A 72,089-nucleotide genomic window follows, 5' to 3' on the forward strand; every position below is an offset into this window, starting at 1 on the left:
TGCCTATCCTGTCCCTGTGGTCAGTCATATCCTGGCCTCCCTCAAGGGGGGGGGGCGCGTTTTTGCAAAGCTTGACCTAGCTCAGGCGTATCAACAGCTGCCTGTTGATGATGCTGCTGCTGTAGCTCAGACCATTGTGACCCCATAGGGGGGCATTCAAGGTAAAGAGGTTACAATTTGGAGTAAATGTCGCTCCTGGAATTTTCCAAAGCGTAATGGAAAACACACTATGGGGTATACCAGGGGTTTGCCCCTATTTTGATGATGTCTTAATTGCAGGGAACTCTACACACAACTTAGCTGAGAGATTAAGGGCTGTTCTGCTGAGGTTCAGGAAAATGGGCCTCAAACTTAAGAAGGACAAATGTAAAATTGGGGTGCCTTCTACAGATTTTCTGGGATTCAAAATCGATGCTACCGGTATTCACCCTGCTGAATCCAAACTGGAAGCCAGTATGCATGCCCCTAGGCCAAAGTCCAAGGCCGAACTACAGGCCTTTTTGGGCCTTCTGAATTTCTATAACGCCTTCCTCCCAAACAAGGCTAGTGTAGCCGAGCCTCTTCACAGGCTTCTGGACAAACAGGCAGTGTGGCAGTGGTCACAAAAACACGAAGCAAGTTTCAATGAGGTCAAGGCCTTACTCACTTCTAACAGTGTGCTTGCACATTTCAATGAATCCCTTCCTGTGTGCATCGCTTGTGATGCTTCTCCTTATGGGGTGGGAGCCGTACTAAGCCACCTCAGATCAGACGGAACTCAGGTTCCTGTTGCATATTACTCCAGAACCTTGTCTTCTGCTGAGCGAAATTATGCTCAAATAGACAGGGAGGCTTTAGCTGTTGTTGCGGGAATCAAAAAATTCCATGATTTTTTATACGGCAGGCATTTCACGGTCTTCACCGACCATAAGCCTTTGTTGGGACTGTTTACCACACATAAACAAACTCCCCAGATCATCTCCCCCAGAATGCAGAGATGGTCTATCTTTCTGTCTGCCTATGATTTCTCCTTACTTCACAAACCTGGGAAGGAAATGGGCCATGCTGATGGCCTCAGTAGATTACCCCTGCTGACCCTGCACCAACAATCAATATCCTCTCCATTCAGGCCTTGCCTGAGTCTCCTTTAGATGCCAGGGATGTGGCTGCTGAATCAGCCACAGATCTCACACTTTCATGTGTCCTTTCTTGGGTTTTATCTGGATGGCCAGAGAGCTGTCCTGGCACTGAGTTTCAGAGTTTCTGGTCCAAAAGGAACGAATTATCCACCTTCCAGGGTTGTCTGCTTTGGGGAAGCAGAGTTGTCATTCCTACCTCAATGTGGACTAGTGTCTTAGGTTCCCTCCACGAGGGTCATCCTGGCATTGTACGCATGAAGGCGCTTGCACGCAGCCATTTGTGGTGGCCTGGGTTAGATAGAGACATTGAAGCTAAGGTGCATGCATGCCACCTTTGTCAATGATCGCGCCCTGAAATGCCCCAAGCTCCTGTACATAGATGGGAGGAAACACAGTCTCCATGGTCTAGGGTGCACATTGACTACGCTGGGCCTTTTCAGGGTCAATTCTTCTTGGTCCTAGTTGATAGCCATTCAAAATGGCTTGAGGTTGTACCTGTCTCTTCTACCACCACTGCAAAGACTATTCAAGTACTGAGGGGGATTTTTGCTGCACACGGGCTTCCAGGCGTCCTCGTGTCTGACAACGCCCCTCAATTCACTTCTTCTGAATTCCAAGCTTTCTTACAGGCCAACATGATTCGTCATGCCACCTCTGCACCTTTCCACCCATCCACCAACGGTATGGCTGAACGCATGGTTCGCATCACCAAGGACGCCTTGAAGAAAATTACCTATGGAGACTGGCATCACAGGTTGGCTGACTTCCTCCTTTCTTATTGCACTACACCGTCCACTTCTACTGGGAGGAGCCCAGCTGAACTTCGTTGGGGGCGCAAACTGACCACCAAGCTTGACCGGTTGCATCCGGACAGACTTCCTTCCACACTCACACACCCCAGGGTACCTAGACAACTGCTTGTGGGTGCCCCGATTTGGACTCGTAACTATGGGCCTGGCCATTCATGGGTCCCTGCCACTGTATCCAGAGTCACAGGTCCTCTGTCTTACGAGGTGTCTCTGGACAACGGTCGTGTCCTGCATCGACACATCGACCAGCTCCGCACTAGACGGGACCTTCCCACTGAGACTCCTGGGTCTTTTCCAGGGGGGAGGGGGACCCTTTGGGGCAAAGAGAAGAGTACGGGCTGCTGCCCATCATTAACAAGGAGGCTACAGACAGCCCATTCCAAAGTTCCGCGAGTGCTCCAAACAGGAATTCATGGAGCCCAACTAGAATTCAGGCACCAGTGCCTACTCCAGCCAGGGAGTCACCCCGGGGGCATAATCACTATTCACCCGCATCACTCAGTATTCCAGTCAGGGAGGATATCCGGGAGCGTCCAAACAAATCACACCCTGCAAGAGAGCTGGCACACATTCCCTCTAGTTGGCCCGACACTACCCCTGTCCCTAGAAGGGGGCAAGCACACAGGGAGGTGGTCGAGGAACCAAATCCTGACTACAACACCTCTGACTTCACTCAGGGGACAACTGAGTTTTGGGACAGCACTGAAAACCCCACAAGCTCGGGGACAGATCGGGAACAAGGGGAAAGACAACCTCTTGATGGGTCTTGGACGGACCTGGGAGGTTCTACAGAATCGCCCAACAGTGACAGTCACTTAAGAGGGCCAGAGAGCCTGCAGCTAGGCAGGACAACCAGGTCAAACAGAGAAAGAAGCCCTGGCCTGACGAGCCCAGTGGGCAAGCAAGCAGGCCAGGCATTGGAGCACAATCCTTGGGAATCACCAGGGTGTAACAGGGGGGACAAGCATACATCACCCCTCAGTCAAGGGGTACTTGGCAGGTACCCAGAAGTCAGGAGGTCACAGAGAGCCAGAAGATCTCCTAAGTATTTAGAAGATTTTGTAACTCTACTGGCAAAACAGAGTTAACAGAGAACATTCCTGTACACATAGGAAAATAGAACACTGGGAATGATAGAAGCGGAGGAAATAACTGGCACTAGGTAGTATGGGCACAACGCTCGCATTAGGTTGTATGTTATTATTGTATGATCATAGTCTTAGCTGGGGGGGAAGGGGTGTTATGACCTGAGCCTGTGGAAGCAGGCTCGGGGCATTGCAACGGTCCTGGGCAGGTGCAAGCTGCCCGGGACCAGACTGGCTGTCGCCAGCACGTGCGCACATGCGCGGGTGCTGGCGCGCCAAATGTTGCAGATTGGCCCGGGAATGGCCCATAAAAGAGGCCGGGAGATTTGGGCGTTGTCGGCGTCTTGTAACCAGTATGCTGAACAGAAATAAAGAAGTTCCTGAGAACTACAACTGCTTCTCGTGTCATTGCCATTTCGCGAAGGACGCAACACATATATTGACAGATTGGTTGTTAATCAATTCACTTTGGTCAACAACCAAATTAGGATGAATAAAATATGAAAAAATAAAACAGAATGGAATCAAAGGGATGAAAATGTTCTGAATTCATGCATTGGCACATATTGGTATTGCTTACTTGGTTGTGCAGTATGTCACCCCATCAATCTGCCGTAAGTCACACCAGAACTGAGACAAAGCAGACCCTAAAAAATGGCTGCTTATGTAATTGTTCCCAGTAAAGGTATTCTTAAGGAGGCATTTTAGGATGCAGGCACTTGGACATCATCATCTTAGAAGTGAACTTCTGAACCTAGGATTACCCAATTAAATAGCTGCACCAATTAACCTTTGACCTTAAAAAGAAAAGGGATTGGCTAGTATTTGTGTGAAAGATACTAGGAAGTTCCAGGACTACAAGTTAGACTGGAAAGATTAAAACGAAAACCTGGAAGAAGGGAGTAGCATACAACTTCCATAATATTGCCTACAAAATTACTTTCATTTCCATGAACTGATCAGAAGTTGTGTTTGACTTGGAGATTAATGTTACAGAAAAAGAAAAATGGTTGCTGCTCTCAGTCAATGCTTATCTGCTATGTTAGTAAGAAAGATACATCTTCCTGTCTGCTTCCTTAGTCAAAAATTGTATAACCAACAGCACTTTTGTTTTTATTAAGCACACTACAAGAAACAGATAAAATTGAAGGACAGATATTATTTGCTGTGCGATTTTATCATGTACATCAACACAGGATGGGATAAAAATCAGGAAAATCATCCCAAAATCACCCCTTGCCTCTTATGATGTCAATTTTCCATGTTGGTATATCTGCAATCCTTTTTTTTTTTAAATAAACCCATTTCTACAGAATTTGAATGAGAAAACAAACCTCGAAATCAGGCTTGAAAAATGATTTCTCTATCAGATAAGATTAATTTATTAGAAAGTGGAGCAGTATACATCGAGTTCTAGTTTAACTTAGATGTTCAAGTTTACAGTGGAGGAGAAGAGAGTTCAAAGACAAGTTTTTAAGTATCTGAATTCTATGTAGTAATTGTTAGAACTATGAGCAACATTTTTCTTCTGCTCACCTTTCTTTTCCTTTCTGTTTTCAGGTACTATGTCCTTAAATATCCCAGCCACCTTTAATTTGAGAAAATTATTATGGAAGCTTCATGTCCATCATCATCACAAGTTCTGCACAGTGGAGGAAAAACAGTCAGGAGGATCAGGCAGGTTTCTTGGATCTTATTGAGACCTGTTAACTTGCTTACTAATTACTAGGCAGGCTAGAGAAGAAAGAGATTTTCCTTGCCCTTAACCCAGTGTTTCTCAACCTTGACAATTTTAAGGCATGTGGACTTCAACTCTCAGAATTCCACAGCCAGCAATGCTGGCTGTGGAATTCTGAGAGTTGAAGTCCACATGCCTTAAAATTGTCAAGGTTGAGAAACACTGGGTTAAGCCTTCCCAGACCTTTGAAGATAAAATTTAAAGTTACCTCTTTGTGTAGTTTCACTTGATGTAGCAAATAGATAACCAATCATTGTGTAGTTTCACTTGATGTAGCAAATAGATAACCAACATTTCTTCCAAATATCAGAATATGAAGAAGGGCCAGCTGAAATATGTTCAGGTTCATTATCATCATCACCATCATCATCTTTAAAATATTTGAAATTGTCTTGCCATGATACTGTGTCCACATCACAGAACCTTGCATGTTTGCTTATGTTATTGGCTTTGAATGATTTAATTCACCTATTAATTATACTGGATTATGTTTGAAGCAATAAAGCTACTAATTTAGAGCTATTTATTTTCAAAAGAATAGTGACCTAATCCTTACAAATTGGCAATGGCTTTGTACAACTCCCTTTTCCTTTTCTCAAATGTGCCTGCATTTATTTCATTAGGATCAAATAAATTAGAAAATTACAGCATGTTTTTTACATGCTATGATGGTTAAAAAAAAATTAAAATCAATCTGTTTGAAGCCAACTTCCAGAATTCCCAGCGCCCTGTAATATGGCAATACTAAAAGTTCAGTTCAACTGTTCATGAAGATAAATCTTGAGAGGATTTTGTTTTACTGGATCAAAAAACAGCTTACTGGAAAGAGATGATCATATTTGTTGGTGGTTTGCTTATGTTCACTTGACTGAGTGAATTTAAATTGGATAAGAATTTTTCTTTTATGAATTAAAAAAACTGACTTTGAAGTGAATTGGCAGGTAATCTTCAACTTATGACTGGCCACTCAGAAATTGTTAAAAGTTCCAACAACCCCCAAAGGTTCTTACAACCTGGTTTCCGGAGTTCCAATGGCTGCCCCCTATTGGTCACCTAACTGCATCTTGGGCACTCAGCAACAGGTTTGTATTTATGGCCACTTGCAATGTCCCACGGTCACATGACCAATATTTATTTATTTATTTAAAATTAATGTGCCATCTGTCTCGAGGCAGAGCGATTTATGTTGTTTTTGGTGAAAACTGATGTTTACTTCTGGGTTTTGGCAAAAACTCCTCATAGCACACAATGGGTTGACTTAATGACCACAACATTCACTCAATGGCCACAAATTCACATAATGATCATTCTGATTTGCTTAATGATTGCCTTATAAAAGGTTGCAAAATTGGATTGGCCACACAATGACCCACTGTACAACCGTCATGACTTACAACCATAATGGGCACACTCGGTTATAGTTTTAAGTCAAGGACTACCTGTGGGTATTAATGATGAGCATGTTATTGTTAAGATGTATTGTAAATGAAAATGGAAGATGAATACGACAAAGATTGTATGGTTAAATGGGCAAAACATTGTGAGTTTATTTATTGATTAAATTTATATGCTGTTTATCTTGCAGTCTGAGGCGATTCTGGGAAGTTTACAATGTAATAATGAATACAATGTAATGTTTGACTAATAGAAGACTATGTGGAATAAAGGATTGAAATTTAAATTGGATTGTAACTTTCACAAGATGATGTATCATTGATATTGAATACCGTATAAATTGTCAAAGATATGCAGTATAAAGGTATGTCAAACATACATTGGAAATGTGATCAGCTTGAGGGTACTTTTTAACATCTTTGGTGACATGCAAGAAAGCTAAGAAAGTTGATCAGATGTGGATTTTAATTCAGAGATTTCTCAGATTAAATGAATAACTGAAACCAGAGTTTTTTTGTCTACGTCTGATGGATAAACAGATTGAAAAAAAACAATAATTTTGTTCTTATCCATGATAACATTGTCAAAACTCACAAATTCCTATGATGGAAGAATGGATGGTGAAGTTAGCTGCGTTGGCAGAGATGGTGAAAATGAGCTTTTGAATACATAAATAGCATCTGAAAAAACTTTCCCATTGAAAAAATAATATTATCTAAGGCACTCCACCTTTAAACTTATACTGAGAAAATAAACATTTGAAATAAAAAAGTAATACATTGAAAATATAATATTTATTTAGCTCAGTGTTAACTGGACTTTTTCCTGTAACAATTCCTTGGACCTAAAATTCCTTCTGATCAAGTTTTACCTGTTTTCCTTTTTCTGGAAATTCCAAGGTTTATCTTGGATTAAGAGGTTAGTTATCCCAGCCTTGATTTTCAAAAAGATCAAATGTTTTTATTTCCAAAAGAAAGGAAGGGGTTTCAGGATATGCTTGTATCCGTCAAAACTCATGTTTTAGGAAGGAGATGTATATTTGAATGTGTCTGAGCTTGTGGGGGGGGGGGTGTATGTGGAAATTAATCTTATCTGTAGAATCCTGAAGACTATTGAAGAAAATATAATAAACAGTGTGTAAAATAAATAATAAATAAGCCAGATTGCATTCACAAATCTGATCTTTTAAATAATGCACAACAATGTTATTCTGTCCCTGCTTGTACAAGGAACAAATCAGTTTCGAAAGGGATTTTCAACTGCCCTTATCTCAAAATCAGATGAAGTGGACTTATTTGTTTCAGGAATTGTGTAAAGTGTAGCAGAAGCAGTTTTCAATTTTCATTTCATGAAAACAAAAATCATTTCTGTGATGGAAGGATGGTGTTGCAAGTTAATTTGATAATATCCTTAACCGAGGATTGGAGGATCTAAAATTCTGCACACTGGGACACATTATTCTGGGATGCTAAACCGGATTATATGTGAGCTGCTCAAAAGCAACAATTCTAATTACTGGGTGATATTAAGACATTCTGCAGGAACTGCATACTTTCTAAATGCAACTTATGTATATTTCTAGAATGTATTAGAGCCATTTGAATCTCACTTTAAACACCCATTTAACATGCAGAAATATAAACGAGCTGTCACTGTTAATGGCTGCTGTTACCAAATCACAATAAGATGCAAAATGAACTTCCTAAACTCTACTGCAGCCTTCCTAAATCTAGGGATTAATTAAAAATTAATTAATTGATAGACTCCAAGCTGGGAAAAGCTACATTTGAGCATGGATTTTTGTGAGGGTAAAGGTTCATTCTCCAAGCTTGTGGGTTGGTTTCCGAACGTTTCATTACCAGGCTAGGTAACATCTTCAGCAGAGTTTAGAGGATGTTAGTGTCAGTATTCTCTTTATAAGGGCTTTAGGTGTGGGTGTATCAAGAGAGGGTCTTGTGATGGGTCAGGTGGGCATCATCAAAGAGAGGCTGGTGATGGGTCTTGTGATAGGGGGGTTACTTCAGGTCAGGATCAATGGGAGGTGAACTGCTGGTGGGAGGGGAAGGGGGCTTGCATGGGTTGGTTGAGGGTTGGCACTGTCTCTGATTGGCTGTGTGGTTGATTTGGATTCTAAGGGTTTCCTATGCTGGTTGTAGGTCAATGTGTCTGTTGATGGAATTGCTTGTAGAGTGCCAGACTTCAATGAGTGTGGCGGGTAGTAGCATGGCCAATTTTAGTGTTGCTCCAATTGAACTGGTGTTGTTTGGTGTTGGTGTGGTAGAGATTAAGGATTAGGGATCGTGGTGTTTTCGTGTCAGCTGGTGTTCATGGATCCTGTTTTTTAATCAACATGATGTTTGTCTCACATAGAATTGATTGCAACCATTACAGTTGATTTTGCAGATTGCATTGTTTCTTTCATCCTTCTATATCTTGTCTTTGGTTCTGGATAATTCTTGACGGAGTGTGGCTATGGGTTTTTGGACTATTGCTATTCTAGGGGTTGGAGAATTCTGGCTATTATTTCCGACACTCCTTTTCTGTTGGTAGGGTTAATTTTTTGCATGGTGGTTGGCTGGGTGGTGTGTTGTGGTTTGGGTGTTGTGTGTCGGAACACAAAGTTTTTTAGATAACCATTATGGAGAAAGACATCAAGCAGCCATTTCTCTTCTGCATTTCTTAGTGTTGTGGTGCTGCAGTATGTCTTGGTCTTTTGAAGAGGATCTGGACCCAGCTTCTTCTGTGTGTGGTGGGGTGATTGCTTGTGAAGCTGAGGATATGGCCTCTGTGAGTAGGTTTGTGGTAGATGCGGATTTCCAGTTCTCCAGCTTGAGGACTGAGTGGCTGGGAGTTGAGGCATTCCAACTAAGCTCACAGTTGTAACACAGAGACATAAAGTATGGATGAATATCATTTCATAATTACATTTGTAAATTACATTTAATTCTTTTTAAATATTAAGAACTTTCAGAATGACAAGTTTTGTGGTATTTACTGGATGGATTTCCTTCAATTCTTAGCAAAAGAAGTTTTAAGTATAAGTTTAAGGACTTGAAAATATATTTTGGGGTGAATATACAGCAAAAGAGTGATTACAGAGTTGATTAAAAAAATATAAAAGGATAGGGGTCCAGATAGATTTGAAGTAAGACTTTAAAATTAATTACAAGAATTCTTCCTGTGGGAAACATCTGTTGTTCTAATTTCTAATAATTTTTTTTTTAAAAAAATAAGACGGAACTTTGAAGGTTGGATACCAGAGGGAACCAGAAGGAACTAAAGAATACAATTAAAAGATAAGAACACATAATTCGACTTGCTAACATAGAATGGCACAAAATACTTTAACATTGGATGTATTGAAAGATATTTGTGAACAATATCTTTACAAGTTAGTTTTAAGAAGATCTGCCATTATAGATAGATTCTGTTTAAATGAAGTTATAGAAAACAAACAAGTTCTACCAGACAAGACTGAAATTGATTTAAATGTAGATATAAAAATGAGAAGCTATATGAATTATATGGAAGAAGATGATAAACTGGACATACAGATGAAACCAGTTAATCTCTTAGTAATTAAAGGGACATACAAGTAACAGACCAGAAGAATTACTTGGATAAATTGCTCTACTGGATTTACAATACAGGCTTGCTAATGTTTGGAAGAATTTTGTGAGAAGGAATGAAGGAAGAAAAGAAAAATCAAGTTATTTGAAAAGATTAAAGACTAAGATTGTTAAAAGGGAAGGGAAGGAATATAAGGTCTGTTTATTTGATCAATGTTAAAATATATTTGTCTTTATCTTTTGTATAATCTTTAATGGACTTTTGCTGCCAGGACTCTGGCTTTAAAACCTGTTTATAGATGAGATGTGGAGGAAGAGATCACTTGTTGTATAGTATTTTAAGAGGTGATAAGTTACTAAAATTGTTTAAACTTGTGATGAAGGGGGGAGGCCTAAAGTAATTTTTTCTTATCAAATTGCTTTAAATTTCCAGCGCAACCCCAAAATGGGAAATTCTATCTCAAACAAACATAACGCTAATTAGACAGCTAATTTAGTGATTATATGAGTGAAAAACCAAAAGAAGAATTCCAGTTAGGACAATTTTTATTAGGTCAATTAGAAGATCACAAATTATGTAAACTGTCAAGTTCTTTGGATCTTTGCATTAGGCAAGTTGTTGCAGAAAGCAAATTTGACGATAAGGGTAGGGTGGTAGATACTGTAGTCATGAAGCAAATATAATTATAAGTGAGAAGTATAAGGTATATAAAGGTTATAAAACTATCCCTTTGGATAGTGAGATGGGTGGCATATAAAATAATTAAATAGAATATCTTTCAAAAATGAGCATGGGCATACACATTAGACACTGTCTACTACTGCAGTGGTGAAGTTACATCCAGGTCTGCAGCTGGGATGAAGAAGAATGGAAATAATGATTGTGTATTCCATGAGAGTAGAGTAAGTGGAGATATACAGGCACTTAAGTAATTCAACAACAAGAAAAGCATTGATGTGATAGAAAAGTAAAACAGGGGAATGAGAATAAAATTTGCATTGCAAGAGTGAGGAAATCCACGTATACATAATATATCATTTTTTTTCCAGATGGAATAAATAATGCCTTGTTAGAAAAGCAATTTGCATTCTAGAAACTTTGAAGTTAGAAACTTCCAAATATCTCAGCCAGAGGTAGGATGGTGAAACGACACTAACCTACAGTTATAAGTGAGCTCTCCAAATCTCTTAGGGATATGGTTCACTTGACACGAGGAGGAAGGAATATTATATTCACCATCTTGAGTTACTTATAAAGTAATAAAGACGGAATATTTTTTTAAAAAATAAATATAATAACTAGAAAGCTCTTTTCCCTTCTTTCTCTTTTGTTGTGCATATTCATGCCTATCTCTTTCTCTCCCTTCAAGCAAGATATATCAAATATCTTGACATTTTTCTGGATCAAGTGCTTTTGACTGTCTGAAACTGTATTAGAAGTGTACATAAATGTAATTGCAAAGAGGGGAGCACTTGTTGGTAAACCATGAAATCTTTCTCCTGAATTTCAGTCAATATTGTAGTCAAGACAACCTGGCTGGTCTGGCATTACAAACTAAGAGGGAATGAAGGATGGAATATAAAAATGTCTAGGTGAATTCTTGTTCATGTTCAGCTTCCACTATACCACCAATTTTTGTACTTTGGACAATGTCTTGGACTTTATCGTAAAACTGAGAACTCACTCAATTTAGAGATCATATCTGTCAGCCTAACAAGTTAGTTGACCATATAGAAGAGGACCATGATATTCCCAAATATGAGAGCATCATCTAGTCTTCATAAATAACCTTGCTCTTTTTATATGAATGCAGCTGAAAATCTATATGTATTTATTTGGGAATAAATAAATAGTCAAGGATTCTGATACTGGACAGGGAATTGATTTCCAAGGTCCCTACCATTCCATGACTCATTAATTAAGAGGTAGCTATGAAAATGTTTGAACAGTTTTGTTTTTCTTTTACGGTGTGGGATACAGCATGCAAGAATGTTTTCTTCTCTAGACCTTGATAATGCAGTTTTCTTTGCCTGAAATGGAATTAAATGGGAGGGGGTTACTAAGACTAGCAGTACAAAAGTACTGCAGGTTTTATGAAGATGCTGAGGTAAAATAAATCTGCTTCCAACGTCGACTGCAGAACGCTGAAGAGTTCAGTTAAGGTCATAGAAAAAGGAATCTTCACATACAATACTTGTTAAATTGTAGGAAGAAGAAAATGGATTCTTCAATTTCAAACTAAGCAAATTCTAAAACTACATTGACCCCTGAAATGAGAAATCTTCTGTTCAACAAGTATCAATTAAAAAAACCCCCACCTCATACACTTTACTTGGATCCAGAAAGAGGCTTGGCTAGTCTGCTAACATGGCTTTTGTGATTTTATTAATCCAAGTACTGGGGGGGAAGTGTTTTGAGTGCAACTCATGACTCTTTCCATAGCTCTTGGAGGCTTGTATAAATATATATACAGGAATTTCCATCTCGGAACTGGAAAATTACAGAAGCATCCGCGACAGAAGTAACGGGCACACAAAACGGGCCCCAATGCCGACTCTTTTTTTTAAATGTGGGAAATTGTTCAATGATTAAGAGAGCGACCCCTGGCGGCCAGTCGCAACTCTTCGAGTACAGTACAGTAATTGAGCGGGCTTGTGACAGCGACTAGCCGCAAATCTTCCAGCGGCATTTATAGCATATCGGCGCCTTTAAGTGGGAGAATCCCGTCAGTTTGGCCATCTGGAAACATCAAAGTTATCCGCTGGTTGGACGGCGAGCGGTGGTCGCGGCATCAGCTCACGCCCGAGGTCCTTTGCTACTGAATTACCTGGGGCCAAATTGATCCGCTGCGCGCCTTCTCGTGCCAAATTCCTTGTGCAAGGAAGAAAAAAAAAAAACTGCAGAGGAGAGGCCCGGAGGGAGTTTCCCCCTCCCGTTTTATCCAATTAAGGCAGAGCAGAAATGGGCTGTGCGCTGACCCTGGCGAAGGGGCGCGGAAGGGGCTGGCAACTGCTCCTGCTGCAGATCTGGCTCCCTAAGAGGAGCTCCCTTCAGCTTCTGCCGCCTAAACCACTTCTTTGCTGCTTGGCAGTTTGAAGGGAGCCGGAGCAGGTAAACAAAAGCCAGACTTGTGCTCTGATCAAAGCAAACCAGGGGGCCAAAAAAAAAAAAAAAAAGGAGGACATTAGACCGCCGGAGGGAAGGCTGGAGAACACGAATGGTTTCTTTATAGCAGCTTCTGCAGACCGACTCGGCTCTGCTAGAGAGGAGAAAGTGAGAGCTTGCCTCCCTCGCTCGCTTCTCCAGCCTTTCGGGACCGACGCGGCAACTGCGAAGCGCGCTTCCTTCTCTTCCGCCCCTCATCTCCACCTCCGCCGCCGCACCATCGGAGAAGGGGAAGCGGGGGTAGCCGGGACTGGCGCTGCAGGGAGAGAAAGCCGAAGGCGCGCGTCCGGGGCAGGTCGAGCGAGAAACCCCGCTCGCCCTCCCTCGCTTTGGGCGCGCGTGCGCGTGCGGAGAGGGGGTTGGCGGGCGCGACAGCTCAGCCCCGCGTAAAGGATGGTTCGCTCGCCGCCGCCGCCGCTCGCTGGGACAGAGGGAGCTTGAGAGGGCAGGCGGAAAGGAGATGCAGCAATATCGCCGGCTGGGAATCTCTTGAGATGAGGCGGGCACCCGCCGCCGCCGCGTCTGAAACAGCTCCGGCTTTTTGAAGGTAGTTTATTTAAATAGGAAAGCAAGGCGTGATGGGGCGCAGCCCAAGTCCCCCTTGCCTAGGACGCGGGGGTGGTGGTGATGGTGGCGGCGGCGGCGGCGGGTGGCATCGGATCCGCTCTGCCTGGCTACCTGGAGTGCGCGCGGGGTGGCTTTTTTCTCGCTGGGTCTTAAGCTGAATTTCTAGGGAAGCGGGGGGAGGGAGGGAGCGATGTGATTTCCACATGTGCATCCCACACCTTGGATCGGTTACCGGACGTTAAGAGTACACCGCGGGAATGTACTTTCCCGCTGTGAAAACGCCGTTTCGGGATAGCCCAAAACAGTGACTCGAGTCTTAGCAGACCTTTCTGTGGCCTCAGCTTTGCTAGTTCAGAGCCCCCCTCGCCGGGTTCCCGATTGCCAAGGGAGAAGGTATCGTGTGTTAACCTTAAGGGATCTGCCCAATATAACGGGCTAATATAGCAAGATCTTTGGAAATGAGCACGATGCAGGCTATTTGTCCCTAGAAAATCTGAAACTACTCTTTTGCACCGGCATTCCACTAAAGAATAGAAAATAAGAGAATCTCCCCCCCCCCCGCCGCCACCCTTGCTTGAACCATGCTTTCAGCGTGATAGTGGGGCATGCAGTGAACTATAGGTAACTGTAGTTATGGCTCAGGGAAATGTGATGGTCTATATGTTGTGCTCCAAGGATTCATTTCTTGGTATCAGAGTTGTAAGAAGTGGCTCTAAGTACATCAGTGCACGGGGAAGACATAAGAATTATTGTCTGTCTTAGAACTCTGCCTTTGTTCTCCCAGTGCTGTGGAATGGTTCTGATTCCCAGTAGAAGTTTTTGGTTGGCCTTGTGATATAGAAGAAAAGAGTGGCACAGTGTTGGGTGGGGGGATATTGAAATATATGGGTTTCTTCTCCAGCCTGCAAGGGTGGTAAAAGTTCTAGCTTTGTCCAGAGCTAGAATAGAAGGTCTTGAGGATGTTGCTTTCATTGAGGCTCTATAATACTACTTCTGATTTCCAGAGATAATTAGACCAACAACTGGAGTCAGAATTCCAAACTCCAATTTCTTATCCTCTATTTAAGGTTCTTTATCTGCTGACTTGGGGATTTCCCCATGTTAATTTCCAAATTGTCCTAAGAGTTTTCCCAGTTTAATTTGGAAGAAACAGAAGGAAGAAAAATCTACACTTTTCAACAACCCTTTGGTAGAAACAAGCTTTTGTATGGATGAGATACACCCTTATTTTTTTGGATCTGGAAAAGCATTAAAGATTTCACTGGATCGGCAGCATCTCTGTGCTCCTAAATGATAGGACACACTCAAAGGAAAGATTTTTAGTCCAGATGATTTAATTTATATGGAGCAACAAGTAAAGTTGTTGTTTCAGTTGAAATGGACAATTTTTTTTAAAGAACTAGTGTCTGTTATATGGCATTGGATTAACCTAAACAATATCTGCTATTTAGAAGAGAGCCTGACCCTTCCCCAGAGAGTGAGGCCATGTCACTGATTAAGATTGTGCCATCTGTAATCTCTCCCCATCTAAAAGCTGGGTTTCATCTTGCAAAGAGAGGATTTAGAGAAGACCTGAAACTGAGCAGGCTTCAAGAGAATGAAAATGCTCTTATTCATTTCTTTCCCCTCTAGCACAGCATGTTTTCAGACTTTGCTGGATAGTTCTAGCTACAGAAAGAAAAGAAAAAATATTTTGACAGTGGGGGTATTTCCCTACAAATGTACACTTTCTAATCTATTTCCATTCATAATAGCAGTTCTACTTTAATCTATTATGTGCAGATCAAAATGTTCATGATGCTCTTGTAAAGTAATTCTATAAAGTAAGGACCAAAATGCAATATAGACATATGTTGATTGTTACAATGACTCCTGAAAAGATTGTTAGGGCAACGACTGATTTTAAAAACTCTAGAGTTTTTAATGGACTATTTTTTTTAATAAACTTTGGAGTAGTGTAAAAATATCTTATTCATAGCTGAGATAAAACAAATTCCACAGTTCTGTTTAGTTTTCAAGATTTTGTTCCATGAACACAAATGCCAAGATGTCCTGAGGGGGAGGTGGAATAAATATGATTTCTTATTGATATTTTATTTTGGATTTTAAAGGTTGCTAGACAGTGAAATCACTTTAAAGGTGAAAGGGCAGAAACATTGGAAAAATACAGGCTTTTACTTGAAGTCATACTAACCCAGGCAGATGCCAAGTACATATTTCTGGGAAGAACATTCCACAACCTGAAGAGGAACGTTTCTTCTTGAGAACTGCTCTGCCATGTTCAGCAGGGATAGTCAGAAAAAGTCCTCTGAAGATCTCAAAATCCAGGTAGGAAGGTATGACAAGGCACAGCCTGTTCCTCTTTCCAAACTAGGACCAAATAAAAAGAGCTAGTTGGATTAAACCTGCAAATATGATGGAGCCAATGATAAGTACTGATGCGATAGGTTCATTTTTCCCCATCCAACTGGTAAATCTGCCACCATGTTTTGAATATTCTGCCTGTTTTTGTTTTCACTATATAAGAAATCCCATGTTCAATGCATTGCTGTAGTTTATGTGTAAATGAAAGCATATTTGTTAGGTACCTCTGACAGGTAAAAAGGTTAGAAAGTGTATTCATCTTTAATGCTCAGGCTGTGAAACAACCTTTTTCTCAATATTCTAGAACAGTGGTTCTCAACCTGTGGGTCGGGACCCCATTTGGGGTCGAATGACCATTTCATGGGGGTCGCCAAACAAAGCTGTCCGCCATTTCCCCCCCTTTTCTTTGGCCACGCCCCTGGTACCCAGTGATGTATAAGTGGTTGGGGGTCATCACAACATGGGGAACTGTATTATGGGGTCGTGGCATTAGAAAGGTTGAGAACCACTGTTCTAGAAAGAAGATCCTTAATTCAAAGCAGCCTATTGACCACAATTGAAAATAATTGTGAGACCTTTTGAACAAGCACTTAACTGAATGCTGTGTTGTGTTGTCAAGGGTAAATTGAGGAAAAATCAGAAGCTGTAGAAGACAGACTGAGAATGAGAAAAAGATGGTAAAGGTTGATGGTTAAGTTAATAGATTTATTTATATTCTTAAGGCCTGTAGAACTGTGAATAAAAGTCTCTCCCATGGAGGAATTGCTAGCTTTTAGTACAGCAGTGATTTCATTACTATAAATCAAAGAAGGTCCCTGTGGCCCTTCGGATGTTGTTGAATTGCAGTTTCAAGCAGCCCCAAATAGCATGGCCAATGATGAGGGATTCTTGGAGGTATACAGTAAATGCTTGTTTTAAATGCAGTCTACCTACTACAAAAGATTTAGTATTGGGTGCATTCCAAGTGTTGCACATCCTGAACAAAATTTCCTATGTTTAGAGGTCTACTAGCCCTACTAACAGAATAAAAAGTTGGAAGGGACCTTGGAAGTCTTTTAGTCCAACCCCTTGCTGAAGCAGGAAGCTCTATACTATTTCATACAAATGGCTGTCCAATCTCTTCTATCCAGTGTTGGAGCACCCACAACTTCTGGAGACAAGCCGTTCCACTGATTAATTGTTCTAACTGTCAGGAAACTTTTCCTTAGTTCTAGGTTGCTTCTCTCCTTGATTAGTTTCCATCCGTTGCTTCCTGTCCTACCTTCAGGCGCTTTGGAGAATAGCTTGACTTCCTCTTCTTTGTGGCAGCCCCTGAGATATTGGAACATAGCTATAATGTCCCCCCTCGTCCTTCTCTTCATTAAACTAGACATACTAGATGTTACAAAGCATGCAAAAGTTCTCCCTCATAATAAAATGGGTTATACTTGCAGAAGGCAATTGCGAAAGTGAGAGTTAATATGTTCCTCACCTGTAATTTTGTCATTCTGATGGTTTTTTTTTTCTTTGCCATTATATAACTTTTCCTCACAGCCAACCTGGCTTTTGTCTCTAGAACTCAACTCAGGAAGGGGGAAAAAAAAAAGCCCCAGGCAAGGAAAGATGGGGTGAATAAAAGGAGAGAAGTTGCTGTCCTTGCAGATTTGTCTGTGACTTCTGTACATTTACGTATGTAAGATGCACACTTACCAAAAATGATTTTTAAACAAATTATCTTAGTTTGGGTCATAATTTTTTGAGGAAAATTAGCAACTAAATTAAAAAAATTGTCTGTATTAGATAGTAAAATGCAAAACTGAGACCTTACTTGGTAAAATATTGAAAATATTTCTTCTATTCACTGATCGCAAACTTGCATGATCATTTATTGAAATTTAAAATGACACTTTTCAAAGATGTACACTTTGATTATCTTTACACTTTATATGATTGTTTTTAAAAGCTACATTTTAGACAGTGAAGATGAATGTGTTTTAAGTTGAGCTAACTCCTTTGCTTCAGATTTCAAATGAAGATAGTTCCTTTCTTTGATTCATCATCGCTAACTTTCTTCTACTAAAAATGTCCATGAAATATAATAATTAAATTGTTCTGAGCTTAGAACAAAACCAAATCTTTAAAATATTTCATTGGAAAATGCTGAAGTCTCTTATCCTGATGTAATAAACCTTGAAACATCTCCAGTGTTCTATGTGAAATTAAACTAAAATATTTTGAATCTTAGGGAATAAAGAAAACTTGAATTAAATCCTTTGTTTTTCATAATGGGATCATAAAGTGGTTGAAGTAGTATTTTTTGCTAATTCTATCTTACCAAACCTTGACCAATAAGATAATTTTTTAAAAACTCTCCTTGTTGTGAGATGGGCGGCAAATACATTTAATAAATAAATAAAAATAAATAAAACCATGAAATGTTTAAAATTTGCATTACAAGCAATTGAAGCAATAGATATTTGCAACCTAACATGCTGAATAAACAACCACAGAAATGAGCCCTATGAAGAAACAAACATTAGCAATAGGTTCCCCTCAATTCAATCCAGCCTGTGAATACAACAAAAATGAAATTATCTGTCTCAACAAACAAACAAAAATGCACAATTGCTTTTAGTCTTGGAACTGTGCTTAATTGGCTCTTTCCCATATTCTATGTGTCCTGTGCTCAACTAGCTCTAGCCAATGCTGTGAAGAATTGTAATTCATACCTGCTATCTTACTAGTTTGAAAAAGAAACTGATTATAGATAATTGGAACTCTTAAAATATTGTCCCTATGATCAGGGATGAGTGTTTGATTTCAAGTTTAAGGCAAAATCTTGAAATATATGTGCATTGTTCCATCCTAAGAATATTCACAACAGTTCTTTTGGTCATGACTACCAAGGATCAGATCCAGAAAAGACTGGAACTGTTTATAATCATTTGTATATTGATTCAAGGGTTAAGTCATATGAAATAGCTGGCTCATAGGCTGAAATATTTTGAAACAATTCCAGTAATAGTAACAATGATATACTAACGGTTGTGGATTGGACAGAATGTTAATGTCAAGTAGATTGCGTGATTTGCATAAAAAAATATTTGCCTCTCCAATCCTACCAACAAAAGGGGTTTCATAGTAGATTCTGAGGATACAAGCATACTTATAGCATAACTCCTGTAAGAGAATATGAAGCATAAATATTCAACTTTTGGGAATATTCTCAGCATGGAACAGTGCACATATATTTCAATGTTTTGTCTTGAATTCAAATCAGACACCCCATGCTCATATCTGAGTCTATGCAGTGTGAGTAGCTATACAAATTTAATTCATCTTCATGTATCTACCAGGCAGATAGAAATGTTATTTTAAGGAGACATGTTGGAATAACAAAGTTAATTAATTACCTTAAAATAGACTTTTTATAAGGTGGATTTTGACTTAAAAAATAATATGTAATGCTGACGGCCTTTATGTTGCTTGTTCTATGAGTGAGGGCTTAAATGATTCTGCTGAGAGTTGAACATTTTACTAAAGACAATTTAAGTGATCTGTATGATATATCAAAAAATTATTAGGAGGATTGAAATTGGCTTTACTATTTTTATTACATGTTTTATCTGAGCTTTAAATGTGTATACTCTGAATATTCAGTCACAGACTCTTTCTCTTCTTAGGACATACTCGGTTGTTACTGAAAAATTTGCTGATTCTTGGATTTGGCTGTTAAATGCTACTATTTAACTGCTCAGAAAAGTGACTTTGATATCACTGATGTAACAGTACAAAGTCTTTCATATAGGAGACAATCTGGTAAACCCAGAGATGTTTGAGTTATCGTTAACCTAAGGATTTCTCAATAACCTCTGGTCTTTTTCCTCTTGTGTGGTAACAGTGCTTCCAGCCATTCAGTATTATTCTGCTCTCACACTCTTATGGATATGAGAAAAATAAAACCATGTCAGAGCCTAACTCTTGCCATTATGACTTGCTGTATTCCATACCTGCAGGGCAGCAGCATTTCATTTCAAGAAACAAAGTTAATCAGTCAAATGGTTGAAGCAGCCAGAAAAGCTATAGTTTGTTCACTTCTAGCTGAATTTGTGTTTTACAAAGTAACAGTCTTACATCTGTGGCTGTAAAAGAAGCACTTATTAGAAGGAAATGTTTTTCCATGAGGTAATTCATAAAGAAACATAAAGTTTTGTCTCACTACACCCAATAGCTTTACCATTCAACACTCCTGATTTTAAGACCACTTGCATAGATGCACAAAATATTATCATTTCTCCCTCAGGTTATGTGCATGCTTGTGAAAACCAGGCTAGTGTAGGATAAATGACATAAGATCAAATAGAACTCTCTTAAAACTAGTTGGCCATTCTAGCCAATGCATGTTAAAATTTATAAGCATAAATTTGCTAACCAACCGTCTTATGTTTGTAGGTGTAATAAAAGCATCCATAAGGAGGGGGAAAACTTTGTGGAAAAAAAGTAAGAGAAATTAAAGAGGGAGACTGTTTAGTTAGACAGAAATTTTTTTCAGTGCCTCTCTCCTTATGACTTCTGAGGTGAGGCTCAAACATGTCGAAACCATTGAGTCTAGCTTTGAAGGCAACAGCTTCTTAGCAATGAGAGAAATATTCTTTGAGTAGGATTTTGAGCTAATGTTATTTATCATCAATTAACAGTACCTCATAAATACAGAGAGGAGCAGTTTCAATCAACAGTTTATATAGATATGACTTAAGTTTCCACTGGTTTCTGTTGCCATCCTGATAAGAGAGAATTGGGTACATTTTAATAATGAATAATGTAGGGTAGCATGATTTAATCCTGGATCTTTTGGGGATTCTGCTATTGGTATAATAATCCCATTTATGGCAGCACCAGCATTTAGTAAATATTTTCTGTTTAACGTTTTGTCATCTAAGGCTATGCAAACCTTTAGCAAATCATAGTACAGAAAGAATTATACATTCTAGTTACATATGGTCAATAGGTGGGCAACATCAGTAAAAGATGATTGGGCTCTTAGTTCAAATTCTAGCACTAGACAGATGCTTATGGAATCAATTCAGAATTGTCAAAACAAAGCCTCTACTGAAATACTGAAGCTGATTCCTCTGGTTTAATTTGGGCTGTGTCCAGTTCACATATGCTTAGCAAGAGGTTCACAAGCAATACAATCATTCTATTTAGATTCATGTTTGTTTGCAAAGTAATCCCCCTCCTTTCCCCCTTCAGCATCTATACTGCTTTGAAACGATGCCCCTAAAATTATCTTTCATAAAGTTTTATATGATTTGATTTTAAGCTCAACCCAATGCAAATAATAGAACTAGATATGTTTAAATCTATTCAGGTATGATGGCTCACTATCTACATATTTTCTCTTGTACCGTGAGGAAGTTGCTTCTGTCCAGATATTGGAAAAGATCTAATAATAATAATAAAGTTGGAAGGGATCTTGGAGGTCATCGAGTCCAACCCCCTGCTCAGGCAGGAAACCCTACACCATTTCGGACAAATGGCTGTCCAGTCCCTTCTTAAAAACTTCCAGTGTTGGAGCATTCACCGCTGCTGGAGGCAGGTTTCATGACTTTTAGATAAACAGGCTGAGAATTTTGGCAGGGGCAGTCCCAGTATCTCTTGGGGATGGCTGAAGTTCAGCTCATGTAATTTTACTACCAGAATAAATGCTAGAGCAAACAGAATGAGATCTTATATCTTATAGATGTGTATGAATGGGGACTGATTGAAATTAGGTGTTGCTTTGTAATCTAAATGTTCTGAGACTGATTGTTGTTTCATGTTAAGTCCTGTCAGTCACTCAGTGCTACAAACAGGCAATATTGTAGGTTAGGGCTTTTCAACCGGTGGTACACGTACCACTACCGGTGGTACTTTAGCACCTGGCAGGTGGTACATGACCCCTAAAGGGAGAGTTGTGCCGCACAGACCTGGAGGAGATCAGCTGGAACTGCAGGGCTCAGCAGAAGCCCCAAGATCAGGACGTGTGGCTGCATGCTGATTGGAGCTTCTGGCACTCCCAGAAGAGAAAAGGAGGAAGAGGAGGCGGAGAGAGGAGACACTATAAAAGGAGCAGGTTTTGGCAGGAGAGAAAAAAAAACACATGGAGAAAGAGAGAGAAGAGAAGAGGCTTTTTTAGCGAAGCAGTGAAGAGAGAGCGAGCGAGCGGCCTTTGTGAGCAAAGGGTGAGTGAAAGAGCAAGTGAGGGGCTTTTGTAAGCAATGTGTGAATGAATGGAGCAAGAGAGAAGCTTTTGCGAACAACATGTGAGAGCAAGCTAGAGGCTTTTGCTAGCAAAAGGTGAAGGGGGGTTGTGAGCAAAGGTTGAGAGAAAAAGACAAAAGTGAGGGGGAGAAGGGAAAAAGAAAAGAAAAGGCATTGACTTCTGAGTTCCACTGTTGCAGTAGGAAGGAAGCATTAACATTGAACCTCAACTTTTTACTTTTCCATAATATTATAAATATTAGCCATTTCTATGACGACAAATGAATATAACCAGTAAAGCCCAAAGTCCCCTCCTTTTTAAGCATCAAGTTTTTGACACCTTGCTAAGCACTGGTGGTGCTTGAATATTGTCATGTCCTAAAAGTGGTACAATCTGAGAAAAGGTTGAAAAGCCCTGTTATAGGGAATAGTACTAATAGTAGGGAAATGTTGGATGTTGATAATTCTGAAAACCAGAGCATCATACATGAATATTATTGGGGTTGTTTTGGAAATCATTGGCAAAAAGACTATAGTATTGATTTGCTTCTCCAGTATGTGGCAAAGCTGAATTAGATAACAAAAGAGACATGCTTAATTATCAGGCTTAGCTAGCTAGTAAATTTAAAATAATAGAGTATAGCCTTGTGAAAGAGTAATGGGTCTCATTGAGAAACTGCTGAGATTTAGTAAATTGTTCTCTGTTGATGGCTTAGTTCTGGAATAAGATTTTGTACAATGTAGAAGTATGCTAAAATCTTCTCCTCCATTAAAAATATTCTGATTTAAATTCACAACTAAAAGGATGTGACATACACTATTTCATAAGTCTGAAAATATATGCTATTCTCCTATTTTGTAACTGAAAATTCAGTATACCAAGAGATAATGGTATGGCTACATTATATCTGTGTGAAGTGTAAAGTTGACTTTTAAGTGTGCTTATATTTGGATAAGTTGAGTATGTAAAAAATTATTGGTAGCTTGGCTGAATGAAACTCATCTCTCAGCCTGGTAGGGAATTACTTGGCATGCTGCCATATAATTCCCAAATGCTGCAATAGCTCTGATGTCATCTGAAGGAATTTGAATTGGTATTATGGACAAAAGTTGAGCCATGTGCTTTTATCTTATGCTCTGCGTTACATCATATGGAATATCCATGTCAGCTTGTAGAGAGAAAGGGACCTCTTCCAGTCTCATTTCTTGAATATCCTAAATCTGCTAGACTCTAGAGCATTTACTGTTGACAATAATGTTTAGAGCTGGCCCCAAATCCTGAGTCACAGTATTGTTTCCATGGAAACAGACTTGTTCGTTATGATGCATTTTAGGGATAGTGAAAATATAGTACAGATGCTGCTAGGGATTGGACCTCTGCCAGAATCATATTGGCAAGAGGGATGCAAGATTTCATAATGCTGGGTGAGGGGCTCATACTTTGTCTTCTACCACTGCAACAAGCAGTATGGTGTAAAAACATGCCTCTTGGTTGTAAGAGTAATATACCCATGTTTGTATGAAAGCTAAGCCATAAAATTTACAGGCACATTTCCTAATCATACAGCCTGTTCTTACAACATTCTTACCTGTTGCTGTGATAGCTGTACTTTCTATTCTTCAGCATGGTTGCCAGAAAACCAAGAACCAGAATAAGATGTTGAGACATATTATTGCATATGCAAGACTGTAATGGACAAAATGAACAATGAAGCTACTGACCTGGCATTATGAATGCCAGCTTATTTGGATTATTACTATATTAAATCCATCAAGCTAATCTCACGGTCATAAATGAAATCTAAACTCTGAAACTCAGGTTGCTGAGTAACAGTGTTCAAATTAATAAACATAAGGGAAAATTGAAGAGATGAGAGAGAGAGAGAGAGAGAGAGGGAGGGAGGGAGGGAGGGAGGGATTTTTTCATAGCTACGAGCCCAATTTAAAGAGCTGAACTTAGATAGCAATGAGGAGCATCTGAGACAACACTGATATAGGAGTTCTACCATTCTTAGACTGATTCCAGAATATTAGAAGTCTCTAATCCACTGAGCAAAATTAACTGTGTTTAGCTTTGATTTTCTTCAGCAAGTCGTTCCTGAATAGCCCTGCTTGATGCAACAATCTGTTTACATAGCTGAGCGATCCTTCAGTTCTCTATCTCTGATCTAAGACCTTAGGTAACAATATTTCCAAGGATTGGGTGGTAGGGAGGAGGGAGCACTCTGTTGGGTACAGACAATATGGTGGGGACACTGTTGTTGGCTCCTCCTGTTTTCCCTTCTCCTCTGAAACAAGAGTGTGATTGCGAGTCAGCAGGTATCAAGTCTTTGCTGACATAATCCCAAATGAGGGACTCTCTGCAGGCATCAAAAAAATAAAATTGGAAGTCAAGTGAAAAGCCATGTGTTAATAATTATGCCCACATCTTTTTTTTGACTCTTTCCCACTGTGTTCCATACATAGAAACTTGAAATATCTTTCCCAGTAGGGATGCAGCCAGCATGGGCAAGAAAGAAGAAATCAGTTCAGATCTACCCAGAAAGCAAGGTTAAATCAAAAAATTAAGATGGAAAATTACAAAGTTAATCTGAAGTAGGGATCGGGGTGGATTAAAATAAACATGCAAAACTGTCAGAAGCATGTTGCTTTCATGTGGGTTGAATCTCAGGCCTTTGTGTGAAAAAACTTATGTTGTTTCCCTGAGGTTAAGTGAATAGTTATGAAGGTTTGAGGGCAGAACACTTCACTGCCTCCCCCATTCATGCCAGCCTCTCAGGAAGCTTGCTGGGATATTTTCGTTCCCTTTTCCATTCAGTTAGAGTGGACAGAGTCCAGCTTTCAAGGTGGCAGAGAATGTTATAACAATCTTGTTTCATATTCACCAAATGGGAAGCCCCGCTGGTGTTCCCCATGTTTTTTACTTTGTTGCTTTTACACACCTTGAAAAGATCCCCATGGTACATGCAAAGTGCACAGTGGAAGCAATGGAGAGATGAGTATTGCTTTTAACTGCTTACTTATTTTTTACTGCTTGCTTTTTTTCCCTCCAAGCTAACAAAAGATACTAGAAGTTTGTTTTATTTCTTTATTTATTACGTTTATATGCTGCCCATCTCACTTCAAGTGACTGGGTGGCTTATATGAAGTTCTCCCCTAGTTTTGATAATTTTCCTTCTACTAACCCTGAACAGTGTTAAAATAAATAATAGCATTGTGTTATAGGTGCCAAGAAGAGTTTTATTCTCCTACAACCCCTTTTCTGTGTGTCTTTGGGTCATTGTTGAGTATTGGTGACTGCCTGGACAAGTCCCTGCAGTTTTGTTTTTGTTTTTTTGATGTGGTTTGTCAGATAGGAGAGACTAATTGGCCTAAATAGTTGGCTTTTTGCCTAAAGCAGAACAAACTCAAAATTTCCCAGTTTCTAGTTCAGTGTCACCCATTCTTTTTTCTCCATAAACTTACTTTCATACACTAGCTCTGAAACATGAGATATATTGTGGTTTACAGGATCTGGGAAATCTGTGGTGCTGAGGAGTCCGGATTATTTACAACAGTGTTACCCAAATTGTGAAGTGCAGACAAAGTCCAGGAGAGATATGAAGAACCTTTTACCTCAACATTTCTTGCTTTTATGGAAAAATAAAAATAGTGTCATTGCATTGTTTTTACTGTTCACTTGTGTTCATTTTGATATTTGGACATTAGGGGAGATGTGTTTAAGATTATACTGAAGGGGGGGGTGATAGAAGAATGTTTAAGAACCCCTAATTTAGGCTAAGTGTCAGCTAAATTAGGTTCAACCTGGGATCCTTTCTGTCAGCTGGAATTGTAGATTTCAGAGGGCATACTGGTTAGAAATTTTGGAACGGCACTCCCAACACTTTGGGACGGTGCTATGTTGGGGAAGTTGATATAGATATATAAAGTTGAAGAATATGTTTGGTTAGACCAGGGCTTTTCATCCTTTTCACCCATTGTACCATTTTTAGGATATGGCAACATCCGAGTACCACCAGTCGCCTAGCAAGGTGTCAAAAACTTGATGACCCAAAAAAAAGGGAAAAGGTGATGAAGTACAGGTAGCCCTCAACTTACAACAGTTCACTTAGTGACTGTTCGAAGTTGCAATGGCACTGAAAAAAGTGCCCCCCAAGCCACACCCCAGCAAGACACCTGCCTGCCCGCCTGGCCGCGCTCTTTCTCCTGTCTGAGGTTTTCATTGTTGTGAGCATTTCTGCTGAGGATTGGCAGTGGGGGTGGGATGGGGTGGTGTTTGGTTTTTATTCCCTCTGTCTTCTGGGTGGTTGCAGCAGGTTTTGGTCACTTCACATGACCCTGGGACACTGTGACCGTCATAAATATGAATCAGTTGCCAAGCATCTGAATGTAAATCACAAGACCCTGGAGATGCTGCAACGTTCCAGCTGATCGGTGCTTCTTCAGGGCTCAGCAGAAGCACCAGGATCAGCGCCTAACTCCAGCTGGAGCCTGGCGCTGATCCTGGCACTTCCGCTGAGCCCTGACAGCCCTGCAGCTCCAGCCATCTCTCATTCAGGCTTGTGTGGTGCTGCCATCGGTTCAGCTCATTCGCCTCTCCCTCTACCACTTTTCTAGGATGGTCGTGTACCACCTGCCAGGTGCCAATGTACCACAGGTGGTACCCCTACCACTGGTTGAAAAGCCCTGGGTTAGACTACCCTGGCAATCTTCTCTTGCTCTTCATATAGAAGTTTAATGTTAGGCTCTGATTCTAATGCCAGGAACATTGTTAGTGCAGCTGCCTTGCAGAAATGTTGTATGAAAAGACAAGAGGACTTAATACAGAAAATAAGTACACTGCCATGCTCTAAGAACAGTAGTGGAATGTGGTAGTTTTCTTTACCACATTGTCTGGAAGTTATTAGGAGGGCATGACCCATAAATACTGAGTCTCATAAAGGTGTGGAAAAATATCCTGACTATCACTTACTTTGTGGAGCCATGGTGTGGTACCAAGCTAGCCTAAGCGAGACCAGCTTGAATTTCCTTGGCATTTCCAAACAGTTTCTTGGGCCAAGCAGTGTTCAAAAATATGGCTATCCTTGGCCTAGCATGTGTGGAAGATAAGCCAACTGCTTCTGCTGTAATTATCTGTACAATTTCAAAAGTAAAAGTGCTTGCGTTTTCCTCTGAGAAGCACTGTTGGAGAAGCAAACAAAAGTCATTCTGAAGTGAATACTCATGTATATGAATGGGGAGAAGAGAAGAAGTCTTCCCTGTTTTTATGCTGCCAAAGTGTGTGGGGGACTATACAGTAGAGCCCATATTTGCCATGACAAAAATAGAAGTGAAGGAAGCTGTAGTCTAGCACCTTCACAAAGCACCAAGTGGGAGAAGGTTGTAATAGAAAAAAAAAAAACACCTAACATGTTAAGATGCTTTGTATAGGATTTTAAAAAAAATATTTGTGTATATTAGCCATGAATGCTTTTGTATAACTAAAATAAAAATAGAGTCTTGGAAGAGGGGGCAGAGGTCTTTTTTTTCCTTCACTCATTCCCCTCATATCATTTCCCCTAATTAAAACAGCCTACCTACCCCAAGGCTATTTGCTTCACACAACAAAATCTCCCCATGCTGTTATAACCTGGATACTTTAGAGCAGTTCCGTGAGGCAATAGATTCAGGCTTCTTTCAATATGCTTGATCATAATCCCACCCCTCATTATTATTATTACCCTCCCCCCAGAAAAAAGGAATAAAACAACCAAATTAGCCATATACTTTTTCTCTCTTTCCCTTGTGTTTTGCTGTGACGGAAATGTTGCAAATGTTGTCTATTTCAGTAATTAGTATGAGTCTTGATCACTAAACTGTTAAGAGCCAGAAAATTATTTTCTAGAAAATTGTTTACTTTTATCCTGATTTTCTCTTGAATTCAGGTCACCCATACTATTGAGCCAAAAAGGAAAATAAAGGAATAGAACAGTAGCTTTAAACATTGTAATTTTAAACATGGGAATGCCCTAATTTCCAATGGGGCTGCAGCACTATTTTCACTGATAATGGAGGAGAAATTTCTGTACGCATACGGTTTGCTCTTTTAGTCTATGTATTGAAATAGAAGATTTCAAGAATTATAGACATCAGATACATCAGAAAGTGCAGTGTTGATAAGCAGAAATAAGAAATGTGGATTATAAACTGGATTGTAAACTGACAGTGAAGCTTGTTGGTAAAAGAAAGATTTAGAAAACATATTTGTCATCTGTCTCAACTTCTAGAGGATGAGGATTCATTTTTCATTGTCATTACATTCTTGCCACTATCAATCCAAAGGAAAATTCCAAATATTTTAGAAGACAGGAAAAGAGTACCACAAGAGGGCAAAAGAGAGCGCTCTGCTGAAAAGCTGGAGTACACATGAAAAACTAGATTGTCCACAAATAATTCATTTTTTGGTGAATCTTTATTCTTTTTTTATATATGAGTTTTTTATTTGTTTTTTCCACACATACAATAGTAATTTTTCAACCAATGTGCTGTCTGAGTTTACATGCTAATACATATTTAATTCCTAATCCTTTCTTCTTTCCTCCAGCCAATGGTAAAATAAATTCCAGGTTTGATAATAGTCTGTTTCTTCTTTTTCCTTCAGTCTCACAGTCAATCTGTCCATCTCTATACATTCTAGTATTTTTTTTTAATTATTTCTTCATCTGATGGTATTCCTTCATTTTTCCAGTGTTGCACAAATATAATTCTTGCCGCTGTTGTGACATGCAAAGTCAAGTATAAGCTTTGTTTACTAGTCTATTCTGGCATTATACCTAATAAAAAAGTTCAGGTTTAAAATCAACATGTTCTCCTAACATCTGTTCTAGCCAAGTATGTATCTTTTTCCAATACTTCTTTACTTTATCACATGTCCACCAACATGATAATACGTGCTTGACTTATGTTTACATTTCCAACAACTATCTGACATATTTTTAAACATGTTTGCTAAACTTGCTGGTGGCAAGTGCCATCTATAAAACATTTTGTATAAGTTTTCTTTATAGGAAGTTGACATTGTCAGTTTATAGTTTCTTTCCCATAAATTTTGCCATTTTTCTAATTCTATATTATAACCAAAATTTTTTGCCCATCTTATCATTGTTTCTTTGACTTGTTCACTTTCCATTTCTAAAGTTAATACAAATGATACATTTTCTTAATTAATTTTTCATCTAAAGTCAACAATGTCTTATCAAACAGTTTGTTCCTTATAAAATCAATACATTTTAACATCTCTATCATATCTAGTTTGCATTTTTAAATGTGTCCACCATGTTATGTTGATACCCTGATTTTCCATTTCTTGTTTAGATTTTAAGTTTCCTTCAGAGTTTAGAATATCTCCATATGTCCAGATTTTTTCAAAGTCCACTAAATTTGGGTGTACAAATGCTTCCATTGTTGACAAGACAACCACCCTGGAATTTTAAAATATATTTCAATTTTTATTTTTTCCCATGTTGTTAACAGTGTGTTTCTTATATAATGATTTTGGAAATATTTATGCCACCCCAATTGTAAATCATGCCCCTCCAAATATAACAACCTTTTGTTTTTAAGAATTATCCATTCTTTTACCCATGTTAATACAGATGCTTGATAATATAGAAACCACTCCGGTAGGCCAAATAGTCCATTTTCCTTGGCATCTTGTAACAATTTCCACTTAATTCTAGCTTTCTTTCCTTGCCAAATAGATTTCAAAATTAGTGAGTTCAAATCTTCAAAAATATTTCTCCAATTTTATAGGTGTTGTTTGAAACAGAAATAAGATTTTCGGTAGTAAATTCATTTTCACTGTGGCAATTCTTCCTAATATTGACAGTTGCAAGTTTTTCCATTTTTCCAAATTCATTTTTATTTGAGTCAATAATTTTGTGTAATTATCTTCTTTTATCATTGAACATCTTGCCGTTAACTGTATCCCCAGATATTTAACCTTTTTAACTATCTGCAATTCTCTCTTTTTTGATATTTGGGTTTTTTTCTTATCTGTAAGGTTTTTAACTATTACTTTAGTTTTTTCTCTATTTATTTTCAGTCCTGCCATTTCTCCATACTGTTCTATCTTTCCCAATAGTTTAGGAATCATTTCCATAGGTTCTTGTAAAATAAACACCAAATCATCAGCAAATGCTTGTAATTTATATATTTCACCTTTTATTTCTAATCCTTTAATTTCTATATCTTGTCTAATATTTCTATTCAAAACTTCCAAAGTGAAAATAAATAACAGCGGAGATAGTGGACATCCTTGCCTTGTGCCTTTTCTTATCTCAAAGTTCTCTGTATAGTCTCCATTCACAATCACTTTTTCTGTTTGTTTATTGTATATCATTTTTATCATATTTATACAATTCTGTCCAAAGTTCATTATTTGTAATTGTTAAATCATAAATTGCCAGGAAACATTAAAAACTTTTGGGCATCCAGAAATACTAATGCCATTTGTTTTCCTGGATGCAATTCAACCTTTTCACTCATTGTACCACTTTTAGGATATGGCAATATCCGAGTACCACCAGTTGCCTAGCAAGGTGTCAAAAACTTGATGACCCCCCCCAAAAAAAAGAAAGAAAAAAAAGAAAAGAAAAAAGTGATAAAGTACAGGTAGTTCGCTTAGTGACTGTTCAAAGTTACAATGGCACTGAAAAAGTGCCCTACCAAGCGAAAGCCGAGCAAGACACCTGCCTGCCCACCTGGTGGCGCTCTTCCTCCTGTCTGAGGTTTTCATTGTTGTGAGCATTTCTGTTGAGGATTGGCAGCGGGGGTGGGGTGGGGGGTGTTTGGTTTTTATTCCCCCCCGTCTGTGGGTTACAGCAGGTTTTGTTCACTTCACATGACCCTGGGACACTGTGACCGTCATAAATATGAATCAGTTGCCAAGCATCTGAATGTAAATCACAAGACCCTGGAGATGCTGCAACATTCCAGCTGATTGGCACTTCTTCTGGGCTCAGCACAAGTGCCAGCCAGGATCAGTGCTGCTTTTCAGCTGATTGGTGCTTCTTCAGGACTCAGCAGAAGCACCAGGATCAGCACCAAGCTCCAGCTGGAGCCTGGCATTGATCTTGGAGCTTCCACTGAGCCCTGACAGCCCTGAAGAAGGGGGATTCTACTCCATTCTGTTGGTGGTTCCCAAGACCTCGGGGGGGGGGGATGGAGAGTGATTCTAGACCTCAAGGGTCTAAACTATTACATCACTTACAAAAAGTTCAAGATGCAATCACTCCAGTCCATCCTGGGGGGCATCAGACAAGGAGACTTCCTGGTGTCAGTAGACCTCACAGAAGCGTATCTCCACATCCCTATCCATCCAGATCACCGACAGTTACTCAGATTCTGTTACAGGGGCAGTCATTTCCAGTACAAGGCCTTTCCCTTCAGCCTTTCCTCGGCACCCAGGGTGTTCACCAAGATCCTGGCCATAATAGCCGCCCACTTGAGGAAGGTACCAATGCGACATCCTTCCAGGCAGCTCAGTCAGACCTGAAACTCACCATTCAGGTCCTCCAACAGTATGGTTTCTCAGTCAATTTTCAAAAAAGCCAGACAGTTCCCTCTTCCAGGCTTCTGCACCTGGGAGCCGTCATAGACACCACAAACTGCATGGTCTATCTCTCCCAGGAATGATTGGTCAGCATCAGGGATTTGGCTCATCGGGTGTAAAGGGACTGTACCATCCCACTGGTTTTACTCTCCCAGCTCCTGGGAAAGATGGTCTCCTGCATAGCCATAGTCCCCTGGGCCAGGCTCCACTTGCGGGACCTCCAATGGTTCCTCCTACCATTTCAGCGGGCGAATGCCAGCGCATCCAACTGTCAGGTTAGGCTCCTGGTTCACATTCTCAGGTCTCTGCGCTGGTGGTTCTCACAAGCGGTGACCAAGGGATCATCCTTCAAGGAACCAGACCGCATCACCATTATGGCAGATGCCAGTCTATTCGGTTGGGGAGCCCATCTACAGTCTCAGTTTGCGCAGGGCTGCTGGTCCCGTGCAGACTTGAGATACAACATCAATTGGCTGGAGCTCAGGGCCATCCATTTAGCTCTTTGCCAATTCAGGCACTGGATCAGGGGCCATCATGTTCTGATCCCTACGGACAATGTGGCATCCAAGGCACATGTCAATCATCAGGGGGGCACCAGGTCCAGGTCCCTTATGTCCGAGGCATGGCTCCTGGGTTCCTGGGCAGAGTCCAACCTGACCTCTCTCAGGGCCGAACACATCTCGGGGGTCGAGAACCAGCAGGCAGACTTTTTGAGTCTCTCTACGGTGGACCCCTCGGAATGGGAGTTGCATCCGGATCTGTTCTCTGAGATTTCCCACAGGTTCGGCCATCTGATCCTCGACCTGTTTGTGTTGGCAACCAATGCCCAACTCCCCAGGTACTTCTCCCGCTATTTTCTTCCAGGGGTGGAGGGGACGGACGCCTTGCAGACCCCATGGCCACAAGGTCTCCTTTATGCCTTCCCTTCCCTTCCACTCATACCAGCGACCATCCACAAGCTACTCCAGGAGCAGGCGGAAGTGATCCTCGTGGCCCCATATTGGCCACAGAGGCCCTGGTTTGCTGACCTGATGAATCTTTCCTGGTCTCCTCCGTGGAAGATTCCTCCACATCGCGTGTCCTTACACCAGGGGATCCTCCAACACCCAGATTCTCAATGGTTACAGTTGACCGTCTGGTGCTTGAGCACAGCATCATGACATAAGAATTATTTCCGCCCTGTGCAATTACCATGATTCAGGCCTCTCGTCACTCAGCGACCAATCACATTTATGATTCTACTTGGAAAAAATTTTGCCATTGGAGTAGAAGGCGACAACTGGATGTCTACAAATTGACCATCCCGCAGATCGTAGATTATCTTCTGGATGGTCTGGACAGAGGCCTGGCCCCCGGGATTATTCACAGACAGGTGGTGGCCCTGTCAACATTACTCACTTGTGCGGGTTCAGTCCTTTTAGCTCATCATCTTAGGACACATGCCTTCATCAAGGGTGTGTGCAACACCAGGCCTCCCATGGTACACAGGTACCCCTCCTGGGAATTGCCTCACATGCTTCGCGCTCTAACAAAACCACCCTTTGAGCCCATAGCTACTATTCTGTTGTGGAACTTGTCTTTTAAGGTTGCGTTCTTAATCACCATCATGTCAGCCAGACGTATCTCTGAGCTGGCTGCTCTCTCAGTCAGGAATGACCTTTGTATCTTCCACAGTGACTGGGTGGTCCTTCGTCTGGACCCCGCTTTCGTGCCCAAGGTCAACTTGCTCTTCCATAGGGCACAGGATGTCATTTTGCCAAATTTTTGTCCCAATCCTTTCCATGACTTGGAGCGGCAATGGCACACACTGGATGTCCGCAGGGCACTGCGGCGTTACATAAAATGCACGGAGTCTTTTCATAGATCTGAGGCTCTATTTATTTCCTTCAGTCTGGCTTCTCTGGGACAGAAGGTGTCCGCTGGCACTATTGGCAGGTGGATCAGGGCCTGTATCGTGGAGGTGTACCAGTCCTCTTCCCTGCCAGCTCCAAGTCATCTTACTGCCCATTCCACTTGCAGCGCTGCGACCTCTGCAGCATGGGCCACTCAGGTGTCCATTGAGGAGATTTGCAAGGCTGCGACATGGTCCTCGCCCTCCCCGTTCGTATGCCATTACAGGATTGACCGCTTTGCTTTCGCAGACGCCTCCTTTGTGGAATGTGCATGTGTAACCCGGCTGTTGGAATTTCAAATCCAGGTCATAAGTAGCTCTGGGAAGGAAATTTATACTTTCGTATAGTTACTAAGTGATCAGTCGTAAGTCAAAGACTACCTGTACTTTGTAGCAACATCTGTTCTTTTACTTTCAATGTCTTATGCAAGGACAAAAAAGTTTGATTCTCATACATTTTTTGGAGTTAAAACTTTCATGATCATTCCTGATAAATGAAAACATTGCTGTTTTGAATCAACCTCTGGGCACATTCAAAGCAGTCCTGCCTTGCCTTCTATAACTGATATGGAGATGACTTAGCCTTCCCCCTTCTTGATTCCTCTCTAGGCAAGTAATCAATCTACAACACAGTCTCCTCTTGGGAGAAATCACCAAGAACTTAGGCCTTTCCTAAGTTAGGCATTTTAATATGCTAAAGCCACAGAAGCTTTGAAATGGAATACTAACATATTTGTAGCTACTGTAATCATGAAACTGCATTGTATGTGTAGTTATGTTGTTGGCTGCAGAAATCTCTTCATTTTGTTGCCTGCCAGCTGCTGCTCTTGTTCTCCCATTGAGCTTTAATGGGCAATAAGGAGACATGAGATTTGTGTGTGCGTCAGTACACCAATGAAGCAAACTGTTTTGGGTGTTTAAGCAATGCTCAGAGCAACTATTAAAGATGAAAGGTTGTGCAATGTGCCTTTTAAAAATGGATGGAGGGAAACTTCTTCACAATAAATGGGAGAGAAAATAGCAAACTACTGGTCAAGCAGAATAACCTCAGATTCTTGTTTGAAAAAGGGGCATATTTAAAAAAATATCTGGGTAAATTAATCTGGGATTTACTTGGCATTTTATGCTCAATCTCTAAAACTGAACAACCCATCTCTCTAAGGCTAAGCTTTACCTGCTGCTACATAAACAGACGTTTCTCACTGTAACTGTAAAAACACAATATCCTTTTAAAAGTAATGTGTATAATTCCGTACCACTTATTAAAAATTGTCTATTAAGTCCATTTCAAGTGTTTATGTGATTGATAATCTGTGGTCATCAGTCATTAAAAGTGAGCAGAAATACTCCATTTAATACCAAATGCCAGATCTGGATATGTGAGTTTGCAAACATGTATTTTATTGTGCCCGTTTATTTTCAAAAGTTTTTTTTCTAAAAGATTTTGCAGTCAGAATGCTGAGGAAGAGGGTTGCTAGACCAATGAATGAAAACATAGTTTCATATTGTGGGGCTGCTGTTGGAATTTCTCACTTTGCTTATAGTATAAGTAAAAATTTTGTCAGGAGAAACAAGGAAGTTTAAATTTCTTGTGATGCAGAGAAATTGTATGATTGTGTTTTTGTGTAAAATGGGAAATACGGAAGCTGCCTTATTAATCTTAAAGAGCAAAGTGATATGCAAGAAGAAAAAAGTAAACAAATCCCTTTTCTGGATTTTAACTCTAGTCTGTTGTTTTCCTTCCCCAAGTGTAAATAAATAGCAAGTAGCAACTTTGAGTTTGTCTTCACTCATGTATATTTTGGTCCTGAGGGAATACAAGACAGAGAGCCCTGATGAAATCTCTGATACTGTTTAATATTATGCCAGATTCCATTTCTGATAGAAAGATCCATCAGTGTGATGTCATGAACTGAATACTGGACTTGAACAGACTGACTGTGAAGTCAGTCGTTTCGCTTTTAGCTTTATCTATCCTACATATATTGCTGAATATGGGGTATATCAAAGAGGTTATCCTAATAGTTTTGGAAAAATAGTAGGCTAAAATTATATGATGAAGAATGTCAGGTTGCCTCATATGTGTTGTAAGAGTATGTCCAGTTATGCCCTTCTTCAGTATAATCTACCCTGGAACTTTACAGGACATGTCTAAAATATTATAAGTGTTTTATATCAGCTGGAAGAGATTCTGGGCTTATATAGTATTTTCCTTGTGCCAAGAAGATACTTCTCCCCGAGTGCTTACATGGCTCATTCTGGGACAGAGTAAAAGTGCCAGCATAGTCTGTTCAGCCAAATCCCATAGCCAAAATGCAGCAACATCTGTTTTCAGCTTCTGTCTTTCATTTGCATGCAGAGTCCAAAGGTATTGAATGAGAATATTATCAAAATACTCTTTACTCCTGTTGACATCGTTAGTCTAAGTTAGAAGTAATTTGTTGTAGGAATTAATTTAAACAGATTTTCTTACTCCTGTCACATATGTTTTTGGCCACAGCCTCCAGTGTAGGAAATATTTATGAGTGCTGTGTTGATTTATAGAATCATGAAGATACTTTGGAGATTATCTAGTCCAACCCCCTGCCAAGTGCAAGAATCCTCATATGATTCCCAACAAATGGCTGTCCAATCTTTGCTTGAAAACCTCCAGTGATCCGTAACACCAAGAGACAGGCTGTTCCATTGCTTCATAGCACTCACAGTCAGGAATTACCGTACTCCTTTTTTCAAGAACTTTACTTAAAAAGACCCACACCAGCACAAACAAAATTCACTTTACTAAACAAATGCTAATTAACAATATAGCAAACCGGTATGCAAAGATGTTACACTGCCTGCAGGATGATCCCTTCATTCCCTTGTTTCCAGCAGTTAAACCCAAAAGACACAGAAATAAGGCATGGGAGGACAGTCACAATCACCAGCTTACAACAGGCAAGCCCTGGCTGTGCTTATACAGCCTCTGATAGTCTATCTGTTGATTAGTGTATGTTTAAAATGACAATAACAGTTCTATTCTATTCTATTCTATTCTATTCTATTCTATTCTATTCTATTCTAATCTAATCTAATCTAATCTAATCTAATCACCTTTGTCCATAGGACATGAACTGAGAGGAAAATAGTTGAGTTTCTATTGCAGGTGATCAGGGCTTGGCAGTGTTTGGCATAAATGTAAGCATAATAATAGGGATGATTAGTGTTAAAAACATGGAAAAAGTGACTCATCTTTCTGATTAATAGAATGGTTGACTAAAGAGGATACTTGAAAATTCTGTTTTCCATTAAGGGAATTGATAATATTGTGCAATAAAGAGGAAATACTGAAGCACATGTATATAATAAAGGTGAATGTGGATATAAAAAGTTTCATAGATAATTCAAGGGATATTAAATGAAAGCAAAGTATTATCTTTGGCTGGATAAAACATAGTTCAGGATGTACATTTGATAAGATCCATGTGGGACTAAAAACTGAAAATTAACAGTCTATTTATTTATGTTATTCAACGTGGATGCCACCTACCTCCAGCTGACTGAAAGAAGATCAGAAGGAATTCTGTATCAAAGTGGGCTCCTAGACACAATCAAGATATTCTTTGTGTTGTGTTCTCCGTTTGTGTGAGAATGATGAAGACGCATGGTGACAACTAATCGATGCTTTATTCTCCAACTACAAGCAAAAAGCAAAAGGCACACAGGCCTTTTTATAGGGCTTGAACCCCAGACAGAGTGAACCAATAAGATGTCTTCTTTCTTCATGCCTTGCACATGCGCACAAGGCTGGCACCACTCTGTCTGGTCCCGGGCAGCTTTTAGAATGCCGGGACCATTTGCAACAATTCTGGGCCTGTTGAGTTTCCTCATCAGGCCCAGGACACAACACCCCTTCCCCCTGGATAGAACACACACAATTCCAATTTTTTACAATCATAATAAAATAAATCAAAAGAAAATAATAGTCTGCTCACATGCAGACACCCTTCTTCTACTAACAGAGTTAGCCAACCAATCCACTCTCTAATGTGGACTTCGCGTGTCTATCTTCTACCCCACAAAGGTCCCATCTCCTCAACCTAGACCTGTAAAGTCCCTTGTACTGACAAGAACCTCACATATTCACCTAGATGCTTAGGAGGGGCCTTAGCCTGTTGTGACCTACGCAAGGTTAGGGAGGGTGCCTGGCCTGTCAGCTCACCTGCCCAGCTAGGCAGACCAGGACTTGTTCTTAAGGGCACAAGTTTTGCATGTAACCCCTGGTGAGGCGTGCCGGCAGAATTGCCAGAGCTCTCCCCAGCCTCCGTGAGAGCAGCTGAAATTCCCCAACCCTCTGAACTGGCTGAGGATTTCCCAACTGCTCTGGATGGCTCCAGAGTACTTAGTCCCTTGAGCCCGCGACCAGTCTCGGATTGACCTGTGCCCCAATACTCCCAGTCCCCTGTGGCCGAGGTGCCAGAGTCAGGAGCCGCCTCAATGGCAAACCCCGTCTCAGGTGAATTCCTGTTTGGAGCTGTTGCGGATACGCACGACACCCTGTTTGGCGCAATAGCTGAACTCTGAGGATGTCTTTGTACCTCCCCTGGGAAATCCTTAGCGACCTGTGGTACATCCCAGGAACAGTGAGATTGTGTCTCATAAGGTTGACCTGAAGTGTGAGATTGTGTCTCAGGAGGATGACCTGAAGTGCAACTTAATTCCTGGACCCCCTCCCCCCAGAGCAGAGGCAGGGGCAAAATCCACAGGGGACAACTGCCAGCACAGTTGATCGATGTGACATCGCAGGATTCGGCCATCTCCCAAGGTCACTTCGTATGATAGAAGTCCAGAGATCTTACAGATGACAACAGGAACCCACAGATGACCAGGAGCATAGTTCCTAGCCCAGACTGGATCACCCAACTGTAGTCTCCTTGGTGCCCGCGGATGCGACACCTGTGAAGCCATCTGGTCTGGATGCAGCCTGTCCAATTTAGTAATGAGTCTGCCACCCCAGTGAAGTTCAGCTGGGCTCTTCCCTGTGGTTGTGCAAGGTGTAGTGTGGTGTGCAAGAAGAAAGTCAGCTAACCTGTGATGCCAGTTACCACAAGTCAATTTCTTGAGGGCATCTTTGGTGGTGCGCACCATCCTTTCTGCCATTCTGTTGGAGGATGGATGGAAAAGAGTCAAAGTTGCATGGCAGATCAGGTTGGCCTGAAGAAAAGCCTGGAACTCAGAAGAAGTAAATTGAGGGCGATTATCCGAAACCAGAACATCTGGAAGACTGTGTGATGCAAAAATTCCTCTCAACACCTGGATGGTCCTGGCAGTAGTAATGGAGGAAACAGGAACAACCTCTAGCCACTTAGAATGGCTATCAACGACAACCAGGAAGAATTGCCCCTGAAAGGGCCCAGTATAATCTATATGCACTCGAGACCATGGGGTTTGAGTTTCCTCTCACCTATGTACTGGGGCCTGAGGCATTTCAGGCCGAGACTGTTGGCACACTTGGTACCCGTGCACCTGGGCCTTGATGGCTTTATTGAGCCCAGGCTATCAAAGATGGCTGCGCGCAAGCGCTTTCATTCTGACTATCCCATAAAAGGCAACCATTAAAGGTAGACACTGCATGTCTCCTTTGCCAAAAACTTTGATATGTCACATCTGGACACGAGTCAGGCCATCCTGACAACACCCATGCCAGCATGCGTGTAAGCGTGTGATCAATGGCAGTTTCAGCAGTCACGTCCCTAGCATTGAGGGGAGATTCAGGCAACTCCTGAATGGAAAGAATATTTATGGCAGGAGCAGGGTCTGCTTCTACCTGAGTTAAAGGCAGTCTGCTTAGGCCATCTGCATGGCCCATTTCCTTTCCAGGTTTGTGAACTAGAGGGTAGTCATATGCTGACAGGAAAATGGACCATCTCAGCATACGAGGAGAAATGATATGTGATGTCTATTTGTTACTAGTAAACAACCCTAACAGAGGCTTATGGTCTGTATAGATCGTGAAATGGCGGCCATATAAGAAATCATGAAATTTCTTTATACCGGCAACTAGGTCCAAGGCTTCTCTGTCAATCTGAGCGTAATTCCGCTCTGCAGATGACAGAGTCTTTGAATAATAGGCCACAGGGACTTGTGTCCCATCAGCCTTCAGATGGCTAAATATTGCTCCCACCCCATAAGGAGATGCATCACATGCGATGCAAACAGGCAGTTGCTCATTGAAATGAGCTAAAACAGCATTACAAGTGAGCAAGGCCTTAACCTCATTGAAACTCTTGTCATGGACTTTAGTCCACTGCCAAGGAGCCTGCTTGTCTAAGAGCCTATGTAACGGTCTGCCACTGCAGCTTTGTGTGGGAGAAATGCATGGTAAAAATTTAAGAGCCCCAAGAAGGCTTGCAGCTCACTCTTGGACTTGGGGCTTGGGGCCTGTTAAATAGCTTGTAGTTTAGCTTCAGCAGGGTGAATGCCTTGGGCATCAATCCTGAAACCTAAGAAGTCAGTGGAAATGACTCCTATCTTGCATTTATCCTGCTTTAGCTTAAGGCCTGCCTTTTGAAAATGAAGCAGGACAGCCCTTAATCTTTCTGCTAAATTTTGAGATGACTCCCCAGCAATGAGGACGTCATCGAAATAGGGACAGAACCCAGGAATACCTCAAAGTGTGCTCTCCATGACACTTTGGAATATGCCAGGGGCTACATTGACCCCAAATTGCAGTCTCTTGACCTTGAATGCCCCCCTGTGAGTTACAATAGTGGGGCCTCTGCAGCTGCCTCATCAACAGGTAGCTGTTGATAGGCCTGTGCCAGGTCAAGTTTTGCAAAAATGCGCCCTCCCTTGAGGGAGGCCAGGATGTGGCTTACAACAGGAACTGGATAAGCGTACCTTATTCAGTGTATATTTATAGTCTGCACATATACGTATTTCCCCATTAGCCTTTAGAGGCGTTATTATGGGAGTTTCCCATGGAATCCACAGGTTCTAAATTGCCCTGCTGGAGCAATTTGTCCAGTTCAGCATCTATCTTACCTTTGAGGGCAAAAGGTACCCTCCTAGGCTTAGCGTGATGGTTGGGTCTAACCGTAGCAAAATGGGAGGCCCTTTGTAGGATCCTAGCTCTGAACTAAACACATTTGCAAACTCCTTGCAAACCTCTGCAAGGCCCAGTGTTTGCAAGCTGTGCAGCCCAGTTACCTGAATTCCCAGAGCCTCGAACCAATCGAGTCCAATAAGACTCGTACGATCACCCCCAACAACCACCACATCTAGGGAACCTTCAAAATCCTTATACTGTACCCTAAGGGTGGCCTCCCCCTTAACACACACCATAGAATTTTGAAAGTCAGTGAGTATTAGATTTGATGCCCTGAGTTTAACTCGAAGGCCACTACTGCTGTAAATCATTTTAAAAGTATTAATTGAAATAATGGAAAGAGCGGACCCTGTGTCCAACTCCATCAGTAAGGGAAGCCCTTGCAACCTTATGTTAATGGAAAATTTCTTCTTAAGGGGCTTGTGCGTCCCTGTTCTTAGAATACTTCTGTGCGATGTGCAGAACCCCACCCTATGCTGGCTGGGGACCCTGGTACCTTTCAGACGCAATGCTTCACGAGGTTGGACCTTCTGGCGACCCAAACAGATGGATGCAATGTGGCCTTGCTTGCCACACGCTCTGCAAATGGCGGAGCGAAACCTGCAGTCAGCTTGTTTGTGGCATCCTCCGTACCCGAAGCATTGAAGAGATGCTTGTCCGGATGTTCCTTCTGCCTCTTTCCAGCTGGCTGGTGAAGCCTATCCAACTCTTCTTCAGGATCCGCTTCTGATTCTTCTCGAGCATTCTCTTGATAGACTGTAGCTGTTTCTGGAGGGTTCCTGGTGGGCCATAAGGCCTTTACAGCCCTGCCTGCTGCTTCCTCAGCTGTCACCTCTCATAGGGCATATTGGAAAGAGACATCTTCTTTCGCAAAAATCTTCTGCTGTAAGTCTCTGTTCCTTAAACCGCATACGAAGCGATCTCGCAACTTCTCTTCCAGATCTTTGAACTCACAAGGTTTGGCTGCTTGCCTTAAGGACGCAATAAAGTCCACAGCAGATTCACCTGGCCTCTGGTCTCTCTGCTCGAACGCGTGCCTCCAAGCAATGACGGATAACTTCGGCTGGAAGTGTTCCTTCAACATTTTTTTTTTAATTGAAAATTTTTTAAAAAACTTTTACAAAGACAAAAAAAAAAACAATGACAACTACAATAAGACAAAAAAAACAAAAAGCAAAACAATACAACCCTCTCCCAACCCCTCCCAAATCACCCCCTCCCTCCCCCCCCGAGCTTCCCAGAGCAGAATATAGGCTTAATTAAAAGAAATTAACAAAATTATAAGATAATTAAGAACAAAATATATATGAATAAAGAATTATAAACCTTAAAAAGAAAAAATATTTTAAAAAAAAGCAAAGAAGAGAAAAAAAAAGTAGAGTTTTTATACAAGTTATAAAAAAGCTAAATGGTATTTTTTCATATCCAATTTAAGTTGTATAAAATTTATCCATTTTTCCCATACAGCAAAAAATTTCTCTTGCATTTGCTCTTTTAAGAAAGCCGAAATCTTTGCCATTTCCGCCAAATAGGATACTTTAAAAAACCACTCTTGCAAAGTAGGCAAAGATTCCTTCTTCCAATATTGACCTACTAACAGCCTTGCGGCTGTAATTAAATTCAACATCAATATAACCTCCTTAGCATCACAATCAGTAACAATACCAAGCAAAAATAATTGTGGAGTAAATTTTACCCTCTTTCTAAAAATTCTCTGAATATTCCACCATATCTTAATCCAAAAAGCTTTTATATTTTTACACGACCACCAAATATGATAATAACATTCTCCAACATTTAGGCTGTAAGTCAGGATACATGAGAGACATCTTTTGTGGATCAAGGTGCCATCTATAAAACATTTTATAAAAATTCTCCCTTAAATTCTGGGCTTGTGTAAATTTAACATTTCTCACCCAGATAGTTTCCCAAGTATCCAGTAGAACTGGTTCACCAAAATTCTGCGCCCATTTAATCATACAATCTTTAATTAATTCTGATTCTGAATCCAGTTCCACTAGCACCCCATAAATTCTTTTAATATGAGTTTGTCTTTGATCCTTTACTTGCTTGAAAAGATTTTGATCTTCTCTAAGCAAACCTAAATTACGATCCATCTTCCATCTATCTAATAGTTGTCTATATTGAAACCAAGAATAAGTAATATTTTCATGTAACAAATCTTCCAAAGATTTTAACTGCCAATTTAGACCATCCCATCTAAGTAATTGTGTATAAGACACCGTATCCATTTTAACACCTCTCTTTATCCCCTCTATCGCATGCCAAGGTATAGCCCATAATGGTATTTTAAAATCACTTTTATAATATTTCCTCCAGACTCTAAGTAGAGAAATCCTTAAAATATGAGATTTAAAAGCCCGATCTACTTTTTTATTAAATATTAAATAGGCATGCCAACCAAAGAGTAAATCCCATCCCTCCAACCTTCAACATTTTTTTTAAGTCAGCATATGTTACTGACTCCAGAGGTGCAGGGGCCACCAGATTTTCTGCGATGTGAAAAGCTTCTTGTCCACAGACACACAAAAGAGTTGCTGCTTTCAGGCCGTCTTCTCTTATCTGATTTACTCTGAAGCAGTGGTTCTCAACCTGTGGGTCGGGACCCCATTTGGGGTCGAACAACCATTTCACGGGGGTCGCCAAACAACGCAGTCCGCCATTTTTTCCCCTTTTCCTTAGCTGTGCTACTCCCTTTTATTCTATTGGCTTTTGAAAGCCAATAGAATAGACTCTCTTGAATAGAGTCTAATTCTATTGGCTTTCAAAAGCCAATAGGAATTGTCCAGGCTGTCTCTGCCCTGCTGAGCCCGCCAAAAGTCCCATTCTGCAAACGGTGCTGCACCAGTTGAGTAGTCCTTGACTTACGACCGGTTGAGTAGTCCTCGACTTACGACTGGTTGGGGGTCGCGGCATTAAAAAGGTTGAGAACCACTGCTCTGAAGTAATTCTCAACCCGTGCTACATATGAAGTCCATCTCTCAGGGTGTGAGACATCAAAATCAGATAAGCGGCCAATCTTCTCCATCCTCTAGTTTACAACCTTCACCACTCACTCCTCTGCAAACTTCTATTGGGAGAAAGGGTCTTTTAGCTGAGCTCACCCTCCAGCGATGCTATACTGGCAGGCTGGGATGCTGATTCAGATGCTGAATTCTCCTCTTCAGGACTTCCTGGGTGAGTCCTTAAAACTTTTTTCCTTCAGCTTGCAAAGGATCCCACCTTCATCGCCAGTGTTGTGTTCTCTGTTCGCGTGAGAATGATGAAGATGCATAGTGACAACTAATCGATGCTTTATTCTCCTACTCCAACTACAAGCAAAAAGCAAAAGACACGCAGGCTTTTTTATAGGGCTTGAACCCCGGACAGAGTGAACCAATAAGATGTCTTCTTTCTTTGCGCGTTGCGCATGCGCACAAGGCTGGGCCGCTCTGTCTGGTCCCAGGCAGCTTTTAGAATGCCCGGGACCATTTGTAACAATTCTGGGCCTGCTGAGTTTCCTCATCAGGCCCAGGACACAACACTTTGGATATGAATTTTCACTGCAAGAACATATGATCGTTGATCATGAAGCCTCTGTATTTACCTGTCAGGCTTGTGGCTACATAAAACCCAACCCACAGAGATATTTAAACATAAATGTTTCTAGATGAAGCTGTATTAATTTGACTTGCAACTGGTTCACCCAGAAATTAGGCCAAGGTAGTTTCATAAAGAGATCACAATCAAGGTGGTCAGATGTAGTTATGCTCATCAGGGAGTAATAATAAATTGAGATCTTAAAGCCATGGAATGCTGTGATTATCTGAATGTTGCTGTATTACAAATCCCAGCATCTTTAGTCATTAACTGTGCTGTCTAAATTGCAACTGAATATCAACAACATTAGTTAAGTATAAGTTTGTCTCCCTGTAGATAAGTGATCAGTTAGTTAAATATAGTTGACATGACCTTAAGTATGCAAAAGGGAGCAAAGATCAGAATATACTGACTGCAAGCAATGACCTCAGGGAGGCTTAATACTTAGCTTCAAATACTGAGCACCAAATACATCTGCTGGCAGGATTTTGTTATTCAAGAGTCCATAGGGAACTCTTGGATGCAGCGTTCTGCTGTAGGTAGCTGTTCAAGGAAACACTGATACTATTCGTTTGTGCTGTGAGACAAAATCCGTGGAAATATCCATTACACATTTATGAAGACAGGAAATCTTGACCGCTCAATTTTTTTCTATATTCTGTGCTGTTTAAAGAACATGTATTTGCTGCAGAGAACAATAATATAATATTTCTGTTTCCTGTAGAAACCTTCATGTGTAGTCAGGAAGCTTGTAATAGTAATACAGAGGACAGCAGGACTTGCCATTATCCTACAACAGCTGCACAACATGTTACCCATTGAAACAGTTAAGTATTGCATGATTAACTCCTTGTTCTTACATGCCCAGGCAGTATATTCTAGTTGGTCTCATGCTGTTTGAATTGCTGATTTATCCCACAAGCGTGATGCGAGGGTAAACCAAAATTGGTTGTAATTCTCTTTGGTTAGGATAACAAAAATCTAAATATTTGGACAAAACTTCTGACTCTATCTGAGCAATAGTACATTTGAATCACCTGCTATTTCTTTTTGCCCTGCTGGATGCAGCACTTAGACTGCCTTGAAAAGCCTTTCTTGAAAAGCTAAGAAGGATCAGTCATGGTTTGCACTTATATGGGAAACCATCCAGAAATTCTAAGCCTGAAGGCATTGGCATTCTTGGGGACAGGGAATGGTCAAACCAATCAGTCTGATAAAAGCGGCTAGAGCCTGCAGATGCCTGTGGGTAGAGTGAGAAGTAGGGGAGGAAATCTTAGGATAAGGCAGTGGTAAATATTTTCCACGTGGTTGCCAAGAAAACTACATGAACATATTGATATAATCTGCCAGAATGAAGAGCAGATTGAAGGTATTGTTACTTTTACCCTCAAAGTACAAAAGGGAGGGGGGAGGGGAATCGATGTAGATAAATTGCCCCTTTTAAATATTGGCCTTCCTTAACTTTAAACAGCTACTTATGTGGATATAAGTGTTAATGTATTGGACTAGGATTGAAGAGACCTAGGTTTTAGGTCTGGTTCAACCATGAAGCTCATTGGTTGATTCTAAGCCAATCGCTTGTGTGTTCACATGACAGGTTCAGCCCCGAAGTTCTGTCAATATGCACATTCCACATTTTTCTACTGTTGTGTGTCATTAACCAAGCTTTCTGAGTTGTATCACTTAAAATATGAAATAGTTGCACTGAGTTTCTGGAAGCCAGGATTTCTAGTTTAATTGGGTAAGCTACAAATTTTAAAGAGCTGAATGAACTGGTTGGAGGGCAATTTTCAAACCGAGTGCACATGAATAAATTTTGTTTAGGGTCATATGAAACAAGCCATTATCCCTCAGCCCAATCCACTTTATAAGGTTGTCAGGATACAGTAGGATATAGAAAGGCTGACTTATGCTGATCTGAGATCCTAGTAGGATAATGAGGCTCTCCTCCCTTTCTTGTTGCCATCTGGGATACCCTTTTTGCCTCTTGAAAGGCCATGAAGCCCTGGTTCTTCCCCAAGGGCTAAGATGGGGATTGAACCAGGAGTTATTTGGTTTGGCAACTTGTGGGAAGAATGGTTTTATTGATAAAAGTTTTTCAAATAATAAATAAATTTTAATTTTGAAAGCAGATTCTAGTAGTCTGTACTCTATTTTATAGCATCGTTCTGTATTCCACTATGAGAAGCATTAGATCTTTACAACCTTCTTAGCTGTGTCTCCCATTTGTTACAATACAAGGTCTGTGCTTGCATGAATCAAATAATGTGTTTCTCTCCTTTCTCTAAGTCACATTTTACAAGCCCCCCTCCTTTTTTCTACATTTGCAAATCATGCATTTCAATGATTTTTTTTTTGGGGGGTATAATACTCAAAGGTTAGTTCAATAGACAGAGAGCTTATGTGCATTACTTAGTTGACTCATTATTAGAATGGTACAGGAACTATTTTTTTTCACAATAGAAATAGATAATTTCGCTCTCTAATCAGCTCCCTCCCATTGTTAATTCAACCCCAAGTGCATTTTCCTGCTGGCAATTTCAAAATACAGGTATTCCTCAACTTATGACTGGTTGTTTAATGACTTTTCAAAATTACAAGGAATTTTTCATCAAATCTGCAGATTTACACTAAGCTGGCAGGAATAGCCAACGTTCCAGAAGACAAGCTCAGGATCCAAAAGGATCTTAACAGACTTAAATAATAGGCCCATCCAACAACATGAAATTTAATGTGGAGAAAAGCAAGATTTTACACTTAGGCAGGAAAAACCAAAGATACAAGTACAGATTAGGCAAAACCTGGCTCAAAAACAGTAACTGTGAGAAGAACCTTGGACTCCTAGTGGATGATCACTTAAATATGAGCCAGCGGTGTGTGGCAGCAGCCAAAAAAGCTAATACAATCCTTGGTTGTATAAACAGAGGCATAGAATCAAAATCACATGAAGTATTAATATTGCTTTATAAAAACCTTAGTACAGCGGTTCTCAACCTGTGGGTCGCGACCCCATTTGGGGTCGAACGACCATTTCATGGGGGTTGCCAAACAACGCGATCTGCCATTTTTTTTCTCAGCCGGCGCAGGGGGCGGCGCCGTGCATGCGTGCCGCGCAGGGGGCGGTGCATGGGGGTGCCGCTGCACATGCGCGCCATGCAGGGGCACCGCCGCGTATGCGTGCCGCGCAGGGGGCAGTGGCGCGCATGCGCGCCGCCTGCTTATGACTGGGGTTGCCGGTCTAAAAAGATTGAGAACCACTGCCTTAGTAGGACCACACCTGGAATACTGTATCCATTTTTAGTCACCACATTACAAAAAAGATGTTAAGACTTTGGAAAAAGTGCAGAGAAGAACAACTAAGATGATTAAAGGACTGGACACTAAAACATATTGCAGGAATTAGGTATGACTAATCTAGAGAAAAGAAGGACTAGGGGTGACATAATAACAGAATTCTAGTATTTGAGGGCAGCCACAAAGAGGAGGGGATCAACTTGTTTTCCAAAGTACCAGAGGATAGGGCAAGAAACAGTGGAGGGAAACTAATCAAGGAGAGAAGCAACCTGGAATTAAGGAGAAACTTCCTAACAGTGAGAACAATTAACCAGTGAAATCGATTGACTTCAGAAGTTGTGGTTCTTCATCACTCGAGGTTTTTAAGAAGAGACTGGACAGCCACCAGCAGTGATGGCGAACCTTTTAGAGACCGAGTGCCCAAAATCCGCCCCCTGCCCCTGCTCCGTCTCCTGCCCTGCCTGCTCCACCCCACCTACTCCCTGCTCCAGTGGCCCTGCACTGCATCCATGGCCTGCCGTAGATCGCCCAGGCAGCCTTGTAGCACCATGGCAGCCATGCCCTCCACCCACACCCCTCAGCATCATCTGCACGCTATGGGGCACGAGGGCAGAGTCTTGTCCCTGTTGCCTGGCTATATACTTGGCTGTGCTGCTCCGTGCGGGCTGTGCCCAGGGGTGACTCTCCTCCAGGGGACTGCTGGTGAGGAGGGGGCCGTGGGGGGAGGTGGGGCTGGGGTGACGGCATACATGCCCACAGAGAGGGCTCTGAGTGCCGTCTCTGGCACGCGTGCCATAGGTTCACCATCACTATGATATAGGGTCTCCTGCTTGAGCAAGGGTTGGACTAGAAGACCTTCAAGATCACTTCCAGCTCTGTTCTGAATTGAAAAAAGAATGAGTGCTTTACGGCCTGTAAAGTACTTCTAGCTGTTGTAAAATGTTGTACCATTCCTCTCCTTGGCAGCTGGTTCGCCTTTATGATCAATTGCAGAGCATCACTTCGTCACCAGACTGCGATTTGCAAGGTTTCTTGCTCATTTCCAGCAAAAAAAAAAGCCTATTCAAAAGAATGGCTTTACACTTCTGACCATGGGATTTGCTTAACAACTATGGATTCATCACAAAAATGTATTGAAATCAGGTCTGGTCATGTGAGTGCCTTGACTTAGAACCATAATGACTTACAATTGGAAATCCTGTCCCAATTACAGCCATAAATTGTGAACTATCTATATTCTTGTTACATTGCATACATACTCTTGTGCATTTTGGCTGGAACACTTTTCTTTTTTCAAGGCTAAGTCTAGCATTTCATTGGTGACTTCATAGAGGAAGGAATCACCCCTCAAGGGAGATGATAGTTGCTGTAATCTTTAGCAACTTCTAAGACCTTTTCAATTTTGGTATTAAAATAATGCAATGGCTGACAGCTTTTTCTGGTATGTAAGAGATTTGTGATTCAGTAATTGTTTTGACAACAAATAATGCAACCAAGTTACTATTTTCTCTAGCTATCTAGTTAGCTAGAGAAAAGTAGCTAGCTGAATGAAAGTAATTAAAATAATTATTCCTTTTTGAATCACTACAGAGTGCTTAGTGATATTGGCAGTGGTAAGAAAGGGAAGGTCTTGTAGTGACTACAGTGAAAACGATTCAGTAGATTTTTTTTTATTTTAAAAATTGTTGCTATCCAAATTTGATGTCTTCACTTTAAATATACATATTTAATTTTAGTCTATATAGATACATTTACACAAACACACACGTGCACACACACACACACACACACATGTGACATATATATCAGTATCTATTTGCATTAAGCTCTATCCACAGGAAGGAAAGCAAATGGAAGCTCCCCCCCCAAAACAGATTTTGTAGCCTTCAGTCTGGATGAAATATTTTGCAAACTGTTGCCAAATGCCTCAGTCTGGTCATATTTGTCATAAATGGATTAAATGTAAATTGCCAGAAGTGCAGGACAAAAACATCTTAAACAATAATTGTGTGGATATGTCCAGAGATAGCAGTTGCATTATCCAAAATGGTTTTTATTGCAAGAAATCTGCAATATTTCAAGAAATCTGTTAGGCATATTTCCAGAGGCTGTCAACCTTCCATTAGTGGAACCTCCAAAAAGGATTATGATCTATTCATCTTTGCTTCAAATCCTAAACTACAAACAACAGTGTGAAATGGAAATAGGTCCACATGCAGATCTATTCCATCTGGAGATGTTGGATCACAGCAAGGATTCATCCTGTGAATTAAACTTTCAATATTGAGAATAAAGGAGTGGTACAGCATTGAATAAGAGAATGATTAGAGTAGGTAATGCCTCTAAGTTAATGAAGGAAGAAAACAGATGTTACTCTTTGATTCGTTCAATATACTGTATTTTCTTTCAAACTGTTTTGAATGGTCAACCAATCTTCTGAAATTTATTTTTAGGACTATTATTGAGGGAGAAAGGGGAGTGGAGAAAAAGTATACAATTTCCTCCTCCATTAATAAAACTATCCACTAGATCTAAACCTTCCGAACAACACTGATGGAATCTTCCCAGTAGCAGCATCTTAATTTTACAGATTGTTGCTGTGAAGATCAGCATTTGAATCATAAATATGTTTGTCTATCCATTTGCATTTCAAGGAAGAAATTGTTATTTTTTAAAAACACTTTGCAAGCGATGTCTTCATAATTAGGGACCATGAGGCTGACATTTTGCCTTTTGGTATTTTTATGTTGATAATTTAGAAAATAAAAATACACTATTGGATTGATTTTACTCAATTACTTTTTCCTTTCCAATAATTTCCTGAATCATATGTAGAAAACAGTTGCCTTTGGCAATCAGTTAATCAATAAGTGTGCGGAAGATGTCTCTGTCCCCCCCCTCCCGCCCCCATTTGATCAGCTATAGCTTTATGTAGTCAGTTTGTTTAATGAGAAATGGGTATTCTGAGCAAGTAAATAAGCAGAATACCAGTGAGAACATAACCCCTCATGAAATGAGGAACTGGGTGAAACAGAACCTATAAAAGGTCGGGAAGCAGATGAGATGACAGAGTTAATTTTCCAGCGATCACACTTTGCATACCCAAGGTTGCATTCCCCCTTGTGCGGGTGTGTGCTTAGTCCATGAAACAGATGAAATCAGGATTGCGTATAAGGGAAAGGAAAGGCTAATTCACTGTCATTCTTCTGCAGGCGATTAGGCCGTGGGATGGTAAATTACACTCCTGAGTATGCTTTTATAGGTAAAAATTTGAATTTGGCACTCCAACCTCTATATACTCTGGCAAGGCGGGACATTGCTGGTGAAATTCATTTCCCCCCTTCCATTAACCATCCCAGGTATTGCTTTTTTAAAAAATGAAAAAAATAAAGGAGGGAAAAAATGTGATTCTTTTGAATTTTACCTTTTGTAATTGAAGTTCATATTTTCAATTTGTACCTAAATTATATACATTATTCCCAGCATTAACAAACCTGGGGTCATACACTGCCTACACGCCTCAGCTATTAATATAGGCTGCCATGGTTGATCAGACTGCAGGGGACTGGCTTTCATTGGCAATGAAAATGTACAATTTTCACTTTTTTTTTTTACTAGGAGAGAAAGGGACGCCCTCAGGCATCATTTTTCTTCTCAGCAGGAGCTGAAAAATGTAGGTGTGTGTATATAAACCATTGTACTTATAAAGTCTTGAGATTACAGAACACAATGTTTACGCATACACAAGACTTGCATACCTTTTGTAATGACTTCTTGAGATACCTGAAAGGAGGCTATTGTACAGAATGTGTATGATTTCTGTTAGACTATAAATATTCTGGGAATCTCACATTCAATCAGATTGACTCTATTGTGTTGCAGATACTAAACTGAACTGTGAAGAATCTCCATGAAGGTGACCAGCCATGCAATGTTCTTGGAAGGCTGTCCTCTTACTTGCTTTGGCCTCCATTGCTATCCAGTATACAGCCATCCGCACTTTCACAACCAAGTCCTTCCAAAATTGCCCTGTACCCAGTCCCATGAATTGTAGCCTGAATCAGGAGGCTGAATCTGCTGACAGGCTGTGTGATGAAAGCCCAACGTTTTCTTACAACCTTTCTAAGAAGACTCATGTCCTGATCTTAGCCACCACCAGAAGTGGTTCTTCTTTTGTTGCTCAGCTCTTTAATCAGCACTTTGATGTTTTCTATTTATTTGAGCCCCTTTACCATGTCCAGTACACCTTGATTCCAAAGCTAACCCAGATGAAGGGCTCCATGGACCGACGGATCATGCTGGGAGCTGGCAGAGATTTGCTGAGGAGTCTTTATGACTGTGATCTTTACTTTTTGGAAAATTACATCAAACCCCAGCCGGTGAACCACACCACAGACAGACTCTTCAGGAGAGGGGCCAGCAAAGCTCTGTGCTCTGCACCAGTTTGTGACACACTGGCACCGATTGATACAACTCTGGAGGAAGGTGATTGCATAAAAAAATGTGGCCCTTTGAACTTGACTCTAGCTAGCGAATCATGCAGAGATCATGGGCATGTTGCTATCAAAACAGTGCGAGTGCCAGAGGTCAATGACCTTCGGGCCTTGGTGGACGATCCAAGGCTCAACCTGAAAATTATACAATTAGTGAGAGACCCCAGAGGCATCCTTGCCTCCAGGAGTGAAACATTTAGAGACACTTACAGACTTTGGCGAATCTGGGATGGCACAGGTAGGAAACCCTACAACTTGGATGTGACACAACTCACCACTATCTGTGAGGACTTCTTGAACTCCGTATCCACTGGCTTAAGTAGGCCCTCATGGCTGAAAGGCAAATACATGCTGGTGCGATATGAAGACGTAGCTAGGAATCCTCTAAAAAAGACTGAGGAAATGTACGAATTCCTCGGTATCCCATTGGATAGTAATGTGGAACGATGGATACAGAATAATACAAGAGGAGACAGGTCTGCAGCCAAGCACAAATACGGGACTGTCCGAAATTCAGCAGCAACAGCAGAGAAGTGGCGGTTCCGCCTGTCTTATGATATTGTGGCATTCACACAGAATGCGTGCCAGCAGGTATTAATACAACTGGGTTACAAACTGGTATCCTCTGAGAAGGAATTAAAGAACCTCTCCACAAGTCTGGTGGAAGAAAGGGATTTCTTGCCCTTTGGGTAATGCAGATGTTTAGGGCTCCTATTGTAAGCTTGAGATGAGCCATTTGTAACTGTTGCCTTACTTTCCCTCTTCCCGCCTACTCTCTAAAAAATTTGCACTAATTGTTGAATGGGATTCTCAGAAGGAAAGTTCCCCTTCTCAAACCATTGTATAGATGGATGACTATTGGGTCTCTTAAGAGCAAAAACTAAAATAAACAAACTGTGGACAGGGAACAATGTTTACAAATCACACACACTTAACAATATATAAAAGGGAAAAAAAGTAACCCTCAGCTTTCCACACTGATGGGAATCTGAAGGCTTATACTTTTGCACTTTTTACTTTTACAATGTAAGAGGTAATTATAAATATATATATAATTATAATTATAAATATAAATATCTATATGTCTAATTTATGAATAGTGTTGTTACCTCCCTCCCAACTCTTATGAGCAGGTTTTACTGTTAGCTGATGGTGGAATAGTCTCCTTGTTTTTAATCTTGTTGTGATATATCTGAGTCATATTATCAGGCTGGTTGCTGATCCACAGTTTGTTTAGTAACATGACATTTCTCTGTGCCAAAAAAGAAAGAAAAAAAGAAAGAAAGAAAAAGAAAGAAAAAGAAAAAGAAAAACTTGAGATTTGCTAAACAGGAACAACGATGCTTTATCTCTGTGTTTTCTTCAAATAAAGAATTCAATAAAATTAATTGTTCCTGGAGGGTGAAATTCACCAAGCCAGGCTCAATGAATCTTGAGACTTCTGAACTCTGTTCAGGACAGCTGTGGATACTATTTAATGTTATGGTGAGGGAGAAGGAGGTAGCAACTGCATTTTTAGAGTCAAGGATGGGCAGTGGGAAGAATGATAATAAAACAAATTGACAATCTGATTTAAGTGATAAGAGTGCAGAAGTGATGGCAATCCTGTGATCTGTATAGCTTTTAAACACTTGCCCTTTTCATTTGTAGCCAACTGCAGCTGGTTGCCTGAGAATCCACAGGTGGGAGGGAGGGGGCACCTGTTTGAATGACATTACATAATTTGCATTTGTAAGACAATGTCATGGCACAGGTGATATCATCATAGCTCATACTAGACACCTATGACTGGTTAACTCAGTGTAACAAAAATAGAGCTCAGGAGTTTCAACCTCAAGAAATCTTGCCTGACTGCCTGCTTGAATCACCATATGTTCGGGTAAGGTAGCTTAATGGGACAGCTGGAACTCCTGATTCAAACGGCAAAGTTAAAGGAGATGAAAATAGCCAAGACTGCTATCCCAAATCAAAGAAAACTACTGGTGTTGGGAGTAGCCCCCTTCCCTCATTTTAAACACCTTATTGTTTAAACCAGTCATGCTGACTCAGGCATTCTGGGAGTTGAAGTCCACAAGTCATAAAAGAGCCAAGGTTGCCTACCCCTGGTTTAAACCATTCTCGACACCAGTCTTTACCAATCAACTTCTTTTTCCTAATCTAAGCAGGCTTAGCTTTCAAGTTAAGTGATTAATTTCAATGTTGTCATAATTAATACTGGAAATCTAAAGGAAATCCTAGTGCCCATACCTGTCTTAGATCTCAACAAAGGAATGGCTAGAGTTGGACTTAACTGGACCATTGCAAGAGGATTATATGCAAGTGGTTGTGTCGTTAACATATTGATTTTTTTTTTTTAAAAAAAAAACTTCTGGGAGGACTCCCTTTCTCCATGCAGCCCTTATTTGTGATAAATACATAAAGCATCAAAGGAAGCAGGAATCTGTTCCACAGATGGATGGTTAGCATTGAATAAATCCTAAGGATTCTATGCTAGTGATCCAAATGCAGTCATGGAAAATGAACAGCTGCTAAACTAACTAAAATATTTAGTGCATTTTTTTTCAAGCCTGATTATGGGGGCTTGGGAGGTTAGAAAGGGTAAACTCTGCCTTTTCTGCCTTCTGTGACCTGCCAGAATCTTGTACTAGAGCCTACACAAAGCTTTTGTTTCGTCTGGGGAGGAGTGGCAGAATCTAATTGCTACTCAAAGAACGGCTTTCTATGAGAGAGAGAGGGGGGAGGGAGGGAGAGAGAGAGAGAGAGAGAGAGAGAGAGAGAGAGAGAGAGAGAGAGAGAGAGAGAGAGAGAGAGAGAGAGAGAGAGAGATGGAGATGTGAATGGATATAGGCATGTGAATGGGCTGTGTATGTGCCTTTCCCCCACCTTGCTATGACCTGCTCATTTTGGGGATTGGTCCTCTGGAAAAGTATAACAAAGGAAATGCAGACATAAAATTAGCAAGAGCTACACTATACATGTTTTTTTTTTAAATTACAGTGAGGAACAAGTTCATTTTTTTGTTATGATCTTCATGCTGAAGAGTCCTATCCCGAGCCTGTTTGTCACTGATAATGACAGTGTATAAAAACTGCATGTTTATATGTCTCAGTGTTTCCAATGTTGTGACCATATTTTTGGTATGGGAAACTATTCAAGATTGCTGTTTCCTGATCTGCAGTTCAGAAATAATCATTATGGTGTTGGTCAGCTTAGCACCTTAGAGATGTATCTGGCTACGACATTTGTCATACCAGACAACAAGCCCTGATGGTAGTTGTGGTCCAATATACCTGGAGAAAATCAGGAGGGAAGATGTTCATCAAAACATTGAATAATTTTTGATCTATTAAAAATTGAATATTTTATGGGACTGCATCTTTTAAAATATTGGGATTTTTATATAAGCAACCCAGAGGAAAGAGCTATCTCCTTACATAAGTCCTATTAACTTTTATCACACAGGAAATGCAACTTCTGAGAGAATTCTGTGAAACATGCATGCATTATCTAATGTTTGTGCAGTCCTATACTTGCCTACTCAGAAGTACTGTCCCACTGAATTCAGTGAAATTTGCTTCAAGGTACAGGACTACAGCCTAAAATGCCTTTTCTTCTGAATGTTTATTCAAATACAATTTGTTGATACAAATTTGATTCAATTAAAATTCATATAAATAATTAACTATGATTTCTTTGTTCAAATGACAGAACTAATTTTATCATTAAAAAGACCTTGGCATATAAAATGTCAGTTGTTATTATTGCTTTTGTAGAAATGGAACCATGCCTGAAGCCATTTTCTGTTCCAATAGTGGAAAAAAAGAAACAAGGTGAGAAACAGACATAAAATTTTGCCTCATACGAGCCCTTCTTCTAAAACTTCCAATTGCTGTCTGATACAACTGACACCAGGTTTAAATGGTGGGCCTGGAATTTCCATATGAGCTCATTATTGTTTTTTAAGTAATTACCCAACTGATGTAATATCTTCCCCAAATATACTGGTGGATATTTGCTTACCTGCCAGTCTTGAAAATAATCATTTTTTTTTTAATTTTTGGAAGAACAGCTCTTGCCTTATTCATGCATAATTCATGTAGAAATTGTTTCTGAAGATAATTGGAATGGAAGTAATGTTTTTTGCCAATTTAAAAGAAAATAACATTAAAAATGTCAATGGCACTTCAAATCAAGTTCAATTTCTGGTGATTTTATGGATGCAAGCATGCAGGGGTTTTTTTAGCAGCAATTTAGAAGTAGTTTGCCATTGGTGTTTTCCAGCCAATGACAAACCATTTCTAAATTGTTGCCAAGAAACCATTTTTTTCCAGGATATTTTCCTGAATGATCCTATAGCCCTGATACACCTTGATTTTTCCGTCCAAGCATTATCAAGAATGAGCCATCTTAGAATAGCAATCCAGATAAGGACTGGCCAGGTCCTGTGCTCCTGTGACAAGTGACAGATTTGCCAACACTAAAACCAAACATGACCAAATTTATTCAGCTATCCATATTTACAGAGAAGCCTTGAAAGAATAGAATTCTCCACCTCTGAGTTTATTTTCTTCATAGTGGACAGCCACATGGGGAGGAGATACAGGTAGTCCTCAACTTATGATCACAATTGAGCCCAAAATTTCTGTTGCTAAGAGAGATGGTTATTAAGTGAGCTTTGCTCCATTTTATGACCTTTCTTTCCACAGTAATTAAATGAATCAGTTATTAAGTTAGTAATGTGGTAGCTTCCCCATTGACTTTGCTTGTCAGAAAATTGCAAAAGGTGATCACATGACCCTAACACAGTGCAATTATCCTAAATATGAGTCAGTTGCCAACCTCTGAATTTTGTGACCATGGGGATGCTGCAATGGTCGTAAGCACTCATATATCACTTTTTTCAGTGCCATAACTTTGAATGGTCACTAAAATAATTGTTGTAAGTCAAGAACTACCTGTAGTGAGAAAGAGGAGGCGAGCTGACAGCACCCTCTGCACTGTCTATGAGGGCGCTGAACCTAGTCAGACCTTGTGGACTTTTCAACAGTTTTTCTATTCTGGAAGTGGGGTGAACAGGTGGAAGAAGGCAATTACAGCCTTCTGTGGCCTGGGAACTTTGAAAATCACCTTGGACTGTGAGATGGGAGGTAAATAAATTTGATGAATAAAAAAATGGGCCCTTTGCCATTTCACTGAAGACAGACTATCATGGAAATTCCTTTCTACAGAGGTAAGTTGGCTTCCCAGTTTTCACAATTGGTAGTCAGATTCTCAATGGCTCAGTCATGCAAACATGAGAAATTAAGAGATGACTACTGAATAGAGTAAGGATTATTCAGACGTAGAACTTCATGTGAAAGTTGAAAAAGAAGAAAAAATATCTTCCTTTGTGCTGGTATGGACTTTTCCCATTTGCATCTAAATGCAAGGCAAATGTGGCTCCCTCCCCCCCTTTTTTGCCTTGTCCCTTGACATTGCCTTCATCTCTTCTATTTGAGATGGTCCTCAATTGTCCTTAGTTGTTCTATTGGTTCCATGGTGGAGCTATATTCAAACTTCAGCATTCTTTGCTGTTGGTGGTTAGTCATATGAGGTAGTGAGATGAACCCAGCACCTCCTCATCACTTCAGATTGCTGTGAATTTGCCTGTCTTTTGAATCTAGCTATCCTCCTCTGTTTTGGAATACTGAAGAATCTGCCTTTTTCAAATTGGTCTCTTCATCTGGGTCTGCTGTTTCCTGGAGTCCAGAGAACTTGGACTTGGTGGGATCTGCAAGAGAAAAAGTGCTTAAATGCACTGAAAACAAGTCTTCCCTGATAGCTGATAGTTGGGTCTGGGAAACCTACTTGATAAAATGGAAGAAACCCTTCTGCCTTACCCATGCCAGTCTTATAAATTAGTCCTAACAAAAAGCACACCCAGAAACACTAGCTCTAACTTTATTTTAAGGTTACATTAATAGAATCTTGCAAAGTATATCTCTCCACACCTCTCACATTTACAGTCCAGGAAACTAGGGAAGGTCCCTGTTGACCACATCCCCATTCCTTCTGTGATTCAGCTGTCACTTATGGTGTTCTTCCTGTCTCTCATGGTTACTTCTACCTACCATTGCATCCTTACACTCCACCCTGTGCCTCTTGGTCATGCCATCTATGGAACCCACCTGTCAATCACAGCAATGGTTTTGTTTTACACACCCTGCATAGCCCAATGTCAAATATGAATGCTCCCATACTTCAGCAAGCCAGAACACAGGATAGTGATGGTAGCATAATTTATGCAGCATAGTTTTCTAGCCAACTGAATAATGAAGGCATAGTTCTTAAACTGAGCCATTAGAAAAGGCCCAACCTTACAAACATTTCTGATGTTATGTCCATGAAGATTCTCAGCTATCCAGGTAGAGTTGTCTAGAAGTTGAATCATGGCAACTGGACTTCTTTTTTTTTTGGTTTGAAATGTTTTACTGCTTATCCAAGTAGCTTCTTCAGTCTGAATGACTGATTGACTTGCTCAGACTGGAGAAACTACTTAGATAAGTAGCAAAATGTTTCAAACCGAAAGACTTCTGACACTATTTATGATTGGTTTCCATTTTTTTTTTTTTTTGCTTCATACAAACATTTTGGGAGATAGTCAGAAGCTATTGTCTGAGTGTTTTGGTGTAGAGTAGACTAAACAATCTTCCGGTTTCTGATTCAAGGAGAAATCCAATACTCACCAATACTCAGGTTTGTGAGCAATGCATCCTCAGGCTGGAAAAATGCACACAAGCTCTTAATAGGAAAACAAATGGGGAAAAGGCACTATGTTGAATTAACCTTTTTATTAGCTTTTTTTCTTTGAAAGAGCAAAAGCAGGAAGTGCTGCTGTACATGCCTTTCTGCTGGAGAGGCTTCACAAAGTATCCCCTCAGCTTAGAAGATGGAAACCCATTTAAAGTGGGAATGGCTTTAAAAGGTCAGCAGAAAAATGAGCTTGGTGGCCTATCCTCCAGGCTTGTAGAAAAAAACCAAGTGGAGTCTTATAAATCATGTCTGCTGTCAAGAGAGAGATCAGTTGGCAGCTGCTCAGGACCAGATGAAGAGGAAGAAAGTTCCCTGAAAAAAAGCCTTTCATGTTCCATAGAGAGCATCTGAATTCATTCTGGCTGCTTTATATTCTTTGTACTATTTTCCATCAGACCATGAAGCAGACACAGAGAGCCTTCCATGACATGTAGCCTCTGTAAACTACTGTGCAAATATCCATTGGCATAGCATGACATACTTGTCATGAATGGGTTTTGTGCTAAATAGACACTAGGCGAAATCTAAACAAGATTAATATAAAGTTGATTCAATCTTAACCTTATTAAAACTAGAATATATAGAAGCATATTACCCCATCTTCCCATTCTTAGAATGTAAAGACTTTTCAAAAATTGAGAAAGAACCCACTCCTTTAACCCCAGGAGTGTAGATTTATGTCCATCAAAGTAAAACTGTAGGCTTGATAAATCCAGAATATGTAATAAAATATCTAACTCAAATAATAATAATAATAATAATAATAATAATAATAATAATAATAATAATAATAATAATATTCAACTACGAATTGGGGAAAGGACAGGCAATTATTTTAAGACCTAACAAAGTCTACTGCATATTCCACCTGAACTCAGGGTCTGTGGCAAAGAGTCAGATTTTTAACCCTTATGAAAACATACAGGGTTGGGGGACTGCACAGGATTCAGGAGGGATGCTATTCACATAGGACAGGGTAAGTGCAGGGAAGGCCCGTCTCCAAGACCCCCTCCCCCAAAACATTGCTTTACTACATGAAACCTAGCAATGTGGGAGGTGTTTTCTAATAGCCCAATCATAGTTGTATCAAGTCATGCTGATTATATGACATCTGCCCAAAGGAGATCACTCAAGAGAAAGTGATAAAGATAAGATCACTTAGCAAAGCAGCAGGTGTCATCTGCAGAAAAGGTCCTGCAATAATACAGCTGAAGTGTGAAGGGGAGCCAATTCCTTTCAATCACAAGGACTGTTTTATCCTGAAGATGAAAACTGAAGAAATATAGCCCTGGCTGAAATGAGATTCATGAGATTCTTACGAGCGGACTCCTTCCATATTCCTTGATAAATCGAGTTGGCATCACATGCTCCCCCCCCCCAAACTATTTGTTTACATTTATATATGTGTAAATGTTATGAAAATAGATTAATTGGGTTATGGTAACTGGAAATACATTCCTCCTCCTTGTATTTTTTTTAAAAGAAATGAAGTAAAAGAATACTTTTTGAGAGCTCCTTTGCTGCAGCTCTTAAAGGTCTTTTATATGTATATAATATTCAAATGAACGTTATCAAATAAAAGGTTGAAAGTAAAGGGTCCTCTTCTTCTGTAGCAGTAGTGCAACTATTCTTTCTTTATTTAATCCTCGCTACTGTGCTGATGGTGAACTGTGCACTCTCTGTGTTTAATCATTTAAAAATGGCCATGGGCTACCCCAATGAATGAGGATTGAATGAAAAGTAGTACATCCATCTCTATAACATTAGTTTGAATAGGGATATTTTAATAAATGAAACAGGACAATGATCCTTGAAATGAGCTCATTTATTACCTGTATTTACTTCTCCATACAATTAAAACACTATAAAGGAGTTACTTCTTAAAAGTGCATTGGCTTTAAAATATAAAGATTAACACATCCAATGTATACTATAAAACACATCTGTGCCCCAAGTGCAAGAAGAAGAGAGGGGGAAACAGTCCAAATCCAGAAATGAACTTCTCACATTTTAATAGTAAGGAGTTGCCACATCATTGTTCCTAAGTCTTACAGCAATTGCTATGTTGTTTGAGGAGAATGGGGCATGGATCTTTGTACATATCAACAAAAATCAGATCAAATATGTGGGACATAAGGGATGGGAGATTGCTAGGATGCTAGATGGGTAAATTGAAAGAAAAAGAAACTTTGAAAATTGCAGTGTCAAGCTTCTTTCATAATGTTGCTAAATAAACCTATATGGACTTTTCTTATAGACACCAGGGATTGAGTTCAGCTTGTAAGGTCTTTACTTGGAAGACAAGTATTCTTGGAATCCAGTAATTCTATAAGACAAGGGCCAATACCTCATGATCTCTATGTCACCCCCAGAGATAAAGCCAAGTTTTTCAGCTCTTTTTTGCATTCAGGAAGGTTAAATGGTGAAATAGGTATCTCAGGTTTAGGCCAATTTTTCCTAAAGTGGGAAGTGTCTCTGGATTTGGATTTACTTCTAAAAACCTCCCCCCCCCAAAGACTGCCCCACCTGTCCCTTTAATATTATATCATCAATTGCACTTCATCACCACAAGAAAATTATCTATTCCTGCTTTAAGATCAAGGCAACACTAACCAACATAAAGTGAAATGCCAAATGCTTCTTTCCCATTCTAGGGCCATCACTTTGGCTGATTCTTACATTGAACTAAGCTCTTACATGATCTGATTTATTTCACTTTAGCATGTTGTTTGAAACCAGCAATTATTATTTACAACTAAGTATTAAGTGTAAACTGCCAACTCTGATTTATTCAATAATCATTGGTTAGGCAAGCCATGGCTTACCATAAAATGTGAACCAAGTCTGTAAAAATACTTGCAATACTAAATCCCCATTCTTGCCTCTTCCATGTCCCTATGTTTTAGATGTATAGAACAGGGGTAGGCAACCTTGGCTCTTTTATGACTCGTGGACTTCAACTCCCAGCTGGCTCAGGAATTCTGGGAGTTGAAGTCCACGAGTCATAAAAGAGCCAAGGTTGCCTATCCCTGCTATAGAACATCTCTTCAGCTAACTCTTATGGTAGATCAGTGTTTCTCAACAACTTTAAGAAATGTGGACTTCAACTTCCAAAATTCCCCATCTAGCATGCCAGCTGGGAAATTCTGGGAGTTGAAATCGAAACATCTTAAAGTTGCCAGGTTGAGAAACACTGTGGTAGACTCATGCAAATGTACTAATTTATTTCTAAAAGTTATTGGCTGCCCATCTTACCACAGGTAACTCTATAAATGACTCAGAGCAGCATATTTGAGCTTCTCTTTGTACTACTCTCATTCAGCATGAATGTTGGTCAATTTTGTGGGGCAAAATGTAGAAGGATGTGAAAAATGAATGCTGGTCAACCGTTTAATTTTATTAAGGACTATCTCCGTGGTGGCGAACCTATGGCACACACGCCACAGGTGGCATGTAGAACCCTCTCTATGGGCACACACACCGTCGCTCCAGTCCTAGGCCTTCAGCTGGGTTTTATAAACCTTTTCGCTTTAGGTCTCCACTGCCATGTGCAAAAAAAAAAAAGTTCAATCAATCAATCAATTTCAACTTCTCATGAGAAAAAAATATCTTCCAAAGTTGGAATTGATTGAACTTTTTAATTCCACCTAGTCTGCTGTTACCACTGCAGCCACACCCACCCAATGGGCCACACCACCCAATTGGCCACATCCAGCCAATGACCACACCCACCCAGCACCCGACAATGCATAAGTGAGTTTTGGGTTGCAGTTTGGGCACTCGGTCTCTAACAGGTTTGCCATCACTGGGTATCTGATTTAAGAACAAACATATTAAAACCTCATTTCTGACAGCACTTCCATTGAGCATCCTAAAATGATTCCTTTGCAACAGAGAGCATATAAGACAAATGACATCCTTCCTTCCTAGTCCATCCTTAAGGAAAGTGGCAGCGAAAATGGAGAAGTCCCTGTTACATAATAAGAAGCTCTGGCTTAAATTTAATGATTTGGAACCCTTGGAATGAAGACAGAACTGAAAAAGCAAAAAGCAAAAACAGGACAGATGGCAGTTACCTTTGCCTATTTTTTCCAGGCATGAAGTCCCATCTTGTTTATTGTTGCTGCGACAGAAGCAAATATGAAGTAGAGAACATTGAATCTAGAGTTCCAGTTAACTGCGGAACATTGTTAGTGCAACACTAGAGGGAATTACACTATAAACATTCTGCCCCTACTTAGGAAAATATGCACACATATAAAAATCCTCATTGTATCTAGTATCAAAGGCAGAAAGGATGATACTGAACTAAAACCAGATCTTGCTTACAAGCATAAGAGAATATAACTTTAGTAAACAAAACCTGAATGGTAGAAAGAGAGCAGAAACTGGCTTTTTTTTTTCCTCAGAGAAAATGAATGAGATTGATAAGTCTATTTCAGTGAACAAGCAAAGTGTATGAAGTATTAAATACTGGCCACAGCCTGGTGCCAACATACCATCATCAAGATGGCACTCTGGAGATTTGTAAAAGGCAAATCTAGAAAGTTCACCACATCACTGTATTAAACAAAAGGCACTGTTATGAATCTGCTTATACTTGGTCTGTGTGTGCATGTGACAGAATGAAAGACAACGAGAAAAAATCTTTAGTTACCACATGAGGCATATGACTTTTATTTATTTTCCTTTTTAATTAATAACAAAATGAAAGGAAAAAAAGAGCAAAACACAAAACTAATAGTGATGGTGATATATACCCTGTTAAAGAAAACAACAAAAAAAGAGAACATATAAAAAGTGCTTTAACTAAAAAAGTGAAAGAAATGTGAGAGATATATAGGTAGACTTTGACTTACAACTATTCATTTAGTGACCATTCAAAGTTACAATGGCTGTGAAAAAAAGTGACTTAATGATCGTTTTTATCACTTACAACCATTGCAGATTCCTTGTGGTCACATGATCAAAATTCAGATACTTGGCGAGTGACATGTATTTATGATGGTTACAGTGTCCTGGGGGGGTGTCATGTGATCACTTTTTGCGACCTTCTGATAAGCAATGTCAATGGGCAAGCTAGATTCACTTAATAACTGTGTACTAGCTTAACTGCAGTGATTCACTTTGGGATGAAAAGTCATAAAATGTGACAAAACTCACATAAAACTATCTTGCTAAACCACAGAAATTTTCAGCTCAGTTGTGGTTGTAAGTCAAGGACTACCTTAACATAATATGTTTTCTTTTACTTTGACATATTTCTTTCAGTTTTTGGTCGAAGCACTTTTTATCTGTTCCGTTCTTTTTTTTTTTTTGTGACAATGTACATAGCACCTGAAGCAGATGTTGAACTTCTCAAGTCAACTTTCAGGATTTTGGCAACATACTAGTCTCGTGGGTTTTAATCTAAACAAGCCGAGTAGAAGAAACAAGGAGCCAATTTAAACAAGCTTGATCTTTAGTTTTCAAAGATTCCATAACTCAAGCATATGCTGCTTAAAACATTTATTTCATATCACTTGCCCCCTGGGGTGATCATTGAACCCAAATAAACTGTGCTGGATCTGTTAAGCATATTATGAACTCTAGATATGAGGAGGCCTACATTTTCATGGTCTAACATACTTACTTATTAGCAACCTAATTAATATTCTCCATGCTTGTTCATCAAACATGAATATTGCTGTTTTGTTCTGTAATTAAAATCCCACAACTCCTATAAAACAGAAAAAAAACCCTATGTAGATCAGGGGTAGTCAACCTTGGCTCTTTTATGACTCGTGGACTTCAATTCCCAGAATTCCTGAGCCAGCTTAGCTGGCTCAGCACGAGTTGAAGTCCCCTGATGTAGATGATGCTGCCACATTCTGCTAAATGTCCACTGAGGAGTCTATTGATGCGAGGAAAAAAACAATCTGTTGTATGATAGCAGCAAGTGCTCTGTGGGATGAGCAGATTTCCTTTAGAAGGAGAAGCTGAAACAAAGGCAAAGCAAAGCAGTCTGGAACTTCATGAGAGGGAGTCTGTTGTATTGATCTAAATTTTCTGCGTAAGTTTGTGTGCCTATGGGCATCGGCAAAAAGGGATCGCTTTCACAGCACAATCAGGCACCCCATTTTGCATCAGTGTTAAAGAGTATGTCAATGCTGACTTGGCTTCATCATTACCTGAGCCTGATTTCAGCTCAGGTTTGCCAAACAGAAAAAAGAGGGGGTTTGGTGAATTCCTAAGGAGAGGGGAGGACTAAGGAATGCATGAGAGCCTTCTGCTGCCTGAGGAGAATTATCTGCCAAGGTTAAGTTTCGAGAACTATTCCAATGGCACAGACTGTTTTCCCAAAACAAAAGAACTATATTTAATTGGTGGACAATGAACTGTGGGTAGGCCTGAGAAGAAAAGTTTTTTTTACCTATGCCAGTTCTCACGGGAAAACCTCAGAACTGACTTTGCTTCTGCTGTACCTAGATCAGTGTTTCTCAACCTTGACAATTTTAAGGCATGTGGACTTCAACTCCCAGAATTCCACAGCCAGCAATGCTGGCTGTGGAATTCTGGGAGTTGAAGTCCACATGCCTTAAAATTGTCAAGGTTGAGAAACACTGACCTAGATGGAACATTCAATAAAGTTTTACCCTTGATGAACTCTTAGGACCAGGATGTCTATGGAGATTATCAGTCATCCAGGTCATGGTTGTCCCAAAGATGTTTTTTCAAGAGGCAACAGGGCTTTCTTGTTTTTCTTTGAAGACGTTTTGCTTCTCATTTAAGAAGCTTCTTCAGCTTCTTCAATCTTTTCAGCAGTTCCAAGAAGGCTCCACGCCCAGTTGCACTACTCCGGTGACCTTGAGGACATAAACCTCCAAATGGCTCAACAACTCTATAAAAGAATGCAAATGACCATCTGTCTGCAAGGAATATAAATCCTTCCATTCCCCATCATCCAGTTAGAGCTGAAGAAGCTTCTTGGATGAGAAGCAAAATGTCTTCAAAGGAAAAACAAGAAAATCCAGTTGCCTTTTGAAAAAGCACCTTTGGGACTTAGGACCAGGACTTCCTTTTTAAGAATGTGCTAACTGGGATGGTTGACAGAGTAACTTTTAAATTGTTAAGTCAATTGACAATTGTAGGTCCTGCAGATATTAGCTGATTTTTTAGCAGTACTCACACTTACACACGTGCATATTCTCTTTTCCAAAACTAATTAAAGTGGCATCACAACTTTATGAAATGAAAGCACATTGAATTAGAATTAAAGGAATAAAGGAATGGAACAAAAATCTCCCTAATAGCACCTATGGGTCACTTGAATTACACTCTTTATAATATTCCTGTGTCATAAGAATAATATTTTCTCTACTGATTCTGTACACATTTCATGTATTAAAAAGCAAAACAGAACAATCCTCCTCCACCAATCATTGGTCAAGCTGCTGGGAATGATGGTTCAAAGCAAGTACAAGCACTAAGCTGGGAGATATTATCTTATTATCAGCATTGTACATACACTTATTACTACTTATTAGAGCACTACTTGGCCTGAATTTTTCTTCCAGTACCCTTCACCAGGAGTAAGTAAGCCTTTCATCATTTTAGACATCAACTTTCACAATAGCTAAGGGCAATAGTTGTAGCCCAAAATGATTGAGTGATGACAGATTGCAAATCAGGAGCATCTGCAGAAAGGTCAAAAAGTCAAGATGGCAGCTACAACTGAATGACCAATACACACACAAACACACACACACACACACACACACAAGTGTGTGATGATGCATATATAAAAAAGGTAGGGCTTGAATCCTGCACACAATTGCCGCCTTGTTTTTTTAACCTCTACACATAGAGACCACTGTTGCCAATTTATCCTTTGGAATACCAAATGCTCACCTCTATTGAGCAAAACGAAAGGATGCAATTTCAGACCAGTCTCTGAAGCATGTATCTAGCCTCTCAGAAGGTGATTGTTCTTCTATAAAGGTAAGGAATAAAATTATACATTATATCTGTGAGCTACATCTAAGCAACTCAAAGCTGTCTATGGTTGGTGTCTGAGCTGATTATTTGTTCTCTTCCTGATATTTGCAATCCAAAAGACTCTCGTGTGGGAAGTGCTGGAATCAGGTGAAGTGGTGAAGCAAGGGTCTAACGAGTTTTATTGTGGGGGTTTTTCTATGATGAAATGGACATTGTTCTTACTGCATTGTTTGTTGCTCTTGCACCACAGCCCATTACTGAAACTGCCCTTTACTAGTTCAACACAGCTACAGTGATGGTGGTCATGCTATTTTGGCGAATTTGAAACTTTTGCTCTCAACCCAAAGTATTCCTCAGATTGTTCCTCATATTATTTCTATACCTGCTTATTTAGTACAACCCTTCACTGGATCATGCTTGACTATTGTTGTTGTGGCCTTTTTGAAGTCTACTGAGATGAAAATGAAACAACCATATTTAGCTGAATGTTTCTCTCTTAGTGGTTAATTTGCCAACTTAAACAACTGCAACACTGCCAGAACCTGGGTACCCCAGTTTCTTATCAGATAGCAACAATTCCAACATGCTGAGAGTTCATTTAGATTATGTCAGGATATAAATGGAATAAATGAATAATGAATATGCTTTAAGGCATCTTCTTTCTCTTTCACCAAATGTCTCCACTGGAGGTTTGCTAGTATATTAAACAACATTCTGACTCTTGGATAGTATTCATCTCATTCAGAAAGAAAGGCATGGGTTCATTCTTCCTTCCATGTAGATCAAACAATCTGTTCTTTGATTAGATATTTGCAGTTTATATACACCACAAACAGAATGTGACACTCCCCTACAAATTGTTTTGCAGTTTGTCATAATAGAAAACATGTAAGGAAATGCATTTAAGTTACCTGCTTGGGTCTTTTTTTATACTCTCTTTGCATCGTATTTAGTTAACCCAAGCCTGTTACAAGGCTGAACAAATACCTGTGTGTTTTGTGTGGGTTTTTATTTTAAATGATCTATTATTCCATGTGAAATGTAACCAAATTCTTCTGAACAATTCCACATTTAACTCTTAAGGTCACTAGCTATATTCCACCACTCAAAGGATTGAGGCTTTTCTTCATAAAGAAGTATGTAATTTTCACTTGTAAAATTTGCAAACCAACTCGCCTGATAGTATGTGCAAGATGCTTGCTTTGCTCCCTGAGAAACTATGGCTCCTGAAATAGAATAATACCTATTTTGATCTATTGTTATGCTAAGTATTTTGTCCTGACAAAGCATTTTCCATTTCAGATAAATCAGTGTTTTATTCTTTTAGTATGCATATTTATTTTCCTATGTGCCTGATTTCTTATTCCGTTCTGGTGTCTTTGAATAAACGTTTTTATGCGTATGTGTTTAAGACTACTTTTTTCTATTGCCCTGAGAGTATTTAAAGATCTTATCATCTTTTGCATTCATTACCCTGGGAAGATCGGAATGCCTCATGCAAACAGAAAAAGGAATTTTGAAATTTTGAAAAGAAATTTCAAAGCTGCTTCAAATCCAGTAATACTAGCTAATAGTTAATAAGTCTGGGAAGTCAACCCACAAAATATTCTATGTAAAACATTCCAAGGGCAACTAACGCAAGTACTTATGATGTATAGCTTAAGACTGTTTTTTTTATAATCTGTATGGGACTGCCCATGATTTCTTTTCAAACATTTTAAGGTGTGCTTAAAAAACCCCACAAAAGTCAGAGCTGTGCAAGTGACTAGGCCATAGGAGCTATTGGCTGCAGTATAATGGTTATGAATTATGCCAGGATGGACTAAGGCAGGGGTATCAAACTCAATTACATTGAGGGCTGCATCAGCATTGCAGTTGCCCTCAGGGGGGGGGGGCGTGTGGGTATAGCCAAGGCGGATGTGGCCTACTGGGTGGGCATGGCCAGCTCTACATCGTTTGCGTCAAGTGTGCCTGTGGGGGCCTGGGCAGTGGGACAGATCTGAGGGTCTCTGGCAGAAGGGGATGGGACTGGAACAAGCGCCAAGATATGGTCCATTTCTTCATTCCTCACAAAGGGTGACACCTCCCCAGCATGTACCCAGGGGGTGGGACCAATGTGGCAGGGGCTGGTTCCTCGCTATTTCTAGACGGCCTTGTGCAGCTAAGACTGAATGCGTTTCAGCACAGATGGCCACCACAAAATTATACATTGGCTCCTGACCGGCCTGGGCCAGGGCCAAGGCAGCAGGGGCCATTCCCTCACTGTTTCCAGGATGGCTTCATGGGCCACATGAAACCACCTCGCGGGCCACATCCGGCCCCCGGGCCTTGTGTTTGACATGTCTGGACTAAGGGGTGCAATGTGGCTTCAGGTTTTTCCCAGAAGTAAGAGGCCTGCACTGATCAGATTTTGGTAATCACAATACTATGAACAGAGCCTTCTAATCAGCTTTTGGTGATTGTAGAAGAAGACACAGTTTGCAGATATTTGTGTGTGTGTATGTGCTGAATTGCATTGGTGTCCACCCAGCTATCAGGCAGCAGACTAAATCAGCTGATTCAGACTCTGCGACATGGTACAATAGAAGTAGTGGTATTTTTGGAACCAGGGGGTATTTCACACCAGATGAAGGCAGCTGCTGTGTCATTCTTATATTTGAAGGTATTGCTGACACTCATACCTTGGTTATTTCCTGGGTGGACTACTCCAACACGCTCTACATGGGGTTGCTTTTGAAGATATCTTGTAAGCAGCAATTGGTTCAGAATGCAATGGCGTAAGTAGTTATGGAAACACCTTGCTACACAATCAACTATTCTATGAACTGTATTGCTCTCAATAAGCTTCTGGGTGCAATTCAAGCACTGGTTGTCATTTGCAAAGCTCTTGATGACATGAGTCAGGGGTAGGCAACCTCGGCTCTTTTATGACTCATGGACTTAAATTCCCAGAATTCCTGAGTCAGCTACGAAGTTGCCTATCCCTGACACAGGTAGACCTTTAGTCCCACTAGACCAGGAAATCAATACCACATGAAGACTAGAATTACTTTTAGTGAGATTGGCTACAGCATAATCCTGCAAATTCGATTGTGCTGTATCTCCCAAACGTTCACCCTCCTAATACCAGTTATCTGTCCAAGCTGTTTTTGGAGTACTTTTTAAATTCTTGTTAGAGCAGGCATCCTGAAGTTACCTATCACAAGCCATGTTAAGGATTAATCAAGGACAATCAAGTTAGTTCTAGTCATTACTTTAGGCAGAGAAAAGACTCAGGCAAAGCTGGCAGGCTATGGGCAGACTATGCTGAGTAAAATGGTCACATCCATCAAGCAGGAGATCTTCCTGACTATCTCTTCCTCAGAGGGTATTTACTATCCTCAACAAGGCACCTGCCTGACAGCCCACTGGTGCAGTAAGGGAGGAAAAGTAATGATGCTTCAGCTACCTAACTTCATGGTGTAGGTTCACACTTGAATTCATATCCAAGTTTGACCAGATTCATATGTGGGATTTCTCTATCAGTGCTCCAGGGCTTCAGCTCCTTGGAGAGACATCTAGGGACAGGGCAAGGGGGAGGGATAATACAAGCAGCGCCTTTTTACATGTGCATTGCATATGTACATACAAATGAACAGAGTACATATTGCTGCTTTCATCACTTCAGTCCACTTTATTATTATTTTTTTACTGTGGATATCTCAGTAAGGCAAGTTTTGCCTCCAGATCATCACACAGAAAGAGGCCACTTGGGAGCAATTTCATTGATTGCTTAGGTTGCCTCCTGTTGTCAGAAGCTAAGTAGGTAATCAGTAGAACCACCTGTTGGATGGTTGGGAAATTCCCCACCGCATCCTCTGGAAATGCTGCTGTTCCATCCAGCTTAAGAAAATTAACTTTAGTTGGACCAGAAAGCAACCTGACCATGCAACAAACTAAATGCAATGCACTCCTCATTCAGATCATCACCCCCACTCTGAACTTATATGAGCTTTCTGAACAACAATAACAACAACAACCTGTATTGTCAGAGCTGTGATTGCTTAGGACATGCTCCTAGTTGCCATGTGTTAGGGTTAGGGTTCTTAACTCAGCTCCTGAGAAATAGATTGTAACAAACGCAATTTCAGCAACAAATATTTCCCTAATTTCAGTATATGGAGAGTTTGTTTTCCTGATGCCGGGGGAATAGATATAGACAGCAAAGGCAGAAAAACAAAACATTGGCATGGATCAAATTCACAATTTTGTTAGATCTTCACACATATAAGCTCTTAATAAACTAAGGGGAGTCAAGAAATTCTCTCATTGTCCCCAGGGCTTAATCTGAGCCATGGACTTATGATGTTTTAGCCGTGCTAGTTGGATATTCTGGAAGTCATAGTCCTAGCACATCTGGTGGGGAAGGGGTAGTAGTAAAGCTTCTTTATCCATTTTCATTAGGAGCTATTTTAGTAGAGCTAAAGCAAGAAGAGAATGCTTTTTTTGTGCACAGAATATAGGTCTCTCTGTACTGAATGGTTTCAATAAGTGGGATTCAATAAAATGCTCCCATACAGGCTGGAGTCTTGGTGCTTTTCTTCTTAAATGGAAGCAATCAAGCTCTGATCTCATCTGGAAAATCAGAAAGCCCCTTCTTATCTCTCCTTGGCTTGAGAGACATGCAATCACTCTGGCCCAGCAAATCCAAGACCAAATAGTTGAGGGGTGGGGAGGATATTAGTACACCAAGTTTTCTCTTCTCTGGCAACAAGGAAGCTGCAGAGATGACCTTCCTATATGAATTCTATAGCATAATATATCTTCATAAACTGAAGGCCTGAGACTCTTATAGACCTAGTCAACTGCCTGGCAAGGAGAACCACTGCTGTTCTTTGATGAGAAGCTCTCATTGCTGGTCCCCAACTACTGAGATTTAAAAACATTTTATACAAGCTTTTCCTAACCTCCCACCTCCCCATGGATGGACTTCAACTGCCAAGATTTCAGCCATTAGCCAGAAGGCACAAAGTTAAGTCAGACTAGTTTATACTTCATAGGAAAATGGAAAGTCTTGTCACAAGCAAAGGCCAGCTTGAGAAAAGCAGCTCATGATGAAGCTGGGGTGGTGGTAGTGGTGGTGGTGGTGGTGGTGGTGGTGGAAGCATTTCCTAAAAGTCATTTATTGTTACAAAATATCGGCACAGCATAACGAAGGTATGCTGAGATCTAAATTCTCTTCCCCTGAGCAGTTAAATTATCAGCATGCTCCCTCCCTAAATTAGCTGTCATATATCACGTTATCCAATTATTGTGAAGGTCAAAGGTTCCCTTCCTCTCTCTTTCCTGGG

The 72,089-nt window shown here is 40.3% G+C and overlaps 1 protein-coding gene across 4 annotated transcripts; it reads left to right on the forward strand.

Annotated features, from left to right (window-relative positions):
• Window positions 1–12,666: 12,666 nt before the first annotated feature.
• CHST1 (carbohydrate sulfotransferase 1) lies at window positions 12,667–54,704 on the forward strand. Of its 4 annotated transcripts, none has more exons than XM_039358777.1 (3): window positions 12,667–12,826; window positions 44,928–45,029; window positions 51,380–54,704. In XM_039358777.1, the coding sequence occupies exon 3, from the start codon at window positions 51,424–51,426 to the stop codon at window positions 52,681–52,683; it is 1,260 nt and encodes a 419-aa protein (XP_039214711.1). In that variant the 5' UTR covers window positions 12,667–12,826; window positions 44,928–45,029; window positions 51,380–51,423; the 3' UTR covers window positions 52,684–54,704. The 4 variants fall into 4 exon arrangements, with proteins under 4 accessions (XP_039214711.1, XP_039214729.1, XP_039214702.1 ...); XM_039358768.1 differs by lacking the exon at window positions 12,667–12,826 and adding an exon at window positions 12,856–13,427; XM_039358795.1 differs by lacking the exon at window positions 44,928–45,029.
• Window positions 54,705–72,089: the final 17,385 nt, after the last annotated feature.

The sequence above is a fragment of the Crotalus tigris genome, unplaced genomic scaffold (genome assembly GCF_016545835.1).
Source record: "Crotalus tigris isolate CLP2741 ecotype Arizona unplaced genomic scaffold, ASM1654583v1 scf7180000017576.4783729, whole genome shotgun sequence".
Lineage (NCBI taxonomy): Eukaryota > Metazoa > Chordata > Lepidosauria > Squamata > Viperidae > Crotalus > Crotalus tigris.

Excerpts from the sequence above, each read along its gene's own strand:
- CHST1 (XM_039358777.1), top strand. The coding sequence starts at position 51,424 with ATGCAATGTTCTTGGAAGGCTGTCCTCTTACTTGCTTTGGCCTCCATT.